The sequence below is a fragment of the Malania oleifera genome, chromosome 1 (assembly GCF_029873635.1).
Source record: "Malania oleifera isolate guangnan ecotype guangnan chromosome 1, ASM2987363v1, whole genome shotgun sequence".
Classification (NCBI taxonomy): Eukaryota; Viridiplantae; Streptophyta; class Magnoliopsida; order Santalales; family Ximeniaceae; genus Malania; species Malania oleifera.
In genome coordinates, this window is record NC_080417.1 from 31,830,431 (window position 1) to 31,891,378 (window position 60,948).

The 60,948-nt window shown below is 35.9% G+C and overlaps 1 protein-coding gene across 3 annotated transcripts; it reads left to right on the top strand.

The window, feature by feature from the left end:
- Window positions 1-32,702: 32,702 nt before the first annotated feature.
- On the top strand, window positions 32,703-48,533 carry LOC131149393 (uncharacterized). Of its 3 annotated transcripts, XM_058099849.1 has the most exons (9): window positions 32,705-32,933; window positions 33,282-33,353; window positions 33,448-33,522; window positions 33,618-33,704; window positions 46,787-46,856; window positions 46,935-47,026; window positions 47,457-47,498; window positions 47,598-47,678; window positions 48,155-48,533. In XM_058099849.1, exons 1-9 carry the CDS (start codon window positions 32,904-32,906, stop codon window positions 48,224-48,226), a joined length of 621 nt encoding a protein of 206 aa, XP_057955832.1. In that variant the 5' UTR covers window positions 32,705-32,903; the 3' UTR covers window positions 48,227-48,533. The 3 variants fall into 3 exon arrangements, with proteins under 3 accessions (XP_057955908.1, XP_057955832.1, XP_057955989.1); XM_058099925.1 differs by lacking the exon at window positions 46,935-47,026 and having other exon boundaries at window positions 32,703-32,933; window positions 46,803-46,856; XM_058100006.1 differs by lacking the exon at window positions 48,155-48,533 and having other exon boundaries at window positions 32,731-32,933; window positions 47,588-47,680.
- Window positions 48,534-60,948: the final 12,415 nt, after the last annotated feature.

Genomic DNA, 60,948 nt, shown 5'->3' on the forward strand with positions numbered 1-60,948 from the left:
GAAAAAATGTTTGACCATGGCACCCATTATGCAACCCCCTCAGTGGGACTTTCCATTTGAGATTATGACTGATGCTAGTGATTTCTCTGTTGGGGCCATTCATGGTCAAAGAGTTGATAACAAGCCTTCTGTCATCTATTATGCAAGTCGTAACTTGAACGATGCTTAGAAAAATTATACCACCACTGAGAAGGAGTTGTTGGCTATTATGTTTGCCTTGGAAAAATTTTGCTCTTATGTTATTGGATCTCCTGTTATTATTTTTACTAATCATTCTACGTTGAAATATTTGTTGACAAAAAAAAGATTTTAAGCCGAGGTTGATCAGATGAATTCTACCTCTTCAGGAGTTTGACATCACCATTCGAGATTAAAAGGGAGTAGAAAATGTTGTAGCTGACCATCTTTCTCGTTTGCAGCTACCTGATATATCTATATCTCTTTCTCCCTTAAATGATGATTTTCTTGATGAGCATCTTTTTGCAGTGTCACGCGCTCTTTGGTTTGCTGATATTGTGAACAACCTTGTCACCGACCAAATGTTAGACCAGTGGGTTACTCAAGACAAGCGTAAGTTCCTTGCAGAGGTACGACACTACTATTTTGGTAATCCATATATGTTTAAATATTGTTCTAATCAATTGGTTCGTAGATGTGTGCCTGATGATGAATGCATTTTTGTCATAGTGGAGCGTGTAGAGGCCACTTTGCTGCAAAGAAAACTATTTCAAAAATTTTGCAAAGTGGACTCTATTGGCCTACTATGTTCAAAGATGTTGAGAATTTTTGTAAAACCTGTGAGGCTTGTCAGAAATTAGGAAAAATCACAGTAAAGAATGAAATGTCTATGTCTCCCATTTTGACTCTTGAAATTTTTGACTGTTGGGGAATTGATTTTATGGGACCATTTCCAAACTCTTTTGGGAATTCTTACATTTTAGTTGCTGTGGATTATGTCTCAAAATGGGTAGAAGATATACCTTGTAGAACAAATGACCACATGGTTGTTATCCATTTTCTCAAGGAGTTATTTGCACGTTTTGGCATGCCCAAGGTGAACATTAGTGATGGAGGGTTGCACTTTTGTAATAAACCATTTGAAAAACTTATGCAAAAGTATGGAGTGACCCATAAGGTCTCTGCTCCATATCACCCTCAGACTAATGGTCAAGCTAAGTTAGTCAATAGAGAGATCAAAATCATACTTGAGAAAACGGTGCGTCCTAATCGAAAAGACTGATCAGAAAAACTTGTTGATGCACTTTGGGTCTACCGAACTACATTCAAGACAAATTTAGGGATCTCCCTATAGGTTAGTTTATGGTAAGACATGTCTTTTACCTGTTGAGATTCAGCATCACGCTTTATGGGCTATAAAGCAGATTAACTTTTCACTTGATGATGCTAAAGGTTTAAGGAAATTGCAGGTATGTGAGCTTGAAGAGTCTAGGAGAGAAGCTTACAACAATGCTCGCTTAGCAAATGAGCGGATGAAGTTGCTGCATGACAGGAAAATCAAAGACAAACAACTTTTCCCTTTTCAACAAGTGCTTCTCTATGACTCCAAATTGCATTTGTTTCTTGAGAAACTGAAGTCCTGATGGGGTGGCCTGTACATTGTTGAAAAAGTTCATTCTCATGGCGCAATTGACATTGTAGATCTAAAGAATGGCAACAGATTCATAGTCAATGGCCAGCGTCTCAAGCCTTTCATGACTCCATTCAATCCATATGAGGAGGTCTTGCTTCTGCAAGACCCCAGGGGAGTCCTTTGACCTTTCTCGTTTACTCTTTTCTTTTTCTTTTCATTTTATTTGTTCTTATTTTCATTTTCTTTTCTTTTTCTACTGTGTTTGTTGGTTGTAACTCTTTATTGTTTTTTTTTTTTTTTTTTTCTGTTAGTTTGTTTCCCCTATGCATATTTTTTCTCATTTCCCTTATGTTTTCACATTGAGGACAATGTTTCATTTTAGTTAGGGGGAGAGAATTTGCATGTGCAATAGTGTGCTTCAATGTGATAGAATTTTAATGTGAAAATTGCATGCGATGTTTGCATGTCAATTAGATCCACATTTGGGAAATACTATTATTGAGCTCAGAGCATGCTGAATTCCTTATTTGTGAACGTTACATGCCCAATTCCCCCCCCCCTTTTTGAGGATATGGAACATGTAGGATGTAGTGCAATCAAAGTTTGAATCAAAAGAGAGTTTTATCCATTTCATTTAGTTGTAACCAAGAGAAGGATGTTGAAAGTCTTGCTACACACACTACACAGGTTAGAAGACTTAGAAAGACTACCTTAGACCATTTTTGGTTGATATACACTTCAGTTGTTTGAGACTCTAATGAACCATATCCTATTGGCTTAGAAAGAAAAAGAAAAAAAAAAGTTTGAAGCAAATGAAAACAAGAAACAAGTTAGGGATCAGTTGCAAAAAGAAGAAAAAGGGAAAAATCAAAAAAAAAAAAAGAAGAGGAAAACAATTATGTATTGGAAAGGGCTACCTATTACCAGGGTCCCAACTAAACAAAAAAGTAGGTACCTTTTAAAGTGTAGTAGCGTGAAAGCCACCTTTGTACATTCATGCACTGGAAACGGCTACTTACTACCGGGGTCCCAACTAATCAAGAAAGTGGGTGCCTTTTAAAGTGTAATAGTGTGAAAGCCGCCAGTACAATGGTTTTGAATTAGAGTAAAACCATGTGGCTGTCTCAGACTAATTGATTGTGTTTGAAATCATTAATGTTTGTTGGTGGTCAATCATGGAATTCTCATCCTCTCTTGTACACGTGAGCTTTGTTACACTCCATTACCTTGATTGTTTTACTAAATGGTGTATAAATCTTCTAGTTGAGACGTAACTTAGGTTAATCTGTGTCATGTGTTCCTAAACTCATTAAGCATATTTCATGACATGTAATTTTCATAAGTATTGAAATTTTAGTGCTTCTTCCTTGGTTTGATTGCATTCATTGGTAGGGACTAGCAAAATGCTAGTTGGGGGGTGTGATTACGCGCTTAAATTGCATAATTAGGTATTTTAATTCATGCATTACGAATTATATTTTTAATTAAATGTCTAATTAATCTCAATAAATTAACATTGTGTCATATTTATAACATTTGGGTTTTATTGAGTAAATTATGAATTTAGATATTTTTTTTATCGCTGGATGATTATTAGAAGCTAAAAACTAATATACTCCGTAATCTAGGCGTAACTTTCTCGTTCGAGCTTCGATCGAGCCGATTCAAAATTCTGGGGAAATCTGAGAAAGAGATCTACAACTTTTGTGTTTTGAGTTTTGAGAACTACAAGCTTTAGTATGATCGAACTCGGACTTGTTCGCTGGGGGACAGAAACTTAAAATAAAAGCTTACATATGTATGTGTGTGGGTTTTTGTTGGCTGGCACGCTGGAAAGGAGGTGCTGGCAGTGGGCAGGTGAAGGGGAGTGAAGGCTGCTAGTTTGGCAGAACAAAAAAGGGAAAAAGCCAAAAGAAAAGGGGAATATAAAAAAAAAAAAAAAAAAAAGGAGGAGGATAGAGGCTAGGGTTTTTTGGGAGAGCTCTCTTGTCTGCGCGCCGCAGCAAAGAAGAAACACAGCAACATAGCTGCTGTGCTGAAGCTCCTCGCGGCCTTCCATCTCCATTCCAACTCTCTTCTCTCTCCCTCTCTCATTCTCTCTCTTGTCCTTATATTTATTTACTTGTATTATGTTATTTTGATGTTATTTTAAATTTCTTATTGTCATCTAGTTGTAGTATTTTGGTTTAATGTCATTTTAAATTACTTTGTTTGAACTTGTTGTTTATTAATTTACTTCAATTTTGTCTTGAGTTAACTTATTGTTAAATTTAGTTTAAAAATTCAGCTGAGTTTATTTTTATTGTCAAATCCAGAATCTTTTTTTTTATCTTGGTTTCATTGTTAAGTTGAGTTGGTTTATTGTTTCACTCCATCTCTAGTTCTTTTGTTACGTTAATTAATTAGTTGCTTAGACTTCAATGTCATTTTAGTATTTAATGGAACTTAATATTGTTGGGTTAATTTTGCTTTGTATAAGCTTAGTTAATGTGGATTTAATTTGTTTAAGTACTTGAGCGAGTGTTAGATTTTGTTTAAGTGTGGTTCATTTTTGTTTAAGATTTTATTTAGGTTGAATTCATTTTCATGTTTTTTAGGTATAGTTTATCCTTGTTAGGCCTTTGTTTGAGCTTAATTCATTTTTGTTTAGGCCCTTGTTTAGGTTCATTCAATTGTTGAATGCCTTTATGAGATTAATGTTTGAGGAGTTGGCCATTTTGCTTGTTTGATTTGGTTATCGTTTATTTGGATAGTTGAATGGATTGTACTAGGTTAGCTTAGTAGTTTACGTTATATTCTTGTTTTAGGTTTTAATATGTTTTAATTTTGTCATAAACTTTCAAAAAATCCTAAGATTTTGAATCTGAACCATGTTTAATAAAATTTGTTTTCTTATTTTCTTTGTCTATTTCGCTCTAGTTTAGAATTAATTTGCATTCCCTGTGGAGGCGATATGGCCTATTTGGGCTAATTATTACACGACGTAACTCCTATACTTGGGATAGCCCTAGTGCTACCGATTTTTAGAAGTGAGTCACAAGTCATGGAATAAAGTTACCATAGCTCTCTGATAAATGGCCCCTGCATTCTTCAGATCGAATGGCATAACCTTATAACAGGAGGTTCCCTATAAGGTGATAAATGTGGTTTTCTCTTTATCTTCCAGGACCATTTTAATTTGATTATATCCCAAAAAATCATCCATAAATGAAAATAAGGCATGGCCAAGTGTATTGTCTACTAACACATCTATGTGTGGGAGTGGGAATTATCTTTAGGGTTAGCTCTATTTAGGTCCCAATAATTGACACAAACCCTAACTTTCCCATTCTTCTTCATTATCAGAACTACATTGGCCATCCATTCGGGATATTTGGCTACTTCTAAAAAGCCAGCCTCAAACTACTTTTGGACTTCTTCCTTTATCTTGATCAACATATCCGACAGCATCCTCCTCAACTTTTGTTTCATAGGCTTACAATCGAGGTAAGTGGGTATTTTATGTGTTACCAATTCTATGTACAAACTTGGCATGTCCTGGTATGACTATGCAAAGACATCCAGATACTCCCTCAGAAGGTCTATTATTTTGCCATTTTCTTCACCCCTCAAGAATGCCCCGCTTTTTACTTGTTTTGGCTCTTCTTTGGTCCCCAAATTTATTGTGACCGTAGGGTCGCTGCTGGTTAAGGTTGGTTTTTCATCAAATTTTAACATTCTTTCCATTTCAAGTGATAAGTCCATTTCATCTTATTCAAATTCAGTCTCTTGGATTACATTTTCAAAATTAACATCGATTTTCTGACTCATGGGTACAGGTATTGTTACTCTCCCTACCCTTGCATGAAAAGAAAGCAAACCACCTTTTGACAATTGAACTCACGATGCAAGTGATGTAAAGAAATGCATAATCCATTTTATTGTTAAAAAGAAAAATTTTTGCAAGACAACATTGTCGATGGATTACAAAATAAAGGAAATTCAAAACAAAGAGAACAAAAAAAAAAAATAAACATTACAAGAAGTAGCCAGGATAATCAAAAGTCTCCCAGTTTTGTAATTCTGCTCCCACAGGAAAAGGGTGAACCCATTCGCTCGAGCCGTCTTCAAAGTCTTCCGAATCCAAGAATGATATGCTCATTTGCTTCATTTCTGCCTCAAGGTCTGATTGGCTGCTCTTCCGAAAAGTTACATTGATCGGTGGGATTCTTGCTCCCCACTTGGCGTTCACTTTACCTATGAGCCTTTCCATTTTGCACACTCTCTTTTCTTCTACTTTCTTCTTATGATTGGCGAAGGTAGGGGTATATCCAAGGCCATATCCATTCTTCGCGCCTTCGGGTAGTAATGGCATAGGAATGTCCTGGAGATATTTTCCCAATCCCTTGTGTTGGCTTTTTGAGTCCGATCCCTGGTTTTGATAATGACAAACCGCAAGTTACTTATGTGTGTTTCTTGAACAGGTTATAATTTAACACACATAAAAGAGGTCTAAGATGTAAGCCAAATGAAGCTCAAAGAACACATTATTTGGCATATTCCATGAAGATGGAAGAGCAAAAGAAGAAGAAGAAGAAGAAGAAGAAGACATGTTTTTAGTTGTATATGCATTTATTTTTTCTATTTTGGTCTGTAATAATTGCGTACATCTTGCATGATATGATTTAATGCTCAGACAGAACCATAGATTGACTATAGGGAAGAAAAATGACCATACACAGACTTCGGTCGACCAACGCTAGGTTTTTGGGCTTAATTGAAAAGCCTTGGCCGTAGACTAACCATAGGCCCCCATGCATCACACTTATAATTATAAGGAAGAATCTTATGAGGCCAAGTTGAACTTATCTTAAATTTTGAAAGGGGTTCGAGCGACCGAACTCTTAAGTTCAAAATAGGTTCAGGCGACCGAATGGTTGACTAGTCCACAAGTTTAAGTTGGTTTGGTCGACCGAACCAAATTGAACTGAGTATTCCCGGGCGACCAAACCTTAGAGCAGTCACTTTTCACCTTCCATGGGCCCCCGAACTCCACGTTCAAAATACCCTTGGACGATCGAACATGTAAGTTCAATAAACCGAACTTTAGACCGGGCAACCAAACTATGGTCTTTTGAAATCGTCTTCACTTCAGCCAACCAACCCTGTCCATGGGCACCCAAACTTCAAAAAATGCCTTTTTCTCTTTGTGAGTGTTCCGACGACCGAAACTCTTGGGTTGCTCATTTTTAACTGTGGTAATTAGGGTTAAAAATTAATTAAACTTTTTTAATAATACCCAGGGTGTCCCCAACGGTCAGAAAATTCTCTAAGTCTATATATACCCCTTTCATAACTCAAATTAGCAACTTTGATTAGCCTGTTTTCTCTGTAATTTTTATCCTAATCAAAGTTCCCCAAAAACATATTTTTATTGCAAAATCTCTTTGGGGTTATATTTTATACTCTCCATTCTCTTCTATTAATTATTTTGAAAATTTCTACGAAGAGAACATTTATTTGGGCATTTATTTTCAAGTGTTTTACTCTTTCTTGCTTACATATTTGAAAAACTTTTTTGGAGTTAAGCTGTGAGATTTCTCCACATATTTCCATGATAAATATGTTGATTTGAGAAATACATTCTTGCTTTGATTTGCACATTGAATATCAAATGTTTGTACTTTTTTTTTTTTTGTGCAAAATCATTTTTAGAAAAGCACCATTTACTCTACCGAGCATTATTTCATATCTTTAGAGAGTGCATTTATTTAAGCTTAAACGTGTACATCTTAGCTTGTACTTTTAGAAGCATTGTTGACCTTATAGGTAAGTTCACGCCTGGTTTTGATTATTACAAATACTCATTCTATCTAATGGGTGTTTGAAACTTTGTGCAGGAAACCTAAAATTGTCAAGATCAAGATGCACATAAAGCTAGTGAAGATTGAAGACCAAATTCCATTTGTACTAGTTGCAAAATTGGTCTGTAATAGTAAATTAGGGCGTTTACTTGTAATAATCACACACCCCACGTGCATGGTCTAATAGGTAAGCTCAAAATTCAATAATAACTAAAATTGGACCTAGAAAAGACCCTAGGACACTCACCTTTGCACTCATACATGTTAGGCACTTGAATAAGGTGTTTGTGAATTAAAACTGGACCGAAATGCACACTTTGTGCACTTTTGGTCAACTGGCACATGAAGTTCATTCTGCCCCCGGTCAACCGAACCCGGTCTGGGACAACCAGTTGACCACAGCCCGGTCAACCAAACCTCCTAGGAGTCAACTTTTTGACTAGCTAGTCAACCAAGCGAAAAATGTACCTCAACGCTCTGGTCGACCGATGGTCCTCGGGAGATGTCCCAACGGTTTGGTCGATCGAATCACCCAGTTCAAATATCCCTGGTCGACCAAACCGTGCTCCTTTGAAAAATCACCTATCCTGGTCAATCGACCCTGAAGTTCAAAAATGGCCCGGTCGATCAAGCCATATGAACTTCGGTCAACCAAAAGTGTTCTAATCGACTGAGTCTCTCGGGTTGCCCTATTTTTTTTACCGTGGTTAAATATCTTTTAACAGGGTTAAATTAATTAAAACACCATTAATCTTTTCTAATAATCTCAATCTTGTCCCCAACGGTCATAATTCATGGGGTGTTTATATATACCCCTTCATTTGGGAAAATTAGAAACAAAATTAGGAACCTCAATTAGGAAAAATACTCAGAAATTCCAAAATTTATAATACTCCTTTTTGAGCCTCCAACACTTATTCTTACCAGATCTTACCACTCAAATATCTTTTGTAAGTGTGATGTGAGTGTTGTTGTTCTATAAGGTTTGCTCTCCTTGATTGTTTGATTGAAATGATTTTAACGAGAGCTAAACCTAAGTTCTCTTAGGGGGCTTTGTTCATAAGCCTATCCTAAGAAAACTTCTCTAAGCTCCTGAGTATTGCATTTGTGTTGCAATATATTAGGAAACTTGTATTTGGTTTTCGGTTGCAAAACGTTTTCAAAACTTGCTCAAATATCTTGTGTGATTTATATTTGATATACTTGTGAGAAGATATTTGTGTTTGTGATATTAATCTTTGTGCAATAATTATTCACTCACATATTATTTGTTGAATACAAAGATTACACATCTTTTGCAAACCAAGCATATACATTATCTAATATTCACGTGATCGAGACATCCTGCTGATTGATATTCTTGAGGCTTGCTTGACATCTTTGTGTGAACACAATTAATTGAATATCTTGAGAAACAAAGATTGTTTGTTGACACTCTCACGCATTCATTACACTAATAGCAAACATTTTGAAAGTTGAAACATTAGACCACACTGAGCTTACTTATTATATCTTGTTGGTGGTGTATATGATTGCGCATAACTGGGTACATATCTGCTTTACTTGAAAGCATAATCACTGTACCATTTCATTTATTGAGCAAAACTGTTGTATTCCAGGCATGGAGAGGATGTAAATGGCTTTTGCTCCACTTGTTTAAGTGAGCAAGAATAGTGGAATCCTTGGGGGGTATGCCCAAGGCAGGGACGTAGGTTGGTTTGGCCGAATTTCGATAACAAATATCATGTGTTGCTCTCTCTCTCTCTCTCTCCCTCTCTCTATCTCATTTAATTTCTACACTTTAATTTCCATATGTGTATGTCTTTTCATTTACAACTATAATCATTTGCATGCACATTTATTTTAAATAAGAGACGCGTGTATGTCTGCACTAATAACTTAATTGTTTTACATACATGCTTTCAATATTGAATCAGATACGAACTGTGGTGAATCGGTGAAATGTTTTAAAATAATCAAAAAGTTTTAAATTTCTAATTCACCCCCCTCTTAGGATCACACCAAATTCAACACCTTGCCCGAGCAATATCCAGATTTGATCATTTTAGAGGCGACCATGCGTGCTGAGGAAGAAATATGGGGTTGAGGGATGAAAGAACCCTCCATAACAGTAGTGGTATTGATAATTTCAAAGGCCCGAAAAGAATCCTCAAGGGCTTCTTCAACTGCTTCCATATAGGGAGTGGAAGAAGGCTTGGTGACCATCAAGTTTGTTTCCCCATATACACAGACCATTTTGTTTTCATCCCCAAATTTCACTCTTTGGTGTAGAGAAGAAGGAACTGCCACAGTATTGTGGATCCATGGCCTCCCCAAAAGACAGTTGTATGATGACATAATGGCCATGACTTGAAATGTAATCTCAAAGGTGACTAGACCAATTTGCATGGGGATCTCAATAGATCCTACAGATTCCCTGTGGGTTCCATCGAAAGCACGCACCACTAGATTGTTTTGCCTTATATATGAGAGGTCAATAGGTAACTTCTGCAGTGTGGTCATTGGCATGACGTTAAGGGATGACCCATTATCAATCAATACCCATGCTATTATGTGATCTTGGCATTTGGTGGATACATGCAGTGCCTTGTTATGCCCTCTGCCCTTTGATGGAATTTCCTCATCAGTAAATGTAATGTAGTTGGTTGTCGCTAGACTCCCAATTACATGGTTGAAATTGTCGATGCTGATGTCTTGGGGAATGTAGGCTTGATTGAGGACCTTAAGAAGAGCCACTTGATGGGTTTCAAAATTTAACATTAGTGACAACACTGATATATGTGCAGGCATCTTGCTTAACTGATCCACAACACTATACTCACTATCTTTAATCATTTTCAGGAATTCCTCCGCCTCTCTGTAGGCAACCAGATTTTTTACAGCCTTGCCCTGCTCCCCTACCTTTCGTGGGTTTGCTTTCTCTAATGATTCGAGTGTATACATTCTCCCACGGAGGGTTATACCTTTCACCCCCACTATGTTGTTTGCGCCTCATTCGAAATGAGCCTCGTAGTCATATTACCAAGGTACTGCATGATTTCTTCGGTATGGGAATAGCCTGGGAGTAAAGATTATGAGATGAGCCAACATTTCCTTGGGGTGAGGAGTCCTCTTAATGTTAGGTATAAACGGTCAGTTCGTGTACTGGGGATGCTCTGACTTGTTCTCCCCAATGGTCGAGACCTCACGTCTTTTCTCGATACTACCTACTTTCACGAATTTGCAGTATATCAACCGTTGGAAGAATCATCTGAAAGTCACACAATGTTGCACTAATCCCCCTTCTTCACTCTGGCATAAATAGAGTGTGCCGACTAGACAAATAACCTCTTGTTCTATCTAGCCAGCTGTTATGAGCTCACTGTACAACCAATCTAGCGACATCTGATTGAGTTCTGCTTTTAGGATCCCCTCTACTTCTTTTTCTATCATACTAACATTATTCCTCCAATGATCGGGCAAAGGATTGCCCTAGATCCCTAATTGTTTATTGTCGAAGGCTATACAACCCGCATCCCTTAATGATTGTACTTTGTGCTTGAATGCCCAACATTGGTCAATGGCGTGACCGAGAGAATTGGCATGATATTCACACCGGGGCTCTGGATCATACCTGTAATGCCCTGAACCCTCCAAGTGGGGCTCAGGGTGTTATGTGTTCCATTCACCTATCTCTGATACCATAAATATCATCCAAGCAGTTGAATATAATTAAACATCCTCAAATTAAATACTAGAGTACTATATTACATGACCAAAAAGGAATTCCATCTCTCCATATTACATAACCAGAATTTTAAAACATAAACTTAAAGACTATAAAGTTCTTATAAACACTCACACTACACGACGCTAACCAACCATGCCCTGAGCTTGCTAAGCTCAATCACGCAAAGGTCCTGAAAAATGAGTTATATATTGGGATGAGACACTTCTCAGTAAAGATGGAATAAATTATTATTAGTGTGTGGCAACATAAGTTTTAGTGTATACAAAATATACTCGTTTATTAATTAACAGCAACAAAAAGGACGCTTATAACTATACTCACACACATTCAACATTAATCATACCACATAATTTGCATACACATACACCACAGCACATCCACATTTACCATACATTCAATCCACATTCATGCACTCACACCCATAATTGAAAATGCATATTTACTTCACAACTCGTGGTTCTCAAGCCATCCCTCCCCATCGTTCCCCCCACATTCTTACTTCACATACTTCCACAGTCATAACATACACAACCCTAATCATAGTAAAACAATAAGACAACCTCCTCATGTCTGCCAAAGCCTACCTCATTTATATAAATGACAATATAACGACCTCCTCAAATCCTACCAACGTTATATTGCAATTTATAACAAGTACAATATAACGAACTCCTCACTCCTGCCAATGTTATACTGCAATTTACATGAATAACCATATAACACCATAACATATCAGTTAAATGCACCACAACAATCATAACAAGCTTATTAAAAAAAAGATTAATCTCATGCCACACGATTTAGGCATTAAACCATAATATAATAACCAAAAATCATCGTTTCCATATGCCTAAATAATTCAAAAAATTCATATATAATATTTTGGTATCCAAAATCTCAATTTAATCGGTTAATCATTGAAATAACAATTATTATAAAATCCCTAAACTCATAAACGTCAATTTAATCAACTTATAATAATAATAATAATAATAATAATAATCCAAAATCCAATTTCCATATATCTAAATAACCAAAAAATATATATATCAATTTCTGTAATCACATATTAAAATTTAATCGGTTAATTTATAAAAAAATTTTACATAATTTATTCCCCTTACCTTAGCCTTGGAGTGGTGCCTAGGATCCCTAGTGTATTCGTTTTTCAATTTGACTTACGGTTTTAGAGAGAGGGAGTGATTGTTTGAGGAGAGAGAGAGAGAGAGAGAGAGAGAGAGTTGGCGAGAATTTTAGGGGGGTGTCTCAGTTCCCTTTTGATTTCAATTGAAATCAAACTCAGGAAGCTTGCTTCATGAGTAAGCATCTAACATATATACATATATATATATATATATATATATATGTTATATTATTTAATTAATAATTCTTATTAATTTATTATTTTATTTATTTTATTTTTATTTTTATTTTTATTTTTATTTTCGAGTTACTACATTCTCCCCTCCTTAAAAGAATTTCGTCCTTGAAATTCGCTAATCAATCCTTTTGCCTAACTCTAAAATTACCTAACCATCCTCATACCACAAATTTCAATATACTCCACAGATATACATAAATACATCACTTAGAATCAAATAAATCTATTACTTGATCAAACACCCAACTTGACCTTAAACCGTCAAATCACAACACCTAAATTACCAAAATTCTCTTTCAAATGCTTATCCTCATAAATCAACCAAACTAACATTTGAGTTCTAATTTCAAGTTCTAGTTTCTCTGCTCGGAAACATCACCGTCAATGGATTTACCGTGATTTTCTAAACCCGTCGACTGATTCAGAAAATTATAGAAGTTCGTCAAGGAATTTCTGCCTCTAGGCTACGAAACAAAACTCAAAATTCCTATTAGTATCCTAATCTACCCATTCCTATCCCCATCCTAACTCAAACCTATACTCTGGTAAAATCATCTGTTAAAGTCTGTAGAACCGCTAGGCTCTGATACCACTTGTAACGCCTCGAACCCGCCAAGTGAGGCTTAGAGTGTTATGTGTTCCATTCACGTATCTATGATGCCATAAATATCATCCAAGCAGCAGAATATAATTAAACATCCTAAAATAAAATACCAAAGTGCTATATTACACGACCAAAAAGAAATTTCCATTTTTCCATATTACATAACAAAAATTTTAAAACAATATAAACTTAAAGACTTTAAAGTTCTTACAAAGACTCAAACTACACTACACTAACCACCCTGCCCTGAGCTCGCTAGGCTTGATCACGCAAAGGTCCTAAAAAATGAGTTGTATATTGGGTGAGACACTTCTCAGTAAATATGGAATAAATTATTATCAGTGTGTAACAACATGAGTTTTAGTGTATACAAAATATACTCGTTTATTAATTAACAGCAACAGTAAGGACTTTTGTAACTATACTCACACACATTCAACATCAATCATACCATAGAATCTACATACACATACACCACAACACATCCACATTTACCATACATTCAATCCACATTCATGCACTCACACCTATAATCGAAAATGCACATTTACTTCACACCCCGTGGTTCTTAGGGCATCCCTCCCCATCGTTCCCCCCACGTTCTTACTTCACACACTTCCAAAGTCACAACAAACATACCCCTATTCATAGTAAAACAGTAAGACGACCTCCTCATGTCTACCAATGTTATACTACAATTTACAGGATAGATAATAAACGAACTTCTTATTTCTTGCCAATGTTATATTGTAATCCCTTTTCAACATTTACTAGAAAACCAGTATATCACAAAACATAATCTCTTAGATATGTCATAAAATACCACTCTACATAATCTTACTATAACCAGTACCATACCATGAAAATCCTAATAGGTTTAATTCAAAATTCCCATTTCCATATGCCAAAATATTTAGAAGAACATATATATAATTCATGTAATCTCATATTACAGTTTAATCGATTAATTTATAAAAATTCCTAACATAATCTATTCCCCTTACCTTAGCCTTGGAGTGGTGCCTAGGATCCCCAAATGATGATTCCACTCCGGTTAAAATGACGAGGATTGAAGTTAGGACCCCATGGTGGTGTTCGTTTTTCGATTTGGCTTACAGGTGGAGAAAAATTTTAGAGAGAGGGGGTGAGTGTTTAAGGAGAGAGAGAGAGAGAGAGAGAGAGAGAGAGAGAGAGAGAGAGAGTTGGCGAGAATTTCAAGGGGTAGTCTGTTCCCTTTTGATTTCAATTGAAATCAAACTCAAGAAGCTTGCTTCCTGAGTAAGCATCAAACATATATATATATATATAAAATATTATATTAATATATTAATATATTATATTCTTTAATTACTAATTCTTATTAATTTATTTATTTATTTATTTTTTTCCCGAGTTACTATAATACCAACGTAGAGGAGGATTTGAAATGGGAACCCCATGCACTGCCAATATTATTCCTCTTTCAAGTAGCTGAGGAAATAGCTCGGCATACGTCATTGGGATGGGATCTATTTTTTGGAAATTTCTAGGAACATTCCTGTCACATGTCTACAAATTCTGACGGGTCGGTGTGGGGCCAAGAGGCACAAATTGGGGCCTTATGCCCGCATGCATTGCCTGATTTACAGTGCGTTCAAAAATGAAATTTCTCTTAGGCCACTGATTATGGCCTCTTTGGTACTGACTTTTCTAGTGATACCGCTCTTGGATCATTTTGGTCTTTTTTGTTTCTTCCTATTGGTCCACTTCTTACTTGGACCTGTTTCTGAGCTACCACTTTTGGCTTTCCCGGACTTTATCGCTGTCTCTATCCTTTCTCTTGTAGACACGACATCCATGAAGTTCTAAGGGGTAGCCCCCAAAAGATGCCTAAAGTAGGGATCTTTCAATGTGTTCATAAATAGGGAAATTGCCTCCCTGTCGCCCAGTGGAGGGTTCACCTGGATAGCAGTATCTCTCCACCTGTACGCATCTTCTCTGAACGTTTTAGTGGGTTTCTTTTCCATCCCTTTTAAGGTCATGCAATCAGGTGACATCTCTATCACATGGAGATACTGGGTCATGAAGGCGTTGACCAAGTTTTTCCAGGTGCGAACCCGGGCTCTATCCTATTGTATATACCGCCTGATAACCACCCCGGTTAAGCTGTCCTAAAAACATTGCATCATCAGCTTCTAATTATCTGAATATGCTGCCATTTTATGACAATATAAACGTAGATGAGTCAAAGGACAATGGGTTCCATCAAACTTTTCAAAATTTGGGACTTTGAACTTTGGTGGTAGCGTTACCCCCAGCACTAGAAAAAGGTTAGTAGGATCGATGGAGCCAAATGCATTAGTTCCTTCCATTGCTCTCAAACGATCTTCGAGCATATCACGACAGTGTTCAGTCTCGGATCTATTCATCACCATATCAAGAATCACTATCTGAGGTGCTCCAGCCACCGGAAACCCCTGCATTGGTATAGTAGGGATGAATGGGGGGATATTTAGCATCGGGCACTTCGTGATGACAGGTAGTGGAGCTGATGTTTGTCCTTAAATAATGGTGAAACCTAGAGCATGCGTGGGGCACAAATTTTCCTCAGAATTGACCTGCACTTCCTTTCCTATAAGCGTGAGCAACTTTAGAATCCTGCTCATTTTATCGTTTATTTCTTCTTGTCCTTGTTACAAGCCCATAACCCTACTTTTTAGTTGTTCACCCATAATTCTCGCTTTTCTTCAAGTGTTGTAAGGGTGAGTAGAGGCCTCAATTTTTGCAATCTAGTTTTACTCCTTGCTTCTGTATAGAAAATCCTTTCTTTAGAACAATGATGTATGAGTATTCTATGTAATGGATGTTCAATGAATGGATGCAATTAGTGCATAAATACATACAAATAAGACATGAATATGTATGCAACCTAGTGTGCTTTAGCCAAGGTTCACAGAAAAGATCACCATCATTTCATTACAAATTTTGCTCTTTTAAAAGAGCTTCTTCATATAACATTTCAAAATACAAAAAGACCCTAAATGATTTAAGCAGATCTCGGATCTAGATTCCCGGGCTTCCCCCTGTCTATGTAGCTCGTGCCTTCTTGAGCTGATTTCGATCTTTGATGCGCTGCATTGGTTACCTGACATTGCAAAGTTCAAAACTTGGCTTCCCAGTATTTGGCTTTGGTTGCGCAAGGTTCCATCTTATCCAACAATTGGTTATATTTGTCTTTCTACTTATCCCACTGACTCTCCAATTCCTATATGTAGAGGGATTTTCCTTTAATTTCAGCTTTGGCCTCTTCTAACATTTGGGATTTTAAAGCAAGTTTTTTTTTAAGCGAGCGCCTTTCCTTTCTCAGAGCCACTATTTCCTTCTCTGATTGCACGCACTGAGTTTTTTGTTTCTTGATTTTTCTATAATAGAAGGTGACTAGCTTCTCCTCCCTTTGCGTCATCCATTGGTCTTTCATTATTGCTCCTATGGTTTTTTCTTCTACTAAGCGCAATCCTTCTTGCAATTCCCACTATATATCTTCCACTAGGGCTTTAGTTTAAGCTGCGGTGATTTTTGGTCTTTGCTTGGCCTGTGGATTCACTTTGTTGGCCAACCATAGTTCATAGTTTCTTCAAGCACCTAAATCCTGATAGCTTGATTCTATTAAGTACATGTGTTTCCAGGCCACTGCAAATTCTTGAACTTGCTTTTTATTATCACCAGCTTTATACATGAATTGAGAATCCGCCAGTCCATGCATCATGGGTACAAACTGAATTGCCCCTACTTGCCTTTTGAACATGAGGGGTGCATAAGATATCCCCCCCCCCAAGGACCTAGCAATGGTACCCAAGAGAAATTCCCACACATGTATATGACATTTGACCAGCTCATCCATGGTGCTTTCCAAACGAGCCCCCTGCTGACTAGGTGACGTAGCCTTGCCTTCCATTCAAACTTATTGGCTTGTTCTTCCCACCAGACTGTTCCGAATTCAGCTAAAGGGATTCTTAGCGTCGAGAAGGTAGTACGAAAGGATCCCTGGATGCATGGTAAGTGGCTCATTACCCATACATACAGTAGTGGTACACAACATTTCAACCTTGTTCGCCTCCTAATCTGACAATCATGAAGAGATCAAAAAGTTTCAGCTAGAATTCCATGGATTGGATTGACTCCTTTTTGCACTTGTGCCACAAAAGAAACTGTTGCATGGTCGATGGTTCCTAGTCCTTCAGAAATATGACCAGGTCGCAGATAGCAAGGGCTAGCATATGCAAATGAGCCTCCTCCTTGTCTTTTTCTTCCATCAGCTCCTTTAAATATTGCCAAGTGATTTTCGTATCTTCTGCCTTTTGAATTTTAACCCCGGCAACGTCATGCAATTCTTTCACAAAGGATGTTTTGGCATGTACATACGTCTTGTAGGGTGTTTGCAGCTTGGCTAGATGCAACAGCGAGGTACATTCTTCGATGGTTGGAGTCATGTCCACCCCATCCATGGTGAAGCAACAGTACGAAGGATTCCAGAACTCTATCAACACTTTAATCACATGAAGGTTCACCAACACATATAGCAGGAAGCCAATATGCTCGTATAGCTAAGAAAATTTCAAACGGCACAAAGGCGACCACCCCTTCCAGATAATTTTCAATTCCTCCAAAGAATTAGACCGAGTATTATGTTGACCCAATCTAATAATTCGATCACAAATTCTTTGCTCATGCTGTCACCCCATTGACTCTGTTGATTCTTTAAGTATGACTGCACTATGTATTCCTTTTCATGGGTAACAATCGTGCTTTCCATGAATGACTTAAATCTTTTCCAGAATCTCAGTTAAGTAGAATGTATGCCTACATGTATGCAATGTGTTAGTCAAAATATCATTCATTTCAAGGCTATATTCACAAGCATAAAGTCATGCGGAGAAGGATGAAGCTTCTGTCCCAAACCCGAGGTAGAGCCATATAGGGTTCTTCGAGGTTCTATCCTAAATAGGGAATCTTGGATATTTATGTGTGGTTTAAGCTCTAATACCTATTGACAAAAGGTTCCCAATCTGACCTCTATCTTCACCCAAAGGATTCGGATAAAGTTCAAACTAAGCGGAGTGGTTCGTGGTCCCCCACAAGCCGTACCACGTGGGGACTGGCATTATTACACTCATATCTAGTCCTAACAGGTAAAGCCCAAGTATAAAGCATGTGAAAGTATGTGAACTCATCATTTTAGCCTAATCCCTATACCCCACATTTATTCACATACTTATTTCATAAATGGAAACAAAAATACATCGTTAATTAAATATAGTCACATGCTTATGAAGATAAATATTCATAATGTACTCAAGCATACATATACAACTAAGTATTCACCACAATATTCACAAAACATGTTCAACAATTATTCACAAGTATATACCACATCCACAAAACAAGAATGAGAAATTAAAAGGTTGATTATATTTGAATTTGTGATAATTAACAATTAATTACTGTCTCAACTCTTTAAAATCCCCAGCGGAGTCGCCAAGCTATCACGACGTCCCCGGGAGCGAGGGTGCCCCAAGGTGGGTGAAATAAAAGGTGGTTTTAATTTTTGTGAAAAAGGGAGGGTGGAATCGCCACTAACCTTTTTGGAGTATGGTTAGAACACTTGATTACTACCCAATTAAGGGTAGAATCGGTCTGCATATAGCAAAGCAGGGATCGGGAGTTTGGTTATGTGAGGGGAAGGTACTAGCACCCCCTACACACCCGTTCTTCGAACGATAACTAATTAATTAAAAATTATCCCTCAAATTAAATTTAATAGCCTTTTAAATTACTCCCCTTGAAAAATTGCAAAAATGCACATACACATGCAAAATACTAAACCACACAAATATTTACATAATATATATATATATATATATATATATATATATATATATATATATATATATATATTCCCTCATAACAAAGGCATGCAATATTCCGAAGAGCCCACGCTCCTTTTTGAAGTTGTAGGGAAATAAAATCAAGAAAATATTTAACAAAAATAAATTCCCAGATTTTTGAAATTTTTTAGGATTTTTCTAAGAAAAAATATTTTTAGGAATCTTGGGAGGTTTTTGAACTCAATTGGGATGAAAAGTTTGTAAAAACAAATTTTTTATCACAAAAATATTTTTTTCTAATTTTTCTAATTTTTTTGTGATTTCTCCATATTTTTCCCGAATTTTTAAATAATTAAATAACATAATATGAAAAATAATTAAGGAAAATAAAGAGAACCAAGTCAAAAATATTTTTATAATTTTCTCTTGATTTTTCTGATTTTTTTGTAATTTTTCCAAATTTTTTTGTGAATTTAAATAATATAATACAAATAATAAACAAAAATACTAAAAGAAACTAGTTAAAAACCAACTTAAGAGGTCAAATGGTCCGAGGGGAGGACCGGCTAGGGGGCCAAAGGGTTTAAAGCTAGGCCACGTGGCGGCTGCCGATTGAGGAGCACATATAGGTGAGGATTGGTGAGGTGGCATGATCAAGACTATCCCTGAAAAGTAAGTATCCGACGGTTGAGATGAGATCGCGTAGTGCCATAAATGCATGGAGGGTAAGGAGCCACGTGCTGGCAGCCAGGCTGTTGACCCTACAGGTCATAGTCTATTTTGATTATGACAAATACTCAAGTATTTAATGTCTATCAAGTTTGTGTGCAGGTCTATATGAGCAGATCACTTGATAGCATATAAAGACTCCAAGTCTAAAGACCTAAAAGAATTCTTTTTTATTGTAATCTATATTTCATTATGTCGAGTCTGTAATAGTAATATAGGAAATGGTCTGAAATAATTGATGTGCATCATGCATGTAGGAACTTATAAGCTCAAGACCATAGACCTTAGGGATCACCCTTGGTCAACCAATGCCGGATTTTTGGGACCATTTCAAAATGACCTTGGATGGACCTTAGGTTCCCACACTTAAGTGCACAAAGCTCTACATAGTTCTCATATTATCAAGAAAATATAAGTGCAAAGAAAATGACCTTAGGTAAAAATCAGAAGGCATTCGGGCAACCAAACCTGGCAGTTCAAACTGCCTCGTTCAACCGAACTGTGGATGGGTCAAAGTGTTGACCTGAGTTCGGCAAACCGAACAAAAAATGAACATATCTTCCACGGGTGACCGAACCTATGTCAGGTACTTTCCCACCAATTCGGGCGCCTAAACTTCAGTGTTCAAATCATCATCGGGTGACCGAACACATGAGTTCGGTTAACCGAACTTCAGACCGAGCACCCGAAACGCAGACAGAATGGGAATTGCCTTGGTTCACCAAACCGATCCTATACTTGGGCACCCGAACCTTGAAAATAACTTTTCAAGTTGTATCTGTTCGGGCGACCAAACTAAGGTTCAGGCACCCGAAAACTCTCGAATTGTTTTATATTTTTACCATGGTTAAGATGGTTAAACAGGGTTATTTTTACTAAACCGTTTTAAAACAAATTTTAGAATGCCCTATATATCCCCAACGGCTATAATTTTGTCAATGCCTATATATACAAGTTCATTTGCAAGGATTAGCAGAGAATTAGCAAAGTGATTAGTGAGTAATCCTCTGAAAATTTCCAAACTCTATTCTCTCATACTAAGTCCATAACACTCAAATACCTCCCTTCTTTTGAGACATCTTACATTGTAATTATTTTATTCATCATTCTAAATTGCTAGATACCCTCACTTGCATTTGTGGTTTTGATTTTTATTACAGGGTTGAGCAAAGAATTTTCCCCTTGATTTTGTCAATAAATCTTTGGTTGGGAAAAATTCCTACAGCTAAGTGGGTCTTTGCATTTGGATTGCAAGATTCATTAGGCTTATATATTTGTGTGCAAAAATATTTTACAAGCTTTGAGTTGAATATCTCTTCATGCATTGATATTGAGAATTTTTTTTTTTTTTAGATATTCTAGATTGCTATTAGTTCAAATCTTTGAAACCCAAAACTGAGATTGAGATTTTATCTTTGCTTAGTTTCAAAGATTAGCTTGTAGATACACTCTTGTGCTTGATTGACTATAGACATAACTTTGAGTGTTGATTGCACACGTAGAGCACCGAGCTTATAAATTCCTACATTATTGGTGTGCATTGATTAGTGTTTGTGTTTAGAAGTACAAATCAGCTTATGTAAGAAGCATTTTTGTGGACGCAAAAATTTACATTTGTTATATTCCAAGCGTGGGCCTGAAGAGGGAGACTAGCCCTGTAGAATAGTTTCGAATTGGCTTAGATCCGGTTAAGAAAACTAGGTGCACCATCCTGGTAAGGTGTGGTTGTAGGTTGAGGTCAGCCCCATGAATTAACCTGATTGTAACCGGTGCCGCTCCACCCATTAAGTGAGCATTAGTGGAATCCTCGGACTTACGAGCTAAAGGCGGGGACGTAGGCACAGTTGGCCGAACCCTAATAACATGTCGTGTGTGCACTTCACTTTTCCGTAATTTATTTTCTGCATATGTATGTTATTTTATGAATATTGTGCATGATTTAATTTCCACATATTATCTGCACATTTGAGTTTATGCGTATATAGAAAGACCCTAGGTTCTGAAATACTACTGTTGGATTAGCCAAACCTAGGACAAAATTTTAAATACCCAATTCACCCCTCTCTTGGGAATACACCAAAGCCAACACAGGCGGTTGAGTGTACGCGATAGGGATTAATGACGGGGCGTCATCCTATCCATTGTGGTGAAGCATAGATCGAACGGTAGGACTAAGGAGCGCTTGGATGTGTGACGTGGCGTGATATCAGCCTTTGTCAGAAAGCACAGATCGAACGGCCGAAAATTGGTACACACGGATTGGCAGCGTGGCAAGATCCTGGCCGTGTAAGGAAGCACCGATTAAAAGGTCATCAAGAGGCCATGTAGCTTATGAAGGAGCGATGGAGGGGAAAACCACGTGTCACGATCTTACGGTCCCTAACCAGGACATATAAAAATCAAAATTTTTCATTTTTGTTCATTTTTTTACTCTCTCTTCCAACGCTCCTCCCTTTCTCTTCTCTCTCCCTTCCTCTCTACGAATGAAACCCTAGGGTTTTTGCAACTCCCTCTCTCTCTCTTCCCTCTCTTTGACACTTTCTAAACCCTAGCTCTACCTGCAAACCCCTCTCTGCTCTCTATCATCTCTTCTCTCTCTCTCTCTCTCTTCCCTCTCTTTGACACTTTCTAAACCCTAGCTCTACCTGCAAACCCCTCTCTGCTCTCTATCATCTCTTCTCTCTCTCTCTCTCTCTCTCTCTCTCTCTCTCTATAATTCGAAAAGCCTAATGCTCACTCCCTAATCTCTGGTTGCAGCTCTCTTCTTCCTCCCCTCAGAACTTCCTCTCTGCAACCATGCGAGCCATCTTTGAAACCCCAAACCAAATCCCCTCTAACTCTCTTCTCTTCCTCTAAAGTCCTTCAAAGCTCTTTGAAACCCTAGGGTTTTCTTCTATCTCTTTCTTATCTTCTCTCTTTAACCGAATGAAAAGGAAAATCGTAGATCCCTTCGATCTTCCTCCTAATCTCTCACTCTCCCCTCTGTTATCACTTGGAACCCTAGATCCACATCTCTTTTACCTCAAGTTATTTCTTCTCTCTCGTTCTTTACTTAAAACCGAAGCTCAGGTTTTAGAACTTGAAACTCCCTTTCCTCACTCACTGCCTTCTCGAAAACTCTCTGAGAAGCTTTAGTTTCAAACCCCCCCCCCCCTTTCTCAGGCTCTTATGATCAGATTTGAACAAACTTGGAGCCTTTCAATGAAACTAAGGTGAACATTCGGGGGGTATTTCGAGGGAAACGATCGATGTAGATCTCATAGAGGTCCCTTCAGATCCTGAAGATGTTTGAAAAAAGATAAGTTTTCTTTTCCTTTCTTATTTTGTTTTTTTTAGATTTTTTATATGCCTAATTACCTATGTGTGTAAGGTTTAGTGATGTGAATGCTGTGGATATTATTGATGCTGTGAACTTGGATTAGGGTTAGGGTTTTTGGCTTGTTAAGGTTAGGGTTAGGGTTAAGGGTGGAAGATGAGTTAACTCATCTTCACCCGGTGAGTGACACCAGGGTTGACTAGCACGAGTCAACCTGGGGGGTTGTGTAGACTCGGGTGAGCTTAAGTGGGCTTAGGGCGTTTTTTGAATTGGGAAGGGTCTGTGCTTTAAGAGTTGGGCTTAGGGTGTTTTTTAATTGGATTGGGCCTGGGGGTTTTAAATTTAAGTTGGGCCTCGAGTCTTTTAAAGATGGGCTTGGGTTAATTTTAAAACGAATAGGCTTCAAGTCTAGTTTAAAAATAGGCCTGGGATATATTTTAAAAAAAAAAAAGGTTGGGCCTCGAGGCTTGATTTAAGAATGGGCCTGGGTCAATTTTAAAACAAATGGGTTTCAGGGTTATTTTAAAACTAATTGGGTCTGGGTTTAAAAATGTGAGCAAGCCTAGGGCTTTTTGAAGATAGGTTGTTGGGCTTGGTTTTTTTTAAAAAGGGTATTGGGCCTTAGGGGGTTTTAAATCAAATTGGGCCTGTGGTTTTTTTTTTTTTTTTTCAAATGGGCTTTGGGTTAGCTTTTCAACGATGGGCTCGGGTGTTTTAAAACTTGGGAGTTGGGCTTGGACTTTAAAATGGGAACTGGGTTTTGGTTTTAAAGGTGGCTTGCGCCTCAGGTGTTTTAAAGTTTAGGAGTGGGCTTTGGGTCTTGAAAGATGGTTTGAATTCGAGTTCGAATTCAGGTTGGAGGTTCTAGTTTGGGTCAAAGGATTCAAACCCAAGTTCGAGTTTGGGTCAGAGTTTCGGGTTTGATCCCTGTTGAGCCTAAGTTCAAGTTCAAGTATAAACTTGAAACCTGAGGGGAGATATACCTACATTCACATTTCATATAGTCTAGCACAGTTTAGTACTTTTAAATTGGAATAAGGAAAGGGAATCGGATTTACCTACAACCTTTCACTCCTCCGGTCTTCTTCTTCCCTTCTTCTATGTCTGTCTGGACGTCTGGTTGGGAATTTCTGAATTGGCCTCAGGTTCAGATTGGGAAGGCACTACGGGGTGCCTCTCGGTTTTTGTTTGTCTGCACTTTCTCTCTCTTCCCTTCTCTAACTCTCAATTTTGTAGAGTTTTCTCTAATGCTCTCAATTTTGCAGAGCTTTCTCTAATCCTTCCCCCTTCTCTCAATTTTTGTAGAGTTTTCTCTAATGCTCTCTCTTTTCTAATTCCCCCCTCCCCCCTTTTCTCTCTACTGATTTTCCCCCTTCTTTATTTTTTGCAAATCTTCCTCTAATGCTCTCTCTTTCCCCCTTTTCCCTCTCTATTGATCTAATTCTTCCCCCCCCCCCCCCCACTAATTTCTCTCTAAAGCTCCGTGTGTCTTGCACTTGTGAGACTCCCTATTTATAGGGAGTCTAGGTAGGGTTTTGGCACCCAAATCCTTCCCACGAGGCTCCCCTCTAACAAACTTTTATTCTAACAAAATGCCTGGCAGGGAATAATTTTAACAGCTGTCATTCTTTTCCCTGCGCACATGTGGTTTTATTTTGCATTTTATTTTATTTTTTGAATTTTAGTTTTAACCAAGAAATTCTTCTGTTTCTTTGCTTTCAGGTGAACAGGAGCTGCGAGGATGCTCCAGCTGTTCCAGCTGGCAACCCAGGATTGGAGCTGCTTTCATTTTCTCTGTATTTATTATTATTATTATTATTTTTTGTATGCATTTCATGTATTGAATGTACCTCTGTATTCCCTTGTATGCTCATATTTCCCTATATTTTTATATTTTTATTTCCCTGTATTTTTTTTATTTTTTATTCCCCTAAATTTTTTGGTTGTAATATCCCGTATCTGTATTTGTCACTTAAATATCTACAATGCCCTTTGACAGACTTCCTTTGTACTTCAGCACCTTGGGCACGTGCCCCTTTTTCAATAACATGTATTATTTCCTGTATGTCCAACTTATTGTATTTTACGTACAAAAAAGGCCAAGGCCTTAATGACTTTCAATTTAATTGCCAAATTTTTCCCAAGTAGATGACCTTGCACCAGTTAAATTTCCAATCCCCGGTCTTAAAATGAACAACACTTAAGAGCCCACTTGAACTTTCTTGAGACAACCGATTAAGGACATTGAACAGATTGCAACCCAATTAACTTAGGAGCTTAAGGACAGTCCTTTAATAATGCAATATTTCACCCTTTAAAATCTGGACTTAAATTTGATTTAGAACCTTTACTTTTCAATTAAAGGGACATGGTAAAAATGGGGGTGTCTACATGCTTGTCAATATATTTCCAAAATTTTAACAAGAGCAAAAGTAAATTTTACTTTTTAAAGAAGCATCGACCTTGTTGAAAGGGAAAATTGTGTTAATAAAAAAGTAAAAAGGAAAAACATCACGTATAAAGTTTAGAGTTATTTTCACAAAGAAGATAAAAAAAGTTTTTTAAAAAAAAAGGCATGCCTCGCCTCCAAAAGGAAGAGAATTATTTTCAAAAGAATAATAATGAGTTGAAAAAATGACTACTATTAACATTTTTAAATAAGAGTCTTAGTGAATGTGAAAGGGAGTAATTTATTGTAGTCAAAATAGATGGACAAAATTATATTTAAAAATATTAATTTTAAATATAACTTTAAGATAGTATTTGGAAATATAAATTTTGGTTTGGATTTAGGTTTATATCAATTTGTAAGAAATTATATATTTATATTATGTTGTGTCAAATTTCAAAAATTCAATTTCAAAATCTAAATTCGATGCTCCAAAAACAAAATTAATAAATTTGAAAAGAAATTTAATACATTAGTTGTGTATAATCTAATTTTGCACAACTTATAAATCCAAACTAGCTCAATATATTACTCCAAGGATTTCATTAGAAAATATTTATTAAATATGAGAAATAGTAGGCTATTCACACTACAACTTTTTCCTCTGGCTTTGTGAAATAGAGTATGTATATATAACTAGAGGAAGAATGATGAAAGAAAAACAAAAGAATAAAGAAGAAATAGAAAATAGAAAAATAACAACTAACTAAAACTAACTATTTTTCATTGTACTGTAATAGTCCCCTCAAGATGATGTGTAGATATTATGCACATTCATCTTGTATAAAAGAATTTCAAAAACTTTAGAACCTAAAGACTTGGTCATTAAATCTGCAAGCTGATGAGCTTAAGATACATGTAAAGTGGTAATAAGACCCTTTTATAATTTCTCACAAACCAAATGGCACACGATTTCAATATGTTTAGTACATTCATGATAGACTGGATTGGCTACTATGTGAAGAGCTCCTTGGTTATCACAAAATGAGTGAGCTGGTTGAGGATGGTGGTGATGCAAGTCAGCAAGTAAAGCTTTGATCCAAATAATTTCATAGACTGTGAATGCCATTGATCTATATTCAGTTTCTGCTAAAGAACATGATATGGTGAGTTGCTTCTTAGATTTCCATGATACAAAAGAATCCCCGATGAAAATGCAATAGCCACTTATGAATCTGCGAGTATCTAGGCAACTGGCCAAATCTGAATCTGAAAAAGCTTTGATATGAACCTTTGATGAAGATGGAAAAAATAAGCCTTGTCTAGGAACATATTTGAGATATCGCAAGATTCTCATAGCAGCTTGTAAATGGGGCATTCAAGGGGCATCTAAAAATTGACTAAAATGATGTACGGGAAAAGTAATGTCAGGTCTAGTATGAGTCAAATACAATAATCTACCAATAAGTCTTTTGTAAGCTGAAACATACTCCCCTAGTTCACCAGAATCTTTAGATAACTTTGTATAAGGATCCATAGGAAATAAAATTGGTTTAGCAGCAAGTAATCCAGCATTTCAAATGAGTTCCAAACCATATTTTCTTTGAGATAAAGATATGCCCTTCTTTGATCGAGCTATCTCCATACCAAGAAAGAATTTTGCAAGCCCCAAATCCTTCAACTTAAACTCAGCATTTAGTGATCTTTTAACATTTTCAAGAGCAGTTATATCACTACTAGCTAGTAGTATATCATCTACATACAACAACAATGCAACAAAAGAACTACCTTCTTTCTTAGTGAACAATGAATAATCAGCCTCTGATTGTGAAAATCCCATTGTAATACAGTATAGAAGTAAATTTGGAATTCCACTTTCTTGAAGCTTGCTTCAAGCCATATAAAGATCTATGCAATTTACATACTCTTTTGTCCCCCTTACTAAGATAACCTGAAGGAGACTTCATATAAACTTCCTCATCTAATTCCCCATATAGGAATGCATTATTAACATCTATATGAAAGATATGCCAATTGTGTATCGCAGCAAGTGATAAGATACACATCACAGTAACCATCTTTGCTACAAGTGAGAAAGTCTCAAAAAAATCTAAGCCTTCCATTTGAGTGTGACATTTAGCAACAAGTCTTGCCTTGTGTCTCTCTATTGAACCACCAGAATTGTATTATATTTTATATACCCACTTACAACCTATGGGAGTTTTATTAGATGGTAGTGTTGTGAGAACCCAAGTGTCATTCATTTCTAATGCAGATAATTCTGCAGACATAGTAGCTCTCTAATAGGCATGCTGGACAGCTTGGTGATTAAATGAAGGTTTGAAATCAGAAGAAATAGCAATAGAGAATGCTCTATGTGATTCAGATAATTTGGAGTAAGAAACAACTTCAGAAATGCTATGTTTATTACCTAAGGTAGTAGCAGGATCCCTAGTAGATGAATGAGAATCAGAAGTAGCTAAGTTACAATGATAGGATTGCAGATAACCAAGCTTCCTGTGTTGTCGAGTTGATTTTATCAAAGGTGGAAATTAATTTGCATCATGTAAAGGTAAGTTTGTATTAGATGAAACAACAGGAGCAAGAGTAGGAATTGCTTATGACAATGGTTCAGCAAAGATTATATTCTCATTATAAACAAAAACTGGATTATGAAGAACTGTAATAGAACTTTCTGAAGTTTTGTTGGACTAAAATGAATTGTCATGTGTAGAAATCTAATTGAAGTCAAAGGCAAAAGGAAATATTGATTCATGAAATATGACATCTCTGGAAACAAAGAATGTTTTCTGTTCCAAATCATAAAGCTTGTAGCCTTTTATACCAAATGGATAACCTATAAACATACATTTTCTTGCTCTTAATGAAAATTTTGATCTGTTTTGGGCAAGGGTTGATGCATAACATAAACACCCAAAAACTTTTAAATGTTTATATGTTGGAAGTGAATTGTAAAAAGCTTCATATGGAAATTTGTCATTCAAAATTAAATATGGAATTCTATTAATAAGATATGTTGCAATAAGTATACACTCTCCCCAGGAAATCAAAGGAATGTTTGATTGAAATTTTAAAGCTCTTGCTACATTTAATAGATGTTGATGTTTTCTCTCAACTATAGAATTTTGTTGAGGTGTTTCTGTTGACCTTATAGGTCACACCCGATTTTGATAATGACAAATACTCTAGTATTTGATAGCTTTCAAGTTTGTGTGCAGGTTTATATTATCAAATCAATTGATGGCACACGAAGTAAAGCATGAAGACCCTTAAGATCATTTATATTGTAATTCGTTATTATTCATTTGAGTCTATAATGGTAACATAGGAAAGGTCTGTAATAATCATTACATGGCATGCATGTAAGAACTATAAAGCTCAAGACCTTACTTTAGGGATCGGTCAACTGACGCCGAAATTTTTCGGCAAGAAAAATGGCCTTAGAAATGACCCTAGGTCCTTACAAAATACTCAAAAAATTCCCCATTATCACATATGTTATCAGGGGAAGCTTTTAATTTAAATCTAGACCGAAATGCACATTTTTAGTGTGTTCGGTCGACCAAACTATAATGCACAGAAGCATTCGGTTGACCGAACCTTTACCAGGTCAAAAATTTGATCATGGCTCGGTTGACCGAACAAGACCAATTCAATTATGCTGGTCGACAAAACTCCCTGAGGTCAACACTTTAACTTTTTGGTCGACCAACTAGGAAAGCATTTCAATGTCCTGGTAGACTGAAGGTCCTCGGGAGATGCCACAACTGTCTAGTCGACCAAACTTTTTAGTTCAAAGTGTTCTGGTTGACCGAACTGCTCAAAAATGGAAAAATCGCCTTGGAACCCTTAGTCTAGTCAACCGAACTCTCAATTCAAATTTCTCTCAGTCGACCGAACTTGGTCACTTGGTTCAAGTTCGATCAACCGATGCTCTCGGATTGGCAAATTATTTTTACTGCAGTTAAAGTTTTTAAATAAGGTTAATTTTCTTAATGATTTTTTAAAGCAAATTTAATAAATACCCTTGGTGTCCCCAATGGTCATAATTTTGCCTATGCCTATATATATCTCTTCATTTGTAAAATTAAGGTAAAATTAGTAAATAGTATTAAGCCAAAATTTTCTGAAAAATTCCAAATCCTATTTTCTCCTACTAAGTCCATAACACTCAAATACCTTCATTCCTTTGAGAATTCCTACTTTGTGAGTGTTTTACTAATCATTTTTTAAATTGCTAAGAAACCCTCTCTTGCTTTGCTTGTGATTTTCATATTGAGGGTTTAGCTTGATTTTTCCCCCAATTTTATTTGATAAATCTTTGTGTGGGAAAAATCTTATAACTAAGTGGGTCTTTGGGTTGTCATTGCAAGACTCATTAGGGTGTATAATTTTTTGTGTGCAAAAATATTTTACAAGTTTAGATTGAATATCTCGTTGTGCATTATTATTGAGAAAATTATTTTGGAGATATTCTAGATTTCTATTAGTTTGAATCTTTGAAACCCAAAACTAAGATTGAGAGTTTATCATTGCTTAGTTTCAAAGATTAGCTTGTATAAACACTTATGTACTTGACTTGAGATAATCACTATACTAAGTGTTGATTGCACACATAGAGCACCGAGCTTATAGTTCATACATCATTGAGGTGCATTGATTATATTGTGCGTATTGTAGTACATACCTGCTTAGTTGATAAGCACATTTCTGTGTACGTAAATTTATATTGATTGTATCCAGGTGTGGGCCTGAAGAGGGAGACTAGCCCTGTTGAATAGTCTCGGATTAACTTAGACCCTGTTAGGAAAGCTAGATGCGCCAACCTAGTAATACGTGTTGGTTGGGGTCAGCCCCGTTAATTGACCTGAATGTAACCAGTGCCGCTCCACCCGTTAAGTGAACTTTAGTGGAATCCTCGGGTTTGTGAGTTAGAGGCGGGGACGTAGGCACAATTGGCCAAACCTCGATAACATTTCTTGTGCATGCTTTTAATTTCTGCATTTTAAATTCCAGCACATGAATGTTTATATTTTACTATTGTGAATGATTGGATTTATAATTACATAGATAGACCCTAGGTTGAGTAATACTGGTGTTAAACCGAATGACCTAGGTGATAATTTTTAAATACCCAATTCAACCCTATTGGGAATCCACCAATTCTAACAGTTTCAACACATGATACATAATGTAAAATTCCTTTTTAATTAAAAAGATTTATCATTTTGAACTCTAAACCATTGTCAGATCTCATACATTTAATTTTTGTCTCAAATTGTGTTTCAACCAGATTGTAAAAGGCAATAAAAATGTTTTGAACTTCATATTTCTTTTTCATTAAGTAGGTCCAAGTAAATCTAGAATGATCCTCCACTAAGGTAAGAAAGTATCTAGAACCATTATGAGTTGGAACAAAAAATGGTCCCCATATATCAGCATGAACAAGATTGAAAGAAAAACTTATAGTACAAACTCGAGCAAGAAAAAGAATTCTTTTCTTATTCCACACACCATTACAAACTAAAACCACTATATATATAACCAGAGGAAGAAGGATGAAAGAAAAACAGAAGAATAAAGAAGAAACAGAAAACAGAAAAATAACAACTAACAAAACTAACTAAAACTAACAATTTTTCATTGTGCAGTAATACTCTGCGATCCCTTATTTTATTATTTGACTTGTTTCAGTGGACAGTATTGCCTTTACAACAACTAAAATTTAAAGGAGTTTAAGGGGCATTTTGTAGAGTTATTTAAAAATAAAAAATAAAAAAACCAAAATAGAGTTATAAGGAAATTTTTTTAAAAAAAAATGGGATATTAGAAAAAATTTACAAGCATTCGAAGTCATATAAAATTAGTAACACAGTGTTTGGAAGTATGAATTTCATACTTTAGGTTTGAATTTCAATAGATTTTGATAAATTTTAAATATAATTTTATATTATATCTTTTTAAAATTTTATACATTCAATTCAAAGCCTCTTCAAATATAAGGTAAGTGGGCATAGAATTTAGTAAAAGGGCTGAGATGAATGTATTGAATTGTAAGAGAAGCGTTTTTTTTTTTAAATAAACAAAATTACACTATTATGAGTTAATTGTAAGCTTACTTGGGCATGCATTCACATTCCCAAGTTTCTTCTTATTTTTAAAATACAATTTTTTATAAAAATATTTTAATCTTATGTTTGAAGAAACATTGAATTTAGATTTGTATTAGATTTGAATAAGATGTAATATATAACGTGAGAAAATTTAAAAATTAGAAATATTTTAGCAATTTTATTATTAATTTTTAAAACAACGAGAATCATAAAATTAATTTAAAAATTGAAATTGTCTAAAATTACTTATGTCTATTTTTTTTAACATAATTATGATTATAAGCGAATGTTATAATTTAAAAAAAATATTAAAGGAAAATAATAATTGAAAACTATCTCTCGTTTCCATTAATAAACAATTTTATGTGGTGCACACTAGTTTATTAACCAAAAGATGTCAATATAAGTACAACCGTAACCCATTTTCAGCATGTACTATTTTGTTTACTAAATTAAAAAAAGCATATAAAACTAAAATAATAAAATAAAAAATATATTTGATGATTAAAAAAATTTAAATTAAAATGAACCAAAAACTATACCATTTGAGGTTTATATTTAAGATTGAATACTTGAATTTTACAATCAATTTTTAACAATTTTTTTATTTTTTTATTGTCATGTTAAAGATGCCGAGGTTTAAAATAATTTCAAACGTCTCGTAATATTATTTTGATAAAAGACTAGCATTTTGCATGAAATATAATACAAGAGGTGCAACAACTTTTGTAAGAAGGTATTTAGTTTAGGGGGGTGAAAAGTAATTTTATTTTTAGATTAGATTCACATTTCAAACACAGAACAAATTAGTTATGAAAAATCGAACATAGAGCAAATTAGTTAATTTTTGCAAGAAATAAAAGACAAGAGTGTGCAAGGACTCTGGGAGAAGGTATATAGTTTAGGGGATGAGAAGTAATTTTATTTTTTTTAAAGGTTAAATCCGTCTTTCAAATATAGACCAAATTAACGCTTTTGTGAGAAACATTGGACAAGAGGATGCAAGGACTTGCAAGAAAGTACATGGTTCAAGGGGTGAAAAGTAATTTCATCTTCTTTTTTGTTTTTTTTTAAAGGTTAAGACGCAGAGCAAATTAGCTGTGAAATTGTGTTGGCAATCTACTCTACTCCCATCAAGGGGAGCAAAGTAATTTCACATACAGTTCTTGTTTTTCCACGAAATTGTCTTCTCGCCAGAGCACCATTTTTTGTGGGAATTCACTCATATTTCATCGGGGTGACGATTGAGAGTATTTCTTGAGGGCGTCAGAGTCTGGGGGCGAGAAAGAAGGAGAAAGATAATGGCAACAATGAAATCTTCTTCGTTTAAGGTTTGGTTTATACTCTGCAACTGCAACCTTTTGCCTCGCTCCTATCTCCATCCTCTTCTCTTGCTGTTGCGGCTGCTACTAGTTTCTGCTTTTCTGCTCCTTCCTGTTTCGTAAACAACGCGAAAAACAAAAACAATTGCTTTTTTTATTTTTTGGGAACAATGTGTGACTGCGTTTCATCAACGTAGAAGGGATTTTTAGTTTGGCAGCTTAACTGGACGACTTAAATTATACTACGGAATCCTTTTCCTTTTTTCTCAATTAAGAATTAGAGTATTCTACGTGCACCTGGGTCTTTGTTTCTATATCTACAATTTTTTCATATTTTGGTGTGATGTTTTATGAAAGATAATATTGGGTTCATCGTCAAAGGCTCGTCGGCAAATTCTAGAGGAGATGGGATATGATTTCACAATCATGGTATGCTCTTAACCAACCCACTTCGTCCTGTTTTTGTTTGCCATAAAGCCATTGGGTCCAATTGGGAGTTCAATTTTTTTTTCTTGTGATGTAGACGGCAGACATTGATGAGAAGGGTATTAGGAAGGAAAAGCCTGAAGAGTTGGTAATGGCTTTGGCCGAGGCTAAGGTATGCATTTGCATTCGTTTTGTTAATGGTTGGCTGTTAGATGGATGAGTCATGGGTGGATAGATTACTGAATTTTAATGGGAATTTTTTCTTAGGCTGATGCCATTGTTTCGAATCTCCAAGCTATGGGTTATTCAGAAGAGGATAGTGACACAACAACGCTGTTAATTACTGCAGACACAGTATGCTTTAATTCCCTCTTTTTTTCCGCCACTATTATCCCATTTTCTTGCATTAATTTTAGTATAATGTTCTGCCATATCTCAACTTGGCAACTCTAGTAAAGATTAAAGGTTATGGCCAAGGCAAATAAAAAGAACCATGATTTTTTTTCTTACTATTCCAATTTACTTGGAAAAAAAGGGGGAAATTAATTTGTGTATTAGGCAGGTAAGTCACATCAAATAGGGAAAGAAAATATTATTCTGCTATTTCAGAAGGGATTTCATCACCACCACCCTACACTCACAACCAATGTTTTGAAGGCATAAGGCAATGCATTCTAACCCTCAAAAGGCGAGGTGTAAGCCTTAAGGCGTTGGGGAGTAAGCCTTTTGAGAATTTATTTTTTAAGATAAAAAATTGTAAAATAAATTAAATATATTTAAAATAAAGTAAAAATTAAGAAAATCACAAATTTAATGTAAAAAAGAATTTTCTTGTGATGTACTTCGCAAAATACTTGTTGGCCATTCAAAAATTGCTAACTTGAATACATGACCATAAATCATGACAAGCGATAGCTATACCATTACAAAGGTCAAACTATTTTCATGACTTAATATACAAGTCTAGTTATTTTGGAAAGGTTGAGGTTCAAGAGTTTTAGAAATAAACTCATATTATGACATTCCTTTTGTACAAACATGTAGCTAAAATTTTCCAACCAATTCTAGCTTGAGAATCATACACCCAAAATGCGTAAGCCTCAACTAAAAAGGCGCAAAAGGCATGCTTTTTGCAAAAATGCGTAAGCCTCAACATGTAATGCGTTAGCCTTTTTGGAATTTGGTATTTTAGATTGAGCCTCAAGGCATTTTAAACATGCCTTGCCTTGAGGCGAGCCTCGATTGAGCCTTTTAAAACACTGCTCACAATGATCAAACTAGGCTGATAGACATAAAAATCTCATTTCATTTCTAATTTCCCCTCATACTTGGCATATTATGTCCTAAGACTAAACAAAAGGAAGAACATGTAATTTCACACAAATTTCAATCACACTACTACAAGAAAAGTATAGATAAATTTTATTCTTTGTTTGTGTCCTTGTTTTCATTATCGTACTATCATTTAAAGAACCCATCCATAGTTCTGGGCCATCTCATCGAATCTACTACTTCTGTGATCGTCATTGTGTAATCTTGGATAATTATTTGAAAAGAATTACTCTAGCGATGAATACCCATAAAGCAATTACCCTAGCCTAGGAATCTTTTCTTGCATTTACATTTTTAATCAAATCTTATACTATCAAGGTCAATAATAGAGAAACTTGGCCCTTAGTAGATGACTACAAAGCCAAAACTCTAGTGATTAATCTTCTTCCACCAATATACGCACAGTACTTTTGAAACTTGCATACTTATTTAGAAAAATGCTTTACTTTGTAATGAATCTAATGATAGTAATGTTTCTATGCTTAATTTTAAAATATCACATCTATTCATACTTTTAGTCTAAGATGTTTTCCATCAAAATAGGTTGTGATTAGGGACAATGCTACTAGGCTTGGCAGTGGGTTGTGGCCACCTCTTCTAGGATCTAAAATTTTGAGGGCACATATGTATTAACATGTAATACATCGTCCTTGTAATTTTCAAATATATGTGATTATATATATTGTTGCAGCCAAAATTTGCAAGACCAACTATCACTAGATCTACAAAAGCAGAAAAAACTAGCTTGGGAGGTGGACTTTTGGGGATCACTCTGATGCTTAAGTTAGGGGGGAAGAGATAAAAAAAAATTACAACTCTGGTCAACAACAAAAGAAGCGAGTATGCCTTACCTTGACTTAACCACCATTTTATATGTGAGCATCCCCTAGCTCAAATGCTCATTTTGGGTTTATAGTATTTATGTGGTGGTTACAACCCCTTCATGTGCTCTATTTTTGGGGTTATTCATGCCCCTTTATTTCTTAGGAGTAGCCCCAGGGTCTCCCTATTAATTGCTATTGACTATTTGACACCTTATTGCATGTGGCTATATTTTTTGCCCCCATTAGGTATTCCCCTATCCCAAGCCTTCAAAGGCATTTCAGGTTGGAGAGTACATATCTTGTAGATCAATTCATGAAAGAAAATCATGTTTCTCTTTTCTTCCTTCATAATACCTCTTTTTCTCACTTCAAGCAAATCACCAAGGTGGACCTCAGCATCTTGGATCAAGGTGGCCTTTAGGCCCCTGAGCTTGTTTTATTTTTTAATTGAGGTAGACCTCGGGTTATCCAGCCAAGGTGAACCTTTGATTCTAGGTGGACCTCATGTTGCTTGCCAAGGTGGACCTGGGGCTTTCAAGTGGATGTGTACCTTGGGTAACCCTAGCGTAGGTGGACCTAGGGCTTTCTAGCAAGGTGGACTTGGGTTCCTTAGACCGAGGTGATCCCTAGGCTTTTCTAGCCTTTCCTTACCAAGGCACTCCTTAATTTTTTTGTCCAAGGTGAGAAATAAAAAGGCATAAGTAACCTCAAAGAGAGTTAAGAAGAGATATAAGAGGTTGTAATCACCACGGACCCTACATAAAGACTATGAGTCTATGACCCCCCAAATAGGGGCATTTAATCTAGGGGAAGCTCACCTATAAAAGAGCAAGTTAGGTTTGAGGTAAGGCATGATCTTACCCATAATCACAGTTTTTTTCTCTCTTCCTTGACTTAAGCATCAGAGTGATCTTGTAGAGTCATATGGGTTCCTCCTATGGTTGTTTTATTTTTCTTAGGTCTAGTGACATTTGGTCATGCAAGTTTTGGCGGCAATGGCATGCCAAGGAGGGGGAGAGAGATTCTTAACAACGTCTCAAGACCATGTCAACTTCTACCAACAATACCCATCATGTTGCAAGGGACCAACTCTCCTTTGTCAAATAACAATTCCTACTCATCTAGGGGCAGATTTTGAATTGGTTCTTGGAAAATTCTTGCAACAAAGAGGATTCTCTGATAAGCCTCTCTTGCTCCACAAGAAAAGGAAAAGAAGTGCCTAACTTGGCGAGGGGGGCTAGAGTAGAAGGAGAGCTTGTTATCACAGGTGCTAATGAGGATAAAATTATGAAGTTGGATGATCACTTGGAGTGGATAATGAAGGAGGTTTGGGAATAGATGATTCGAGGGGAACAAACCTCTGTTCTCTAAAGCCCCCATTCATGCAAGAGGCAGTGGAGGAACTCTTGTCGGCGAAGTTCAAGATGCCAAATCTTGATTAGTACAATGGCACCATACCTTCAATTGATCAACCAAATGTATTAGGACATTGATGCAGCTTCAATGATGCAATTAGGGTTGTGCAGTTGGTTGAGGGCAAAAAATAGGACACTAAGGGTCTCTTATGTTGTAGAACACATTTTCCATTTTTGTTTTGGTTTTTAAAATAATTATAAAAATTTAGCTTACTTTTTAGTTCTTCAATCATATTAAAAAGGTAGAAATTAAAGAGTTTATTTATATATGCAAAACAATATTTGGTTTTTTATTTATAATTTTCAAAATAATTACAAAAAGACAACTTGTTTTTCAATTTTTTCAAAAATTATATGAGGTAGTATGCGGGTTCATGGATTTTGGGGCTTGAATTTGGACATGTGTGGACTTGGAAGAAACTCAATACATAATCCATACAAACTAAAGTCTAAGATTCAAATTCCATCCTCCCATATGCAAAGTATGAGTTATAAATCTAAAAAATAAAAAAAAAAAAGTTTTCCAACTTCTTTGTATAAATTTGGAAAATTAGAAAACAAGGTAGCATTTTTGTAACTATTTAAAAAAAATAGAAATAGAAAATAAAACTATTTCCACAAGCGAATAATGTCAAAAAATTTTATTTTTGTTCATTATTTCATACAAATGTCATAAAAATGAAAAATTAGCTATTTCTTTTTGCAATTTTTTGGAAAATTAAAATGGAAAATGAAACTGTTTTCCACAACTAAATGGGCTCTAAAGTGTTTTCATCTTTTGTGGGAGGAAGAACCAAATAGAACCGAGTTTGGGAGCTGACTGCTAGATAGACTGAATTGGTTAGTTTAGTGGTGCAGGGAACTAAGTTGATTGAAACTTCTGATTGCATTGCGAATTCCTACAAATTTTTGAAAGTGCCTCCCTTAGGCAGCAATTTTTCTCTCCAAGTGCCAAATTGCCTACACTTCTGCAGCCTTCGAGCATTCAAGCAAGCAAATTGCATGCCTACTGTTCCTCCTTTGATGCAAGCAGCCAAGCATTCAAGCAAGCATTCAAGGTCACTTATTGTTTGAATTTCCAACCCTATTTTCTCTTTCTATTTTCCATCCTTTCAGTTTCTCCAATTTCTCTACAATAAAACCCTAGGGTCTTATCAGACACGCTTTCGCATTATTGTGGTAACTTTATTTATTGTCAAGTGTGTTACTGGTTGTAAGGCTGCAAAATCATCCTTTTTGCTTAGCCCATCTATGACTTGATTCATCTTGAAAGAGAAATCAAACTGTACCCAGAATTCTTGGCAACGGGGTTGCTTAGGGGACAACTTAGGTTGTGTAAAGAAATGGCTGAAAACCGAATTGCCTGTCTTTACCACAAATTTAGACACAAGTAGGTAATGCTGCCATATGTGTAGAAAATTAATCACTGCTAGGTACGCGTAGCTTTTTCTCTTGAACTGTGTACTTTTGCTCAGTTTCATTAACCTTATGCCTCTCATACACAATAGGATGCCATCCTGTAAAAAACTTCACCAAGAGCATAGTCTTGATGCATTTTTCTGTACCTTGAAGGGCTTCTTGACTTCCGGAAGAGAAGGTACCAAATCATGCGTCATGGCTTCCTTGAAGTTGTTTGAAGCCCCTCAACACTCCTCCTTCTAGTTCCACCTATGATCCTTTTTCAACAGTTTTGTCAACAAGGCATGCCTCCTCTAGTGTCCCTCCTCGAACTTGCAATAGTAATTGACATGTTCAAGAAAGGAATGCAGCTACTTGACTGTCATTAGGATATTCGAATTTGAATTGCTTTCATACTCTCCACATCCCTCTGGACACGACCTAGTTGTACCATATGACCAACCAAGGAATTTGATGCTCTTCTAACAAAGAACACTTCTCTTTCTTCACGGAAAAGCTATTCACTTTCAATTTGTCCAACATCTTCTGTAGATGCTCTTTATGTTCCTTTAGAGTTGAACTACAGACAACAATGTCATTCAAGTATATCACAACAAACTTTTCAAGTCAAGTTTGTTGAAGTACTAGGCATAACTTAATTGATCAAATAGATCAACATGCCCCTTGGCTACAAGGCTCATTTCTTTGCAAGGGTAGGGAGAGGGTCGTTGCAATGTGTGCAGCCTTACCCCTACTTTTATGCAGAGAAGTTGTTTCCTTGGACTTGAGCTCATGACCAACCGGTAACAAAGGAGTAACCTTAACATTGATCCAACAAATTGACAATTAGTGAAATTGGATACATGTTGCTCACAATCACTTTGTTGAATGTGAGATAGTCCATATACACTTGCATGCTCCCATCATATTTTTCCTTTGAAACAATATCGGTGCTCCAAATAGTGCTTTGGAAGGATGTATATAATCTACTTCCAAACAATTTGGGTGCTCCAAACAGTTGCTTCCTCGACTCTGTTGGTTCTTGAGGCACCATCTAGTATGGCCCCTTAGTAGGGGACTACACTCGTGGTGACTAACTCAATCTTATGTTCTGCACCTTGATGCAGAGGCAAGTTGTGGCAGCTTATCCGTCATGACAACCTTGTACTCCTACAACACATCTTGGATGGCAGTAGGAACCTGCTCTTGTTCAACTTCTCATCCACCACCAATGAGGCAATATTTGTTGGTTCACCCCTTCTTAATCCCTTCTTGAATTGCATGGCTAAAAGGAACTTCTCTTCATTCCCTTTCTTCGCAATGGCATGTACCTTGCAAGGGTGATTTTGCATCTGATAAAGGGAATCGACAAATGACATTAGTACTTCCTTAGCATCACTTGGAAATCATCCATCACAACAGCTATGAAATTCGCATATCCTACCCAGTGTCCAAGCTTCACGGTCACTTGCTTGGCTGCTCCTAAAGTAGGTTGAGCTGTAGAGTTACTACTTTCATGCAGCCTAAATCCTCTTTTAAGTCTTGACTTTGTGCTTCCTTTAGTGACGCAAAGTTATGGGTAGCCTGATATCCACCATAGCACGACTACATGGGTGCTTTTCCATTGATTGCAGATTAACAAAAATTAACCTTTAGCCTGGGTAATTTTTGGTTCATTCGTCTTCCTCTCCAACGTGTTGAGTAACCTAATTGCACCCATCCTTGAGGTTTTCTCCTCATCCTCATCATGTCGTTGTGTTCTAGCACGACTACATGGGTGCTTTTCCATTGATTGCAGATTAACAAAAATTAACCTTTAGCCTGGGTAATTTTTGGTTCATTCGTCTTCCTCTCCAACGTGTTGAGTAACCTCATTGCACCCATCCTTGAGGTTTTCTCCTCATCCTCATCATGTCGTTGTGTTCCCTCTGCAATAAAAGCTTGCAAGACATTGAGCAATGACTTGTGAAGGTAATCAACTATTTTATAAGCACCTTGATACAAAAAGCATGCCAACATATACGCTTACCAAGGAATGTATTGAAAGATTGAGACAAAGAAGCTTCCTTTGAAGTTGATGCCTTGGTGTTGACTCTCCCACTTTTCTTTTCTTTTTTCCCTCTTGAAAAGCTTTGTACTGTTTCCATTCAACATGCCTCTCTCCTCAAACATGGTGGAAGTCTCTCCATAGTTAGTCAAGTGTTCCGTAGCAACATGTGCAATAGGCATGTCTTGAACTCTTTGGCAATGAAGTTGAGCCCTTGCCTATTTTCAGTCCTTTAAGGAAATAAAATAGCTTGTTTTCTTTGACATGTCTTGGATATCCAACTTCTAAGTAGAGAATTGTTTCATATACTCTGTTACTACACGATTGTGCTTAACGTCTCACATTTCGCGTTGAGCATTGTACTCAACATTTTTAGGAAAGAATCAGGCATTGAGCTTTCTCTTCAATTTTTTCCAACTACTAATCACACACTGCCCATTTTGAATCTCATTGTACTTGGTATCTCACCATAGCTTAGAATCCCTACTCAAGTACATCACCATGGACACTTTCGCCTCCTCCAAGTCCGCCCCCATTGCGCAAAAATATTGTTGTGCATCAAATAAGTTCTCCAACTCTTTTGCATCACGGTCACCTCTATATGCTTTGGGTTTTGTGCCCATGTTTTCCATACTCTAGCCTGAATTCTTGATAGTAGTATAGCTCGAACCATTAGTTTCATCTTGGTAGTAAGTTTACCCATCTTGAAAGTATACCGCACTCTTACCACATGAACAAATTTACAACTTCCGAATGTAGAGTAAGCTGAAGCATTAAATGAGCATGTATGTAAAATGAGTCATGTGGTAAACTGAAAAAGAAAAAAAAAAAAGCAATTCATTATTCACACTTTTGTAAGCAATTTGTCTTCGGTGAGGGAGGCAAGTAGACTAAACACGTTTACAATAGCTGGCAAATTTTTCAACGCTTGATGAACACTTACCCTCCCCTTAAAGAGCATTCTATGCTGACCTCACTGCATCACTAGGAAACATCAAAGTAACCAAGGAGTCCACACACTATTTTCACTAAGGCATTATCCTAATCCAAAAATAAAACCTACACTAGTATGGTTGGTTACCCATCCCATGTGCACAAGACAAGCATTCACAAGAAAGCATAATGCCCTGAACAAGCTTGGCCCATGACATCAAGTTACATAATTCTTCTCCTTTGATCTATATAAGCATGCAAGTCTGAGAAGCATTTAAAGGTGTATAATTTTGATACCTTGGGGTTGGCTTTGTCTTCTAGTGAGATTGGGCCACTTATGGTTGTCCTTTCTTTTATCCTCTCCCTATGATGTTTCTGTGGGGTCATTGGTTTCCTTCATTTTCAACTTGCTCTACTCTTTCAAATATTCATTATCTCATCCATGTTGATATACTTCTATGCAAGAGCCACCATTTCTCCCATGTCAAGAGGTGGCCTCTTTTCAAGGGACATGAGGAATGCTCCTAGGTGCAAGGCCACCATCAAAGTTGATTGCCATGCTGTGATGTTGATACTTTACTTTGAAGGTGGCATTGGTGACACATCGCATGGATTCTTCAAGTGAATTTTTGTCTCGCTTAACTAGATTGAATGGATGAGCCGAGATTTTCACCATTTTGCTGTTGACAAAAGGCCCAACAAACTACCTCTCAACCTTCTTGAAGGAGTTGATGGACCAGGCTTTCAATCCTCAACACTAAGCCCATGCCAGTCCTCCCATGGTAGCCACAAAGGCTCTACGCATGATTGCATCACATAGGGGTGTACAATAATTACTGAAAAACTAAAACGTGGACAGAAACCGGATGGAAACTCGGTTTATTTTTGGGTTCTTGGTTTTGGTCTGGTTCTTACAAATAATAATTTTTTTTTTTGTTATTTCAGCATCTGTTTGTGCACCGGGCTGCACTTTTTTTTTCTAACCCAAGACCGAACCAAAAAAAATGAAAACTGAATTCATATATATACTTAGTCATTTAATTATACTTTATAATTTCTTCACTTCAATAATAAATTATTATATATATTTAATTAGTAACTAATTTGAATCAAAATGGCGGAAGAAAGCCATGCTGGGATCTGGGATTTTGTAAAGGTGGTGTCCCTCATCTTGTAAATTTTTTATGCGGGACAGGTAGGAATTGCCCCTTCGCAGCAGACAGGCAGTGCTGCACTGCTGTCCTGCAGGCTGCCTGCCTGTTGCCTGCCTGCTGCCTGGTGTATGTTGCTTAAATGCGCGCAAGTTGCAATGCCCAACCTCCCCTTGCAAAGTTGCAAAACTTGCAATATTCTCTCATCGATTGTGCAGGAGAAGGGAATAGATTTCCTTTACTATAAATACCAATTCAATCCTTTCCATTCTTCATCTCAGGTTGTGGGCATGAGGCTTACCCCTACTAAAGGCCATAGGGTTTTAACCCAATTCTTAGGCCCCGACTCCCATAAGTCCAACAAAATAATTTAAAGTTTTTAGGAACAAAATTTAAACGAACTAAACTGGAAAAATGACAGTTAAATTCACCTTTTAACCCATGGTTAACAGTTCGGTTTCAGTGCATAAATTTCAAACCAAAGAATTTGATTTGGTATCTGTTTTCTTGTAACAGAACTGTATAGAACTGATTACACTCGTAGCATCAGGAGCTCAATGCTCTAAATGCTTTTTTTTTGTGGTCAGCCAAATTTTTGGTGCCATTGTATTTGTCAAGACTTGGCATCTCGAATTTCACTGGCAGGGGCTGCTTTATGAACTCTTGCTGAAGGAGTTCTCTAAAGAGTGGAACATCAAGGCCTTGGCATTGTCTGCTCCCAACCTCCATCATCTGGCCCAATTTTGAGAATCTAACTTCTTGATTTTTTCCTCACAATCAATTAGGGCAAATTGTGACTAGCTCAATCTAGAGAATGGAATGTTGGTTTGTGGTGAACATACCAACAAAAGGAGAGTTGGTCCCTTGTGACTGATCATGACAGGTATTGTTGTGAGAGTTGATTGCCTAACATGCCAATTTGTAGCTGCCAAATTCCTCATGACTATATATGATATATAAAAAAAAAGAGCGTAGGAGGACCCAATGTGGACTCCAGGGATCACTCCGATGCTTAAGTTAGGAAAGCAAGAAAAATATTGCAAGTATGGACCACAACAAAAGAAATGTGTGCCTTACCTCAACCCTGCCCTATCGTTTTATAGGTGAGCTTCCCCAAGCTTAAATGATCCTATTGTTAAATGCCCATATCGATTTTGGGGTTATAAACTTTATGTGGGGATTACAACCCCTTCAATATCTCCTTTTTTAACCCTCGTTGGAGTTGCTCATGCCCCTTTATTTCTTAGGAATAACCCAAAGGTCTCTTTATTAACTGCCATTGTTGGTCATATATTTTTCCCTCATCACACACTAGCTATGAACCGTGTTATACAAGGATTTAAAAAAGCTTTATCTTAAAATTTGAATATAATTATATAATATTAAGTATAAAATTGAATATAGTTTTTACAATTGAATTTTAAAAAATTTAAAAATGTTTATGGAATGATATTAATAATATTTTAATTATTTTTTATATTTATTATATATAAATTTATTATTATTGGTGGTTACAAAATTTATTAATTTAATTATTAATAGTGATTACAAAAAATATTGCTTCAAATATTACTAGCAATTAAAAAATAGAATTTAAAATATTAATTATTATACTTATTATTTCATAAAGTAATTCAATTACATATGTGAAAATTATTAGTTCAATTACTATCTATGGTTATATAAATTATTAATTCAATTATTATTGATGATTAGAGAAATTATTAATTCACTTACTATCAATGGTTGCAAAATTAATTATAAATTTATGAAAAGGTATCAAAATGCTAATTATTTTATTTGAGTGAGTTTTAAAGTATTAATTATTTTATTTATTGATTATAAATTAATTCATTTATTAGCAGCGGTTATTGAATTCATTCAATTATTAGGTGTAGTTAAAAAATTAAATTACAAACTTCTAATCTTCATGATTGATGCTAGAGTTGAATTTTTAAAAACCAAATTCAGCAAACAATTGAAAAAGGTGCTAATATATGAATGGGTTGAGATATGCAAATGATTATGGTACAAAATAATCCAATTGAAAAATATGCAAATGAATGGATAAACAAAATAATAGCAGATTAGCAGTAAAGCCAGACAAAGTTGTACAAAATAATGCTCTACTCAAATAATAGCAGAGTAGCAGTAAAGCCAGACAAAGTTGTATTACAACACCATTGGACAGCTTGCCTGCAGCAGTACCTTGACCAACTCTAGGACCAAGAGAAGAAAGCCCTACAGCCATTCCAGCAGCAATAACAGAAGATAAACATAATATGCATAGCTCAAATAATAGCAGAAACACAACATGCAGAAATTATCAATATACGCAAACATTAATCTGAATAACCCAATATACAAATAAGTAAAATTGTTTCCTGTTCGATGGAGATCGATGGAAGTTGAAATGTAGGTTTTACAATGATCGGTTTTCAGCTATTGATTTAGTAGGGGGAGGGCTTGGGGGAATGTTATTGATGAATACGTTATAAATTTGGAAGGAATTTTGTTTGTGGCAGAAAGGTTGAATTCTGCATTGTGAAGGGCTGTGTCAAACTCTGACAATCCTTTTTTTTTTTTTTTGGATTACGCACCGGGTATCCACGTGTCCGTTTTACGGTCCACGTGAGTAATCCTGCTCCCCTTGAAATTGACCCCACAACTCCAAAGGGAGGGTAAATTCAGGAGTCCAGGAGCGAAAATGAGTCCGGGAGGGTTTGAACACCTGACCTCGTGAGAGACACTCCCGCAGCCCGCACTACCACATAAGCCAAACTCTGACAATCCTTGTCTGCATGTGTGGTGGAGAGAGAGAAAGAGAGAGGGTTTGCAAAGGGAAATATTGGGAAATGGTTTTGAGGGTGTCTAACTCGGAAAATTGAAGAGTGAGAGAGCAATTGAGGGAGCAATTGAAAGGATTCAGCTTGATATTGTGAGGGGATTGTGAAGGGAGGGGACAACCAATTGAGGAAAAAGTTAATTAAATTGTTTATAGACACAACAGCATTTAGAATTTAATTATAGATTTAAGAAATTCAAAATTTTGAGAAAATTGGATTTGGGATTTGGAGGCTTTTGAGGGCACAACGGCATGCTTTAACATACTAGAATGTGTGTATATATACATATACACTCTAAAATTGGTTCTTTTGTAGGGATTAGGCATCTTGTGCAATCCTTAACTTTCTAGGATTCCAACTTTCCATAACCACAATCTTCTCTGCTTCTAACTTGCAATTTGTGTTTGGGAATAAAAATATTGGGCCTTAGATTTGAATTCGTGTAGATTTTGATAAAATTTTATGTAATATAATATTGTCATTTGTTTAAATCTACTTGAATCCAAATCCAAGGTCCAAACTCTAAGCTTCCAAAAATAGGGTCAAAAATTTCTGCAGTGCTGCATCTTGTGCTATTCCTCATGGCCGTGCAAACTCTACAATTTTTTTTCCGCTCTATTTCTCTGGAGTCCTGGCTGTGCAGTGGCATCTTCTAGTAGCCTTCTAATCTCACAATCTTACTGTGTGCATGCGTTTTTTTTTTTTTTTTTCTTAGGGTTTTGTTCAATTTTGATAGGCACTAGAAGCAAATTTTAGTTCACAGTCTTATTTACTTAAGACAACATGTGTATAACTGTTATAGTTATATATCTTAATATTGGATCAATATAAAATGAATGATGTGTGCATGCGTGCATGTGCATGCTTCTACTCCCCACCACCCAGAATGAAATATTGGCTTCTTCCCTGGTGATAGTGAATAAAAATATATTTCCTCCCTTTTATTGACATTGCAATAACACAAGTAGCACAAACTTCCAATCCATGTTTCTGTATGAATAATTTTTGTTAAAAAATTTGGCACAAGCATTTGATGTTGCACATAACGTCCCCATTTTAGTTAGCAGTTGTATGAGTGTGCCAAACATTTTGGAAAACAATTACATAGTTAAAATCTCTATCATCTACTTATTGACCTTAGCTGCCTAAACAAACTTCTTTGAGCCTATTGAATGATGTCATCTTAACAACTGTGCAGAATAGAGTCAGGCAGAGCGCGTATAACCTCATTCTAGCATAAGTAATTCTCTAGTTAAAATTTTTAGTTTTCCGGATATGCTTGATGGGTGCTGTTCAGGCATTTCTGTCCATGGGTCTCATGGCCTATGCTTCTTTGTATCTTTTTGATAATATGCAGTGCAATTTTAATCAAGTATGCTTCTGCTTGGGCATTGGGAGGAACTTTGCCCTTGATGTTTATCTCTTGGATGGCAATAGATATTTTGAGGTTGTATTTCCCTAGCATGACTTACATGTAAATTGATTTTGAGGTGGTGGTGTATGAAGGGACAGTCCGAGAAAAACCATCCAGCAAGGACGAAGCGCGCCAATTTATCAAAGGTTAGCTTAATTGCTTCCTCCTACATCATCCTATTACAGAACAACTGTTTCATGTGGTTACATCTGAATGGATTGCAGACTATTCTGGTGGTCATGCAGCCGTCATAGGATCTGTATTTGTAACTAACCTAAGGACAGGAACCAGAGAGGGAGGATGGGATAAAGCAGAGGTACACATGCTTATATGTAGCTTGTGCTCTCTCAAATAGTAATAATAAGATACTTAATTTTAAAGCCCTTCTTAGCATTGCATTATGCTATAAATTAATTTGTTTTAAAATTATATAATTTAAATTATCTTTCCTGTATCCTTTGATCTCTCTTTTTGGAGTCTGACATGCATGCAAACTAACTTGGCTTGAACCATCTGATGGCACGTGAAAATGTCCTGTTATGCTTTTATTGCAAATGCTACTGTGGATTTTATGTAGCTTTAGTGTTCTCTGAATCAATGTACAATTATTTATCATTTCTATTTACAAGTGCCATAAGTTAGGATTTTAAAAAACAAAAAACTGAGTATTTCTTACCTCTTTTTGGAGCAGATAAGCTGAATAAATTTGAAATAGTAGAATGATATTTGTCGGTGTTGTGGTGCAGGTTTATTTCCATGACATACCAGATGAGATAATTGATGACCTGGTAAATTTTGTTTAGAAAAAAATTATCTTGAGATACTTCTACTTTCTTGACATGGTGCTTATTCCTTCTGGGCCTTCAATGGTTGCAAGTTGTGCATAGATTGAAGAGGGTGGTTCACTCAATGTTGCTGGGGGTTTGATGCTTGAACATCCACTGACACTGCCTTTTGTCGAATCAGTGGTTAGCTCTCTCTCTCTCTCTCTCTCTCTCTCTCTCGCTCTCTCTCCACTTGGCACACACCTAAGACAACCTCAAAGGAATTCCCAACTTGATGGCCACAAGCCTTTTTCTTTCCCCTTATGCTCCAATCTCCATCAATGGGTATTCAAAATTTTTTTACCGTGTCTGCATTTTCATTGCACTTGCTGACCACAGGGAGCATTTTATCTTTTTATTGCTTGTTTGCCCCCGAACTTCTGTTGGATGATTACATAATTTCTTTTATGATTCTCGTCTTCTTTGTTAAAGGGATTGGTCAAGTGAAATATGTTGGCTTACAACTTGCTGAGAATTAGTGTTTTTTTTTATTTTTTTCTAATTTTTATTTACCTTTTCCTGCTACCTCCTCCTCCTCCCACCCCCCCCCCCCCCCATCCGCGCACACAAAGAAAAAAAATTTTATTCTAATGGGGATATCTCATTCTGGTACTCCACAGGTGGGAACTACTGATTGTGTGATGGGACTTCCTAAAGCTCTCACACAAAACCTCATCCAAGAGGCCCTTTAGCAGCCGTTGTAGTTGCACCAAGGCCCCTTTCCCTGCTTCAGCATTTTATCTTTAGGATGTATGAACCATGCATATAAATTGCGAACTCCAGAATTTTTTAACTGTCATGTCAGAGTTATGGGTTGGAATCCTGTTCAGATACTCGCACACAATTGTGTTTGTTATTTTTGGTAGCTGATGTTTCTAATGATTCTTTGCTTTTTTTGGGGGGTCAAATATTTGCTTTGTAAGTTGAACAAACACTGGCATGATTTACTTTTATCAAAAAGAAGACAACTGATTGACAGTGCATGTTTGACACAACAAAGAAGGCAAGGTTTAGTAAATAGCCCAAATTCCAAAATAGAAGAAGAGAGGCTTATGTGTTTATGACAGAATTGCAGATGATTCTTTAGGCATTCTGTTTGTTTAACCATTTCCATACTGCAAATCTCTATTTATACTAAATATCGAAATAAATTCTTACTTTTCTTTTGTAAGCATAGATGTTAATCTTTAGATTTGAATTTGTATGGATTTCAACAAATAAAATTGTATTTAGTTTTTCTTTCGAAATCTATACGAATTTAAATCCAAAACACAAAGTTCATGCTTTTAAGCACTGCCTTGCCATCTCCTTATCCTTTTTGGGAGAGACCTTATACTTGGATTAATGTGGATTTGGACTAAATGTAACACAAAATTGAATTCAATTTCGTCAGATTCGAACTCCATGCTCCCAAATGCAGCATTAATATTTAATGTATCATCTCAAAACTTTTTAAATTGTGGAATTTTAGTTTTTAGAACCCGTTCGTTTAATGATAAACTTACGTTCACTTGTGTGTCTCTCATTTTGTTTTTCTTCAGTTTTGCATTTAAACTCATCTGAATTCTGTCTCCTCCAAATCTATTTTCTCTTTTTATGTGGTTGTTTTTTGTTTTTGAAATTTAATATTTTTCAATAATATTTGTAATATTTCTTAAATTTTACCTAGTTGTGAAATTTTCCTAAATAAAAATAATCAGGCAATAAGAGATTAGTTCTTAGAATTTTTTAAAATTATATTTTTATACAAATGATTAAGACAAAATTATTAATCACTTTTCTAAAGCAAAGCAAAGTTACAGAATGATTGATATAAGATTATTAATTAATTTTCTAAGGCAAAACAAAATTAATTTATACAACTGTATAAAAATATCAAAATATTTTATTACAACTTCAGTATATATTCTAGACAATTTTCAAATTAAAAAAAAATACAGGTGATGGCTATGAGTAGTTCCTAATTATTTATGTTAAAACTTCATGAAAAATAATTAAAATAATATCATTAATCAATTTAGATTGTGTTTCTTCATTTAGTATGAAGGTAATATGCACTATATATATCTCCAATTTTGTAGGCTAATCAAAAATTTATTTATATTTATATTTATAGTTTATGTTTAACAGTATAAATCTCCTTTTTTTTGTCCTTTATAAATGTCTGACAAGTCTTGTTATTAACAAATAAATAAATAAAGACAAATGATTGATAGTATGTGTTTGGCCCAATCAAATGGAGTTTTTTTCCAAGTTTATTATTATTTTATAATAAAATATTAAATAATACTCTGTTTGGGAAAATTATTCTCACAATGACGCTCATGTAATCTCGCTACTTGGTCTAACGAGATTTAAAGGATCAGAGCAATTGGGATGTTGACATGTGGCTAACAAATCTCGCTGGACCATTCAGCGAGATTTGCCTACAAATGGAACCAGTGCATGAGTTTGTCAACGAGTTTGTCAGCTACATTTAAAAGAAAAAAAAAAATGAGGGAGTAGAGGACAAGGCTGATGCGTGCGTCAGCCGAGTTAGCGGGAGGGGCAGAGGGAGAGGGGAGGGTGGGTCAGTCACTTCTATCAGCCAAAAAAAAAGGGGTGAGTGGACATGCTCAGTAAGAGGGGCAGGGAGAGAGGAGAGAGAGGGAAGGGGGAATTGGTTTATATAATTATATGTATATATATATGTTATAATTTGTTATATTCCATTATTTTATTTCATAATACTTTAAAAATATCAGAACTCAATTTAAAAAATATCAAGACTCAAAAATTGGGACTTAATTTTTTAAAATACTAGGACTCAACTTAAAAATACCAGGACTCAATTTAAGTGTCATTTAAAGCTAAAAATATTTTCCACTTTTTATTTATTTTTCAAATGAAACAAAAAAAAAGTAAGTTAATTTTTTAATTTCAAAATATTGTACAAAAATAAATACAATAATAAAAAAATTTGAAATAATTTACTTTTGGGAATATTAAGACAAAAAATGACATTTTACTTTATAATTACATAAAAAAATTATTTAGCATACAAAGAAGAAATTAAAGTTTTTATATACAAAAAAAAAAAACATAACAAAACAAAATAAATACAAATATAGTGAAACACAAAAAATCAGTTTTGATCACAATTTTTTTTACACAAAACTCAAGATATTATTAGACACTCTCAATCACCTAGGATGTCAATATAGATCGAAATATAGTAAAAACATAGAAGGTTTTTAAATTGAATTCCGGATATTTTTAAACTAAATCCCATATATTTTTAAACTGAGTCCCATATATATGTCTCGGACATTTTTAAACTGAGTCCCGAATATTTTTAAATTGATTTTCGAATATTTTTAAATTGAGTCCCGATATTTTTAAATTGTGTCTCTATATATTTAAACCAAGTCCTAGATATTTTTAAACTGAGTCCCAGTATTTTTAAACTGAATCCCGGATATTTTCAAACTAGGTCCTGTATATTTTTAAATTTTATCCCGGACATTTTTAAACTGAGTCCCGGATATTTTTTAAATTGAGTTTCGAACATTTTTAAACTGAGTCTCAATATTTTTAAATTGAGTCCTAATATTTTTAAGTTGAGTCTTGGTATTTAAAAAAATTAAGTCCCGATTTTTGAATCTCGATATTTCTTAAATTGAGTTCCAGTATTTTCAAAGTTGAGTCCTAGTATTTTAAAAAATTTAGTCCCAATTTTTGGGTCCCGATATTTTTAAAGTATTATGAAATAAAAAATAGAATATAACAAATTATAACAAATATATATATATATATATATATATATATAATTATGTAAACCAATTCCCCCTCCCCTCTCTCTCCTCTCTCCCTGCCCCTCCCACTGAGCATGTCCACTCACCATATTTACCTAATTGGTCATATCCCGTTTTGATAATGACAAATACATTGGTATTTGATGTTTGCCCTGAGCTTGTATGCAGGTTCACTCTACGCATGAAATTGAAAAGAATCCTATCTCATGGTAGCGTATGGTGACCCCGAGGAAGAATGAAGACTATTGTGTTTATTCGTAATTGTAATTTTTATGTTCTTCATTCTGGACTGTAACATAATATGGTCTGTAATAATTGCATCATGCATGATAGACCTATATGCTCAGGTAGCCTTAGATTGATCCTTAGGTTCCTACACATTTAGTGCACAAGACCCCTCCTAAACACACATGTCTTCAGGGGTGAATTTAAATTAAAGTATGAACTTTAACTCAAAATTGTATAGGCTTTGGGCGACCGAACCAGGCAAGGTAATTTTGCCTCGATCGACCGAACAAAGGCTAGTCAAATAGTTGACTTCACTTCGGGCGACCAAACCCAAATGAACCAAGTGTTCACGGTCGATCGAACTCAAATCCTAACTTTTTCCAATGTCCTCGGCCGCCCGAACTTTATGTTCATTTTCACCTCGAGCTACCGAACTAAGCAGCTCGGCAGACCAAACTTAAACTTAAGGACAAGCAACCGAACCTCGAACTGTTTGAAAAATTGCCTTGTTCAGCCACCCAAACCATTTTTAAGGCACCCGAAATTCAAAAATTACTTTTCTTCATATGACTGTTCAGGCGACTAAACTTATGGCTCAGTCAACCAAAACTCTCAAGTTGACCTAACTTTTACCACAATTAATTAGGGTTAAACAGGGTTAATTTTATTAAACTCATTTAAAATAATTCTAATATTTCCCTTGGTGTCCCCAACGGTTATAATTTTGGTTTTGTCTATATATGTGTGTTCATTTGCTCAATTAAGACAAGATTAGCATTTAGATTAGCCTAAAAATACTCTTAATTTTTGAGAGTATATTTTTCAAATACAAAGCCCATACACTCTTCCTTTGCTATTCCCTTGATAAATCAAGTTTCTAAAGAGTGTCCTTGAGTGATCCTAATTTGATTCCACTTGCTTAAAACTCTCCTTGTTCCAGTTGATTGATTGTTTTTGATTGAGAGTTTTAGCCAAGGTTTTTTCCTAATTTAATTAATAATCATTGTGTGGGAAAACCTTGTAGCTAGTGAGTCTTTGCATCATTATTGCAAGACTCATTAAGCTTATGTTTTTTATTGTGTTAAAATTATTTTCACAAGCTTATTTTTCAAATATCTCTTAAGCTAATATTTTGAGAAAATTATTTTTGGGATATTTTGAATATTCTTGTGGGAACTCTTTGTAACCCTAGTTGTGATTGATTAATATTGATACATTGTTTCAAAGAGTATTTGAAAATACACTCTAGGACTTGATTGTATATTGACATTAGACTGAGTGTTAGCACACTTCATTGACACTGAGCATAAATACTATCATCTGCGAGTGCATATTTATCTGGACTGTATTGTGGTACATATCTGCTTATGTAGAAGCACTTAAATTTGTACGTAAAAATTCATATTTGTCGATTGTATTCCAAGCATGGAAATGACGAGGGAGACTTGTCCTGTGAAAATTCCCAGATTGACTTTGACTCGATTAGGAAAGCTAGATGCACCATCCCGGTAAGGTGTTGTAAACGCTGTCGTTCCACCCGTGAAGTGAGCCTTAGTGGAATCCTTATACTTGTGAGTCAAGGCGGGGACGTAGACAGTATTGGCCGAACCCCGATAACATATTTTGTGTCTTCTCTTTATTTAATTTCTGCACTTTCAATTCCGCATATGTTTGCTAGTACTTGAACTGCTGTGAATGTTTTAATTGCTTTAAATATTTGCATACGTACTTGCTTAGGCAATTGAGTCTATTTTAAAAAGACCCTAGGTTATGTAATACTGTTGCTGGATTAGTTGAACATAGGAAGAATTTTTTAAATCTCCAATTCACCCCCCCTCTTGGGATTGCACCAAAGTCAACAATTGGTATCAAAGTCTCGTCACTTAGACTTAAATGTTATTTTGTAAAAAGATCTTGATGGCTCATGTTGGTGCATCCACATCTTGCGAAGGAGGGTTATCTACGAACCCTCCAGTGTTTTTCGTTGAAAATTTCGCCGAATGGAAATTTAGAATGACCATATATGTTAAAGCTTTAAATTAGAGGTTCTGGAAAGTTATTGCCAAGGGAAATAATGTTCCAATGAAAATCATTGATTGTGTTGAAATTCCCAAATTTGAAAATGAGTTGAATGATAATGACAGGAGCATAATGCAGATAAATTTTGATGCTATGAACACCTTGCTGCATGCTTTAGATTCTAACATTCTTTGTGAAGTTATGGCATGTAATAGTGCTAAAGAGATATGAGAGAAACTTGAAAAGAGATATGGAGTAACTAAGCAAGAAAAGGCGATCACTCCTTGTGACTCAAGCTCAAAGGATCTTAAAGGAGAAAAACAGTTCTTTATAACTTTAACCGACGATGAGGTAAATTTGTCTCCTTCTACTTTATCAAATATTTTGATAATGATTCATGTGATAATTCTACTGATGCGTCTGATACAGGATCATGTGATAGTTTTGGTAGTGAAAGCATGCCTACTTATAAGGAATTGCAAATTGAATTTGTTAGAATTTATAAGTCTCTTGTCAAAACTAACAAAAGATATATTGCATTGAAAAACAAGTATGGGGCATCTTTGAAAGAATGTGAGTCAAAAGTTCTTATTGAAAGGAAAAATGATTTCAAAATGAAACAATTAGTAAATAAGAATGAAAAGTTGGAAAAAGAGTTGAATGTATTAAAATCTCAAACTTCAAGTGATAATAAGAAAGATCTTTTCATTTCAGAACTTGAATGTAAAGCAAACAACATGACCAAAGAATTTGTGAAATTACAGGATGTTTGCAAAGGTCTAAAGAGCTTAAAAATTCAAGATCTGGAAAAGAAAATAGAAAAACAAACTAAGATCATCTACACATTCACTAGAGGCAAGGACAACATTAATAAGTTGCTAGGTTCACAAAAGATGACCTTAGATAAGGAAGGTATAGGTTATAATGGGGTTAGAAATAGAAAGAGGAAGAATCTTTACATGGGGTACTTTATGAGAGAGTCCAAACATTATGCTAGTACCTCCTCCAGTCCATATTCTCACACTTTCTGTGCATTATGTAAAAAGAAGGGACGGATGAAGTTTGATTGCGAATTTAAACGAAAAGGGGTGAAAATGAAGCAAGTGTGGAGAGTCAAAGAAAAAACCCGAATCTATCTCTCCTTGACCCTAAAATGATCTAAGTGTCAAGCGGTTAGAATTGGTGCCCTCAATAATCATTAGGTCATGTATCTAAATCATAGGGGTCGTGTCAACTGAGAAAAAGTCAAAAGAAGAGAGGCTAACTAGGTTCGGTTGGCTGAACCCAATTCAACTTAATTCATTCAGTCGACCAAACAAGTAAGTTAACCAGATCGTTGACCACATTCGGGCGCCTAACCGTTCCTGTTAAAAACAAGTTTGGGCCACCGAACATGGTTCGGGAGACCGAACTGATCTTCGAGTGACCAAAGCTTCGGGTTTTTAATTTATCAAAGAGAGTCAGCCAACCGAACCCAAATGACCTTGTTTATTTCGGGGTACCAAGGTTAGGAATGTGAAAGGTCACCAAAGATTTAGCCAACCGAACAAACTCAACTTCTAGGGGATTTAAGATGGTTCGGGCGACCGAATCACGATCTATATATATTTTGGCCGCGTGAAATATGTCATTTTTTTCATCTTTCTTGAGAGAACCTGAGAGTTCCTCTCTTCCTGCTGCCCTCTACTCTCACTCCAAACCCTAGTTTTCCTCAGAATACCTCTTCCAATCATGTCTAGGGATCATAGGCCAGCTAAATCTGGGATTGCTCTTGAGCAATGGTTCATTTTAGTAGAAAGAAGGATCAAGTACGAGAAAGTCTTTAGGCTCAAGGAGCCTATCTTAGGTAAGGTACGTGACATAGAATTCATGCATCATTTCCATAATGTGTTAAAAATGTTCAAATATTAGGGATGGTATGAATTTGTTAGTTTTCAACCCAAAGGAATGTATCCTATTCCTGTTAGATTATTTTACGCAAATCTAGGACAGGAAAACCAGTGATACTACTCCCGAGTTTTTGAGACCAATATTCACTTTGATAACGAATATCTGGATGAGACCCTCAATATTCAGGGAGGAGAATTTGATTTCTTGGACTCTGTCTTTACTTGGATTAACGAGCAGGAGTTTACTGTGAGCACTTTTTTTAATCTTGTTATGACTAACCCTGTAGTTGATCTAAGTCATACCCCTAGCTACAGGACTGTGAAACTCGAGGTGAAAGTCATGCACCACCTGATCTCTTATAATATTTTGCCAAAATCTGGGTCTAGGGATCATGTTTCCTACCTAGGTTGCTTCGTGATGTGGCGCCTCTTTACAAGGAAGAAGCTACATTTGCCAAGATTGATCTTAAAGTGGATGTTTGTAAAGACCGTGGGAAAAAGAATCATTCTGTCGTATGGGGGTATCCTTAATAGGGTCTTAGTCAGAGAGAGAGTCACCAAGACTCCTTATGCAGTGCTGAAGAAGATAAAAAACACAGATACCTTCTCCTCTACAACCCTGAATCTAATGGGATATGAGCTAACCGGCAACATGTGGTTGCCAACTATACTAGTGAGAGGAGCAGGCCTATGGGAGCTTCCTCAAGAGCATCCTCACATGCCATCTAATGCAAAGATTATGGCTACCATCACGAGTCTCATAGCTTCTTTTAATGAGTTTAAAACATCTATCCAGAGTGAGATCAGGGAGTTGGCTTCCATATCTCAGATGAGGCACGCGGAGTTTTACGCTGAATTCACAAAACTTTAGTCAATTGTAAAGGCAAACTTTCACATCCTTGGTGAGCGTCTGAGGGATATGAATGAGGATGATAAAGGTGGGGAGCAGATGGACATGAGTAGCGATGATGAAGAAGGGCCTGATGATGGGGAGGCCTAGAGGAGGCTTTGAGGATCAACTGCTTATCCATATTATCTTTTTATACATACTTGGGTCTGTAATACTATATTGCTTTTATTTTTTTTGCTTTTTGCATTACATTCTCACACACCACACTCACATATTGATGATTATTTTTTTGTGGTTGACTTAAGTTTACAGGCGATGGCTTGCATGTTTTAAATTTCTCCGATTATTCAGTTTGCCTAATTAATGCCTCCTGCATGACGGATGCAGTTGATGGGTATTGCCTGCTGGTAGAAATTTTAGGTTCTCGCATGCTGAACATGAATACTAACTGTTTGCTTGAATATTTTTTATGTAGATTTTTATGGGAAATATCCTATTTACAAACGGCATGCTGCCGAATTTTTATCTGACATTTCCCAAAATATTCAATTTTTTTGCTAAATGACTGATGCATGTGCATGAATAATTTAGTTTGAATTCAAATTAAGTAGCATCTGGTTGATGCAAAATCATTGAAGAATTATATGATATAATCAGTTTTTAATAAGCAGGTCTCCATGGGAAAAGCTTTTTTTTTTTTTAAGACGAAATGCTGCTAAATTTTTCTCAAATTTATTGCACACATCCTATGCTTTATAAAACTGAACTCTATGAACTGAGTTTGTGTTCCTAGAACATCATTTTTTTTATGCATCATGACTATTCTCAGTATGATCAGTTCTAGTTAACTTCAATCATCTTGATGGACTTAAATCCAATCTTTTGTGGCATGTATTGTAACGACCTGCTTAACTTATCAAATAATAATCATAAATAATAATAACATCAACCCAAACCCGTGGGTAGTGGGGATAGCCCTGTCATAAATAGCGGAAACCTAAGCAGCAATAAGTATAAAATTACAACCATCCAACTAATATAACATAATACCAGAGTCTACTTACACCAAAATAACATACATGTATTTTCAATCTCCCATAACATTCCAAGTACAACTAGGATCTCACAACAAAATAATACTGATCCTAGTACAAAATCTTACCCTCCTAGAAGGGTAATTCAACAAAATCAATGGCGGCCACGACCCGCCGATCTCTTAGGGGCTCCTGAAAAATTAATTAAATTCAGGGGTGAGACACTTCTTAGTAAGGAAAAATAAACTGAATACAGTTGTGCGGCAACATGAACATTTAATACAATTATATATAGAGTACATTTCATATTTCTGTAAACGTTCATCATATCTTACTGAATAATCATATACTTTCATATTTGCTAATAAATCATATCGTTCATAAAACGTCTATTATAACTGATAATATTGAAAACATACTCAGGATGAATAACTAGCTGATGTCATGTATTACCCCCCATGACGGGTTGTGCAGCCCGAAGACGGGACCCGACAATAGTTGGCCGACCACTGTCGAGTCAAAAATGTCTGTAAGTATGATGGGCCCGCCACACCCTGGTCCAGACTGTCAAGTGGATGTCTACAACTCTACACTGAAAGCCACATCGACTATCCATCTTCCACCCCCTCGTGGAGTGGTTAGCACAAGTCTGAACATAGATTTCTGATCTATAAGCTACGGTACCATGCTCCTGAACTGAGTTAAACTAACATTCGGGTTCTGATAACATATAATACATGATATTATAGCATTTTTCATCATTTCATGAATACGGCCTCGCACCGAAAATCATTTCATAAATACGGCCTCGCGCCAAAATCATTTCATATATATACGACCTCGCGCCGAACATTTCATAAATATGGCCTCATGCCGAAATTATTTCATATATATCATTTTGAAAATAAATCAACTGTCATGTACTTTTCAAAATCATCATAATATACTGTATCTTTTCATAACTCCTGAAAACATGCTTTATTCGTTAAATTTGTTATATCATTACTTTTCATAAAAATAACATTCATGCCACACAAAATTGAATAATTCCGTACATTTCATTCTAAAATGTCATTTTCCGTATAATAGCATTATTTTCCCAATAACATACATTTCTCAATAATATTCAAATATCATGCATATTCCCTGAAATTTATTTACTGATTAATAATAATAATACGTGTGGAAAATCACTACTTTAGTTTATTCCCATACTTGGCTACTAAGAAAGCCCCTAAAAATCTCGGTCTAACACCCGTAGGGTTTCTTGATCAATGCCCTAAAAACAACAACCCCCAGAATTAAACATTAGTATTTCTTCGTAAATATCATTTCCTACAACTATGGTAAGACCAAATTTTGCATAAAAAGCCTTACCTTGATTTGGGGACAAATTTCAACTTGCTCCCACCAACGATCCGCTCCTGTAAAAATGGAGAGAACTTCTCCAAGAGCGTCATGGTGGCTTCAGATCATCGAATCGGCGGAAATCCGGCCCAAAATCAAAGAGAGAAGAGGAGGAAACCGAAGGGAGAGAGAAAGGGAGTTTCTACACTGAATTTCCATAAAAAAAAAATCCGAGTTTTCCACTATTTATAGGGCTGGATTTGTCGACAACCCACGTCATCTCGTTGATGAGTCACGTCATCTCGTCGACGAGTCCTTTAATAATTCTATCGAGAAACCCACTCCTCGTTGACGAAATTTAAACTGCTCAAAACCTCTTTCGACATTCCTCATCGACGAGACATGTCACCTCGTCGACGAGCCCAATTACAATTTCGTCAACGAACTTTTGTTTCCATTTCCCACCATTTTAATCATTATTTAAATACTATTATTCTTCGGGTCATTACATGTATGGTTCGTAAATTCATAATTAAAGCCTAGGCTAGCTCTAAAGTGGAAAGGGGGAGCCCTTGTTTTTTTAAAAAAAAAAAATTAATACTCTTAGGGCCATTTAAATTCTTTGAGGAGAACATTATCCCTAAAACACTTGTTGATTATTTCCAAAGGGGGATCTCTCTTAAAGACTAATCTACATGAAATGATTTTAACTGATAATCTTTTGTCATGTTGTCTATTTATTAACTTCAAAATACTTATGTCTTATGCTCAAATTGTAAGAATAGAGAGAGTGCATAATCTGAGGGGGAGCCACTTCACTTAAAAAAGTACGGTTTTGAAAAATTAAACACTATCTCACATTATTCATTGCTATACTCTATACCTTGTGAGAATATCTTTCATTCATTGTGTGCTGCATGAGTACATTATCTCTTTGACTTGGCTATTTGAATTGATCAATACTGAACTGTTTGAGTTGATTGCTGTAAATTACTGTAAATCATTTGTTGAACTCAAACAGGTCACTTAGATAAAGATTTTTTTTGGGAAAATGCTTCATTTTTAAACGACATGCTGCTGAAATTTCTAAAAATCTTCCCAAACTATATCTTGTATCTAAATGATTGTTACTCATTGCTTGCCTATATGCTTCAATTCTTTTCTCTTGGCCCTTTTTTCTGATGCCAAAAGGGGGAGAAGTTTGACAAAATTGGGCACTTTAGTAATCTTTTTAAATGCTTGAGCTTTTAAATCTCTTTATGCATATTGTGAAGGGGGGCCCTTATTGGCTGTACCCACTTTTGCATAAAGTATTTGTCATCATAAAAAATAGGGAAATTGTTAACCTAATTGGCCATATCCCGTTTTGATAATGACAAATACATTGGTATTTGATGTTTGCCCTAAGCATGTATGCAGGTTCACTCTACGCGTGAAATTGAAAAGAATCCTACCTTATGGTGGCGTATGGTAACCCCAAGGAAGAATAAAGACTATTGTGCTTATTTGTAATTATAATTTTTACATTCTTCATTCTGGACTGTAACATAATATGGTATGTAATAACTACATCAGGCATGACAGACCTATATGCTCAGGTAACCTTAGATTGACCTTTAGGTTCCTACACATTTAGTGCACAAGACCCCTCCTAAACACACATGTCATCAAGGGTGAATTTAAATTAAAGTATGAACATTAGCTCAAAATTGTATAGGCTTCGGGCGACTGAACCAGGCAAGATAATTTTGCTTCAGTCAACCGAACAGAGGCTGGTCAAATAGTTGACCTAACTTCGAACAACCGAACCCAAAAGAGCTGAGTGTTCACGGTTGACCGAACTCAAACCCTAACTTTTTCTAACGTCCTTGGGCGCCCGAACTTTATGTTCATTTTCACCTCAGGCGATCGAACTAAGTAGTTTGGCAAACCAAACTTAAGGACAGGCAACCGAACCTCAGATAGTTTGGAAAATTGCCTTGTTCAGCAACCCGAACCATTTTTCAGGCACCCGAAATTCAAAAATTACTTTTCTTCATGTGACTGTTCGGGCAACTGAACCTATGGCTCGGTCGACCAAAACTCTTGGGTTGGCCTAATTTTTACCAAGGTTAATTGGGGTTAAACAGGGTTAATTTCATTAAACTCATTTAAAATAATTCTAATATTTCCCTTGGTATCCCCAATGGTTATAATTTTGGCCTTGTCTATATACATGTGTTCATTTGCTTAATTAAGACAAGATTAGCATTT

What these genes read in the sequence shown, in the direction of transcription:
- LOC131149393 (XM_058099849.1), top strand. Translation starts at nt 32,904, where the DNA reads ATGGCAACAATGAAATCTTCTTCGTTTAAG. An exon ending in TGAAATCTTCTTCGTTTAAG is followed by an intron (nt 32,934 to 33,281) that starts GTTTGGTTTATA and finishes GTTTTATGAAAG; the next exon opens with ATAATATTGGGTTCATCGTC. An exon ending in AGCGCGCCAATTTATCAAAG is followed by an intron (nt 46,857 to 46,934) that starts GTTAGCTTAATT and finishes AATGGATTGCAG; the next exon opens with ACTATTCTGGTGGTCATGCA.